Source organism: Uloborus diversus, chromosome 5 (genome assembly GCF_026930045.1).
Source record: "Uloborus diversus isolate 005 chromosome 5, Udiv.v.3.1, whole genome shotgun sequence".
Classification (NCBI taxonomy): domain Eukaryota; kingdom Metazoa; phylum Arthropoda; class Arachnida; order Araneae; family Uloboridae; genus Uloborus; species Uloborus diversus.
This window is the reverse complement of record NC_072735.1, coordinates 65,069,093-65,130,040: the sequence shown is the minus strand read 5'-3', so window position 1 is coordinate 65,130,040 and position 60,948 is coordinate 65,069,093. Positions and strand designations below refer to the sequence as shown.

At 32.1% G+C, this 60,948-nt stretch overlaps 1 protein-coding gene across 2 annotated transcripts; it reads right to left on the bottom strand.

Moving 5' to 3' along the window:
- Window positions 1-473: 473 nt before the first annotated feature.
- Window positions 474-41,935, bottom strand: LOC129221957 (protein PHTF2-like). Of its 2 annotated transcripts, none has more exons than XM_054856354.1 (19): window positions 41,910-41,935; window positions 41,353-41,473; window positions 33,226-33,282; window positions 31,148-31,217; window positions 30,953-31,049; window positions 29,521-29,629; window positions 26,272-26,396; window positions 25,486-25,721; window positions 23,276-24,108; window positions 19,988-20,131; window positions 18,311-18,356; window positions 18,150-18,167; window positions 14,356-14,659; window positions 12,642-12,738; window positions 11,330-11,461; window positions 11,117-11,203; window positions 6,601-6,756; window positions 3,044-3,139; window positions 474-2,907 (listed from the first exon to the last, which is right to left on the bottom strand). In XM_054856354.1, exons 2-19 carry the CDS (start codon window positions 41,392-41,394, stop codon window positions 2,758-2,760), a joined length of 2,799 nt encoding a protein of 932 aa, XP_054712329.1. In that variant the 5' UTR covers window positions 41,395-41,473; window positions 41,910-41,935; the 3' UTR covers window positions 474-2,757. The 2 variants fall into 2 exon arrangements, with proteins under 2 accessions (XP_054712329.1, XP_054712328.1); XM_054856353.1 differs by having other exon boundaries at window positions 480-2,907; window positions 41,832-41,932.
- Window positions 41,936-60,948: the final 19,013 nt, after the last annotated feature.

Here is a 60,948-nt window from a genome sequence, read left to right as displayed (position 1 = left end):
CTGTAATTATTCATACGTTTGAAGAAAAAAAAGGTGTAGCAAACTTCAGGTGTTTACTCAAGGTCCACATTCTAAAATTTGGGAAGACAAGGAGGGTCAACAATATTTCAGTTCAAATGGTATTTGTTTAGCGCTCCCCCTCCCCCCATGAATTTGACTGGAAATTCAACACTCTAAAAACTGGTGTTTAACCCAATTCGAAAGCGAGAAAATTTAGGAAGGGGGGGGGGGGATTTGGGCCATTGAGCTTGGAGGGGGGGGGGGGATGGACACACCTGCCTTTCAGTGCTGCGTTACATTATAAAGTTCTATTTTTGAAAAAAATGGTATTTTTTCTGGTAAAACATATTTTTGGGTGGGGGTCTTCAGAGCTTTCATGTAGCTCCTTAAAGTGCCCTTTGACTTTCAATCTACAACATCAGCTGTAGAAAAAACAAACTGAATCAAAAATATAGAGTTTTATTAAAATAATTAAATTATTTAATGATTAACAAACTAGCTTTCTGAAGAAGTATTACAAAATGTTTTCAAGATAAATAAATAAACAAATTTGTAAACTTTTTCATAATTTAAAAATAAAATCCATTTAAGTGAACTATTTAATAGTAATTAAAAAAGTTTTACTCTAATAAAAATCAAACACTCAACAAAGTAATTTTATAAATGATATGAATTCATAAAACAAATAGAACAGTTATTTCTGAAATGATTAATATTTATAAAATGTTATTTGTATCATTAAAAAGTAAAATTGTAGTACAAAATCAAAATTTAAGATATTAAAACAGGCTTGAATGTTTTAAAGTAACTACAAGATATAAAAATGTAAACATTGATTTTTAAAAAAGTACACATTTTTGCAAAAAATTTCAGACACTTGTGTCGGACTTTTGTCTCAGATGTCTTTTTATTCATAAGCTCAATCTTATCATTGAAAAAGGAGTTCCTGTAACCCTAAAAGTTGTCTGCGATGTTTTGCAAACTTGCGCTTTTTTAACATAGTAGTTTGTGTTTTATTTTATATCACAAAGTTAATTACTCTTCAACCATAAGCTGTATCTTAAATATAGGTGAATTTCAAAGTAACATTTTGTTGAAAAAGGTCCAGAAAACAAGATAACTAAACAATAACAATTCATAAAATTAAACACAACATTTTCCTTTTGTTTTGCTTTAGCAAATGTGCTGATTTGCATTAAAAGTGCAGTTGCAATACTACTTTCAATAAATTGATTGATTATGCAATGTAAACTTTTAATTATAAAATTCAGTTTGTTGTATTTCCAACACTATAATGTTAAAAGAAATGTTATAACTAATAGTTATGACACAACAAGAAAGATAATGCAACATATGCTATTCTATGCTTTGTGAATACCCTCAGAGTAATAAGTTGAACATTTGATTAGAATATTAATATATTATACAGGGAGTTTTATATTGAATGGGACAAAAAGAATAGCCAAATACAGATTCTGCAATTGCTTTTTTTTTTTTTTTTTTTGAGAAAACTAATTGATTTTGAAGCTAAAATCATACAAGTTTTGTGTAGGAATAGCGAAAATTTTTCTGGTTTTGAAATTAAGGCTGAGGGCACTTTTTTTCAAAATTGCACCATCCATACAGAAAAAACGAGAGGAAACCAACGGTATTTTGGAATACGCCAAAACATCACCATTTATAGTCATTCAAAGACATTCTTGGTCAAAATTTGGTAAAGAACCACTGCATAGTCACTGTAGTAAATAATGGGCGAAAGAGTTTCAGTCTCATAGTGCTATCAATTAATCTATTGCTAGATTGGTCATGTTAGATCAAACACTATGCCATTGCTGTGTTGGCAGCCAAAACCTCCAGATCTAAGCCTTTGTGATTTTCTCCTATGGAACTTTGTTAAAGACAAAGTATTTATGTCTTCATTTCATGGCTCCTGTAAGTACTCAGGAAATAGATATAACACCCTAAAGCAGTGGGTGCTCTAACTACTAACAAAGTATACTCTATCACCAGTGTGGTAGGAATTAAAATACTGCATAGATGTTAATGATGTCTCTGGAGGTCTACAGATAAAATATCAATTGAAACTTAGATAGCTGTAGCTCGCTGTGAGCTTGGTTTATTACAACAGTCACACGCAAACTTTTTTTTGTCCCATTCAAAACTAAAACCCTGTGCATTATTATGAAGTAAATAATTGAAAAAAAAATATGGGGGGAGGGGGATGATATACAACACATGCACAAAAAGAACAACATTGGCCATAATCAATTACTTAACTTCTATTTAGCTAACAAATAATATAAATATTTTCATATTCACAAACTATCACAACACCAAAACATTTTCCTAGTTTTTACCATGCAATATTGATTTTGATTTTATTTTTAGATTTGTACAAGTTAAAAATTACAATCAATAATCTAAAATATGATCACTTAAATTTTACCAGGTTTTTTTCTTTTCTTCAAGACTATTTTGACACATTAAATTTTACAATTTGATAGGCTTTCATTTGAAACACAACTGTTGATACAAAATTGCTTTTCTAATAACATCTTTCAGGTTTTAAAAATTGTTTCAAAAACTCCTAAAAAGAAAATGTAATCGAAATGTTCAATTGGATATGATTTTAGGCAACAACACAATTTGATTACTATAAAAATAGGAAAACAAATATAAGTAGAATTGAGCAAACTAAATGAGATCGAATGAAAATATATTTTAAATTTATCATTTTTCTATCACTACTGCATTCTATCATTTGATTTTGATTTTATAAAGCTTTAATTTAAATCCCAAAACATCAGTCAAAACAGCTGAAAAAGCTGATAATACCACAACTTTTGTTATATTATACAGATAAGAATTGGCACATAGTCCAGATATCTTGAATGGACTTTCCAGTTCCTAAAAAGAATTTCAGAACATTAACTTTGGCAACAATGCATGTGTGAAAAATGAATAGACTTGACTAAAATGCAATTACATCATAGGTATGGGATATTATTCTTTGATAAAAGTATTGGAAGGTTTGAATCCTCACCTTTAACAAATCTGCTGCTAACTTCAACACATTATTTGCTAAAATTAATTCCTCCTTCTTATGGGGTTTTTGCTCCATGTGTAAATAAAGATTTATCTGAAAAATTTATAAAGAGTTGAAATTTCAGAAAATATTTTCCTATAAACTAGATTTATCTCAAACATTTTTATAAACATATGATACCTTCAAGCTGAAACAACAGCATGTGTAAAAAATAATGTATGGAAAATCAAGATACACAAGAAACTTTCATACCTGTAGTTGAGGCAAACTTAACCTGGTATCACTGTGAAGGCTGCATAGATCTTAATCACAGCATTATGACACTTCCAGTTTAGGTTTGCCTTAACTATAGTAACTTATTTTTGTCAATCAATGTCTCATCCTCAAATCTTCAAAATTATTAATGGGAATGTAATTTTTCAATCAATGTCTCATCCTCAAATCTTCAAAACTATTGATCGGGATGTGAACTATTTTTATATACCTCACAAAAATGTTCATAACACACTTGTGTGTTATTGGAAAGATGTTTTCTTCTTTCATCATAAAATAGAGCTTCTAGAAATAGGTTACCAAAAGAAACATACCTTCTAACTATATTGAAGCACAGTCTTAAATTTTAATCTTGGTAAATTGTTACAATGCACTAATTTAAAAAAAAAAAATGCTTTAAAAAGTTTCCATTCTTTTCTCTTAACAGAAACAAAAACCATAAAATGAACATAAAATCGACCCTTTTCAGAATCATATATAACACATCAAGGGTTGCCATGTATTTTGTGTAGTTTCAAAAATTAATACAAAGACATACTCGGGAACAATAATTGCCGAATTGGCGTTAGAAAATCAGAAATAGCCAAAAAAAAAAAAGCATTTGGAGTCAAAAATTTTGTTTCTAAAGGAGTAAAAAAAAAAAAAAACACAACTGAAGACTTTTGACCAAAAATAAGCACTTAAATGAGATTTAATTAAAACATAAAAATGTGAGTTTTTCAATGTTAACTCTGCTTATTTTTTTTTTTTTTTTCAAATTAAGTTGCTAAGAACAAAATTTAAACTCTTTAGCTAAGAGGAATTCTAATGTGATTAGTCCAAATTTCGATACTCCATTATAGTGTTGAATTAATACCTAAAGGAAAAAGCAAGCACAGTGAAATCCCGTTACAAGAAGCCACAAATTTTGTTTGTTGTAACAGAAATTTCAATGTAATGAAAATTAAATCGGGGCTGAAAATTTATTTTGTCGAAACAGAAATTTTGTTGCATTGGTATTAATTGTTACAGGCTTTCACTGCATCATATTATTTATGATGTTAGCAGTATACATAAAAGGAATTAAAATATCCATAACTTAAAAAAAACAGCAATGTAACTAATTTTACGATCAGATGTATTCATACTTACAAATTAAAATATAGCAACTCGATAAACTTTTATGAAAGTAGTAAACAAAACAAAAAAATAATAATAATAACATACTTTTAAACAATACACTTGTGTTACATGAGAACAAAGATGATTAAAGAAGTTTGAAAAGCACATTTTTATTGCATAAGCATTTGTACATGAAGCAAACCTAACCTGATAGTATTGTGAAGGCTACGGATCCTAATCACAGCATTACAATGTTGCCAAGTTAGGTTTTCCTTAGTTATAGCATATCGCTCATTTGGAAGAAGAGTCACAATACGAAATTTTAAATTTTCTTTTTTTTTTCTTTTTTGCTTATAGGCCTTCAAATGACGTTCTCTTCTTTGGGAAGTAATGACAAATTTTTTGTTCTACTATGGTTCCACTGGAGAGCACAGCAAACTTACTTTTCTTAATGCTAATTGCCTGAAGAGTTCAACTTCAAATGCTTCTCCTGTAAAATTTCATTTCTTGATATTGTGGCACTCTTCTTCCAAATTAGCGATATATAGGCGGCAAGGGTGCCCATATGCAAAATTTTAAGGAGGGGGGGGGGGGCTCAAAGACTTTCCCCAGGGTTTAGCAGAATATTTTACCCATGGAAACCGATTTCAGTGAAGATTAGAGTTATTAAAATTTGACATTTGTGATAACGTATTCATTAATGGCTAAGCAGAATTTTTTATACATCTTTGCAAAAAACAAAGCACTAAAAGCAAGGAAGTTCTCATTTCTGGGGGGGGGGCTTGAGCCCCTCCTTGCCCCCTATATGGGCGCCCTTGATATGCAGGCTGAATTCAACTTCATGCTGCCAATAGGGGATCTAAAATTATGCCCCCTCTCCTTGTCCTCTTAAAAGAAGAAGTAAGCCTACTTTCACTTTAAAAACTCAACTAAAACTTTTAAAAAGAATGTTTGCAAAGCTAAAAATCAAGATGATGCAGAAATACGGACTCCTCTGATTTGTTTGGGAGACTCCTGAATTTTGATGCCTTCTCCCGAACTCTCTAACAAAGTAAATGTCTCCCTAATTTTCACCAAAAACACAAAATTCCCCAAAAAAGGGATTTTTAGGGATAAGAATAAGGGAAAATTCTATACAGTAAAATGATCGCGATCAGTTTTTCTCCTTAAAACTTTATCGCCTAAAAATGTGGTTAGACGTTCCCAACTTTTTCCTGAAATTCTTACCTGCTACAAGAAATGTTCATCATCATTTTTAAGAAAAAGTACGCTTTTTCTTAAAAATGATGATGAACATTTCTCGGTCTGGTACTTTTTTGGTCTGGCGTACTTTTAAAAACACCGTCCCACTAAAAGTTGTTGATTTCAGGTCCTAAACAGGTTCAATTTAAGGAATCTCTACTGAAATTCTAAAAATCCCTTATAATCCCTTGGCTAATATAATGCTCCCTTTCTCTCCAAGTAAAAATAGAGGCTTTTACACCAAAAAACTGAAAAAAAAAATTGAAGGGCATCATTTCCAAAAAGTGAACATGATGGTTTTTTTTTTAAATTCAAGGGATCATCCTCATATATATAATAGCCAATGATCGAGTAATTCTCCTGACGTCATCAACAATGAAACTCGCGCCAGGGCATGATAATTTGATAATATGTTTTGGTAATGTTTGACATGCAGGGTAAGGCTTTATTGTGACAAGGTTGAACTGGATCCAGTAACTTAACTGTTTTACTGAGAAGACTCATTTCAGGGGAATGAAGAAATAAAATACTGGTCAACAATGAACGCTATCTGCTGGAGTTTAAGGTTCATCCACTGGAGTTAGGGTTAAAATTTGAATTATCAAAATGTCACCAAACGGGCAATTGCTTCGTTCAAATGTAGAAGCAATTTTTATCCATCATATCTTGATGGGCAATTTTCTAGTTTTATAAGAATCAGCAAGAATTACGTCAGAAGCATTTTGAAGGTTTTTTTTTTTTTTTGCCATGCAATGTTATTCAAGCAAATAACAAGGGTTAAAATTCTGTGCCATTAACATTTAGAAATAACAAAGTTCATTTAATCAGAAAATCTAATTAATTTGATAATTCTTATGCTGAAATATATGTTCAAATATTCAACCAAAAATGTAAGCAAAAATAAATAATATTTAATTAAAAAACTTTCAAAATCTTACCTGCTCAGTGATAAGTACCGATAAATTCCTATACTTCTTATTAATTTTACTCCCAATAATCATGAATCTTAAGAGATATATGCCAAGAGCTAATGTCCAAAAAAGTAGTTCCCAGCAATATAACCTGTCAGCAAAATGGCCAGTTTCTTTCAAAAGCTGAAAAATATTTTTTAATGAATAATGCGCAAACAGTTAATGAAATTTACAAATAAAATGAGCAAAAAGATAACATATAACTTTTAACTGAGAAAGTCTGGTATTAATTACAAAAATGGTTTTAAAAGATTTTCAGTAGACAGCATATATGTATATCAGAAAAAAATACTTTACAGTAAGTTTTCTTTGTAAGATAGTTATAACCTTACTATACTACCATGGTCTAACGTTACACTTATCAGAAAAGGATAAAAAATCAACTTTTTCTAGCACTTTTGTTAAAATTCATGATTGGATAAGAGGCAGAATCAACTGTTCATAATAGTCCTGTTGCGGTGCAAGTAACCGTCAAAGATAATCAGAACAAACATATCTTCCATTTTTGAAGGGTTTTTTCTTTATGTATTTTCTAGCTGCATTGCACAGTCTACCTCAAAAGTAAAAGTTGTGTCAAGTGATCCATGTTCAGCAAATGACCCCTCTCCCAACCCCCTTAACTCACAGCTTTGTTGATAGGTAAAATATCTTAAAATTTTTTAAATAAAGTTAATTTTGGCTATACAGTCGACTCTCGCTTACTCAAAATTGAAGGGAAGGCATAAAAATTTCGAGTTATCGAAAATCTTACAAAAAATCATTCCATTTAATCATCACACCTCATTAACAAAAGCGAACACAAAATAAGAACTTACCATACTTTATTTAAAATATCTCAAGAAGAGTTTGAAGGGTACTCTTTTTTTTTCACGTCAATTATATTTTCCAGATGGGAAATAGCATTGAATGTCTTTGAGTTCATATCAGGTCTTGATTCAATGAACGCCCGCATCACATGCATGGCACTTTTTGCTTCATTAAAGGTGATCTTTTTTAAATGTATAAGTTCTTCCATCTCATCATCTTCATCTTCTGAGAGTGGTCTAAACTCATCAACTATGTTTTTGTGTGATAAATTTCCACACACTTGAATTTCATCATTTATGTTGACCAGGTCTCGAAAGGTTGTTACAGAATCGAGCTGCAGAGCTTTCGATACTAAACTCCATTCCTTGTCAACTGTTTCCTCGATTTCCTTTTATTTTTCTTCCTCTTCTACGTGGATTTCCTCAGCAGATGCTTTATGGAAACCCGCCTCTCTAAAGCAGTTTGCTATTGTTCTTTGTTCAACGCAATTCCAGGCTTTGTCAACCATTCTCATTGCTTGCAACACATTTACAGAAGGGTTGCTTCCTTCGTCAATCTCAGCAATGCATTTTTTTACGACTTGATAACAATATTTCAGTTTGAAATTTTTTATGATTCCCTGATCTAATGGCTGTAGTTTCGAAGCGGTGGGAAGGGGTGGGTGGAAGGAACTCCAGTTTTACAGATTTTAATTTTGTCATAATTGAGCTTAGATGCGCTGTACAGTTGTCAACAAATAGGACAATTTTGCGGTTTTGTCTAGACATTTTACGGTCTAAGTTTTTCAGCCATTTTTCAAACAATTCGACTGTCATCCATGACTTTGTTTTAGCTTCATAATCCACAGGAAATGATTTAACTCCAGCGAAACATCTTGGCTTTTTTGATTTTCCTATCATTACTGGTTTCATTTTTTCTGATCCACCCATGTTGGTGCACAGTAATAAAGTTATTCTTTCCTTGCTTCTCTTTCTGCCATGGTAAGCTTACCCTTTCACAGCCATTGTTTTGTCAGGAAGACATAAAATATAGACCTGTTTCATCGAAATTGAATACATCCTTGTCGTCAGATCTTTTAGAATTGAAGAAAGTGATCCCTTCCATTCTTCGCAGACTTCTTGACTTACATTGCCACTTTCTCCACAAATTTTATAAAAAGTGATATTATTTCTTTTCTTGAAATTTTCAAACCAACCACTGCTTGCTTTGAAATTTGTAAAGCCGAGTTGCTTCCCAAAATCCTCCGTTTTTTCTCTCAATATGTTTCCACCAAGTGGAATGTTCTGGGTCCGGCACTGGGTAATCCATTTTATCAAGCATTTTTCTACTTTCGGATATTCCGCAATATACATTTATTTTTTATCCCCTTGATTATCATCAAAGTTTTTAAGAATAGTCTTTTTATTTTTGAGAATAGTTGACAGTGTGCTGTTCGGAATGCCAAATTCCTTTGCAATATTAATCTTTTTATTTCCCCCTTTTTCAACTGCATCAATCACTTTTTTTTTCTCTGCAATAAAAAGTGTAGTGCATTTTTGTTTTGTAGCTATAACCATGAAAAATAAACCTGAGCTTCTTCGTAGCATTAATAAGTAAAGTAGGAAGACGAAGACTAGAACGAGAAAGGGTTTGTGTTCGGGGAACTGGCCATTCAGTTTGAGAGAACGTCTATTCTAGAAACTCGACCATTGTCTATTGCTGGCAGAAAACAGCAGCTGAAGTATGCCTCCCCTCCCACGTACCTGTGATGAACACAACTGTGAAAATCAGCAACAAAAAAGAGAGCCCGAGGACACGTTTTTCTTCTGTAGAGCGCGAAATGAGGGAGAAAAGGCATAACTGTTAAAATTTGAGTTTTCAGGGAGTGAAATTTTTTGAGTGAATGGGAAAAAAATTCAAGTTATCAAGAAGAAGGGAAAATAATTTGAGTTAAAGAGATAAAATTTCATTAAAAACGCAATAAAGGTGTAGGGAAATACTTTTTTTTTTCGAGATATCGAAAAATTCGAGCTATCGAAGTTCGAGTTATCGCGAGTTGACTGTATTTAGGTTGGCCAGAATAATCTATAAAAACTGGAGGTGTTTCAAATAAATATATGCATTACATTCAGTGACTTTAAACATCAGAAGAAATTTTTTTGGTTTAAACTAAGAACAACATTTCTATTTAACACAAAACTTTTGTCTGCAATGATATCACATAAGGTTTCACATTTTTTTTACTTGAAAATAGTTAACCAAGAAAAAATAAATCATGTGCATCTACTTGTTATTATGGCTGAATAAATGTAAATATGAAAAAACATTGGAGTGGGTCAAACGTTCTAAGTTTCTCGTAATTTGAAGAAATTTTGCTATTTTAGTTAATGTTAGCTTCCCATAGAAATATACGAACTCCTTATCTGCAAGCACACAAACATATACAAGCAGCAGAAACAAATCCAGCTATTAGGAGCCCTAATGTTAGACATACTGCTACAATAGGAAGATGAACTACAAAAGCTTAAAGGAGCAATAACTATAAGTAAAAAATAAAGGAAACTTTTCTCAGAATAGGTACGAAGTAGATTTTCAAAGTACAACTTTGAGAATAAGACATTTTCATGGTATAAGATATAATTTAAAACTTCATTGTGGAAAAAAAAATAGAAAATAACTTTTAGTGCAAGACGATTTTAAGTATTTTTGCATTCTTCATTTTTTTTTACTTCCTTTTACAAAAAAGGAAGTATTGTATTCGCGAAAAAATTTTCACTCAAAAATCGCCCTTAATTTCCATTTTGCTCACCCCCAAATGAATGTTGAGTTTTTTTTTCGATTCGACCACATGCGGAAAAGTGCCTAAGAATGTATAGACACGCGAAATATCCATTTTGACCATCACCGAGGTAATTACAACGACTTTTCTCGTGACGTCTGTATGTATGTGCGTATGTGTGTATGTGCGTATGTGCGTATGTGCGTATGTATCTCGCATAACTCAAAAATGGTATGTCCTAGAAAGTTGAAATTTGGTACATAGACTCGTAGTGGGGTCTAGTTGTGCACCTCCCCTTTTGGTTGCTTTCGGATGTTCCTAAGGGGGTCTTTTGCACCTTTTTGGGGGGAAATCATTGTTAATATCAATGCAAACTTAAGTGGTGTTACAATTTGGCGGACACTTGGCGATATATCGCCAGTCTTTTGGTCGCCAAGTTTTGTCGCCAACTTGGCGGAAAATTTGGCGATTTTTTTTTATCTGGTTTTAATTTGGCCATCGTTTTTAATATTTAGAGATTAAACTATTGAATCACATTAAAATTGCCAATAATGGGAAAATGACATTAAAATGGAGTAAAAGGAAGTCATGTGAGGCACACATCAGCTCGTTTCTTTTGGCTTTGTTGATGGTTCTAGAAATGCAATCAATATGTGTGTCTCCAAATTGGGAGATGGTGTCATAGGTTCACCATCACTGGTATACATGAACATAATTTGATTTTTTTGATGACTGTACACCATGTATTAAGCAAATGTGCATTTTTCAATTTTATGTGCAACTCTTTATTATTATTGATATTTTAACAAAAAGGTTTTATAAGATCAACCAGTGCTTAAGAAAAATGCCAGCAAACAGGTACAATTAAAAATTTCATACATATATATGGCAGCAAAATTGTATAGAGAAAGCTGTTACCTGAATACACAAAAATGATATGACACACACTTCCAAAATAAATGTTATTGACACTATGACATCAACAGATCTTTGAGGTCCTAATTTCTTTGCAGAACATGAAAAAAATTAGGAGTATTAAAAATAACATTCACAACATTATAAGTATAATGCACTAGAATTGACATATCCAAACAAAATGCATGACACAATAAAACAATTTAGCTACATTACCTTCATATAAGAGCGTATAGAAAGCCAGATTTTGATGTTTCTGACTTTATTTAAACGAAAATGAGGCAGATCTGATCTTTTAGCTCGCCTTGAAGATGTTAAGTAGCAAAAATGTTTAGCATACAGAAAGCGCTGAAAAATAAATCAAATGAAATGTGAAAATATCTCCAAAAAGAAAAGGGGGGAAGGGGGAGAGAGAGAGAGCATTGTATCTGATTGGCTTTCTTCTTAAAATATTCAATCTTTACAAAATTATCATTGATTATAATTTACTTTTTGTTAGTACTACACATAAACATCATGTTAAAATTACTAAAGCAAAATTAACAAATCGATATTTAATGCTTTTTTTAAAACTGGAAAATTAAAGAATATATTTTTTAAGTAGAAAATTATGTTTCAAGCTATAGCTTAAAACTCGTGTATTAAAATTGTTAATACTGCTACTTCATTTTACAAATAAATAACATAAAACATAATTAAGACACAAAACTATTAACAATAACAATAATGCTAATAATAATTTTTAAAGAATGCTATTGTACTTAAATGTCATAAGCAGAGGTGCCCACCTAGGGATGGGAGAGAGGTCATGGCGCAGTCTGCACAATTGAAATTTTTAGGGGGGTGTTTTGAGGGGTATTTTTCTCATTTAGGGGGGATTTTGTTCTTAGGGAGGGTGGACACCCCTGTCATAAGCAAATCAAACTACGGAACCAGTGTTTTTTTCCTTTTTTTCTCAATAATTTAAAAGAATATATTTCATCAACACAAACGTAAATCTAGATTTCTTTGACTAGTTGAAGAGGTGAATATTATTTCTTCTATAGTTTAGATTTAACACATTATATCATTTAAAATGCTTTTCAAAACTATTCTTTAAGTGCTCAATGCAACTTAATGTTTAATACAGTTTTAAATATATATAGTGCCTTTCCATCTAATTTACATTCTTCTTTTTTTCATTCTCCACTTTCATCAAATTTTTGTTTAACCAGATTACCCCCAGTCCCAAGACTGTTACTCTGGAGTCTACTGTGATATGAAATAAATTTATGAAAACAAAATCAAATAAAAATAACATTGAAATAGCATCAACTAAAACGACAAATAACAATGCTATTCAATTAATTTAGAATAAATTTTCTTGTATTTATAACAAAGATATTTCTAACATTATTTTAAGAGTAAAAGAGATATTCAATCCTTATCATTTTGAGATTTTGAATAGATTAGAAACATGCATTTTCACTTCTAAAAGATTTTGAAAGTTTAAAACATGTAAATTGATACACAAATAAGTAATAAATACCTGCTTGAAAGTCTTTTCCGCAACAGAAAGCAAAAAGAAGTATGCTAAACTTAAGGTAAATCTTTCCAGCATAACAGCAAAAACAACAATTTTAACTCTAAATAAAGAAAATAAAATTAAAGAAATTTTTGCATCATAATTTGAAAAGAACACATTACATCTTTAAAAACTACAGTGCACCATAAAGAACATAGCCAAACTTCTTCAAATGTTTTTCATCAAAAAAAAAAAAAAGTCACTCATAACATTTTTTAAAAGTATCATGTCATAATAAAAGCATTTCGTAAATAACTACACATTTTCTTAATGTTATTATTTGACACCAGAACTTATTATTTATTTGATCAATTTTTCAAGCTATTTTAGGCGAAACAAAATAGCCTTTTATAGTACAGTAGAAGACCGTTATAACGCCGACCTGTATAACGCAATCCTCTAAAAACCACACTACTTTTCAGAAGTAAACAATAGGTTTTGGAAGTTTAAAAAATCCCTCTGTTTTGCTTTGCAAACACAAAAATTGTTAGGCAAATTAAATTTGGAAAGTTTTTCATCTTTCCATTTTATTTCAAAGCTTTTAAATTGAAAATTAGTACTCACAGTAAACAGAAAATACCCGATGGCTCTTGAAAATGCAGCTGTTATGCAAACCATAAAGCTAGCAGAAGTGCAGGATTTTTATTGTGAAACGTATTTATTTGTGAATAACTAATTGTAATATTGGTGCATTAATACTCATTGGAGATAAAACTCATTCTGAAGTGCTAATATATAGATATATTCTGAATATTAGTTTCAAAATTTGAAATGATCTATATAACGCAAAAACCTGTATAACGCAAAAGCTCCGTTATAACGGTCTTCTACTGTAATAGAATATCTTATAATTGATAATTTCACTTCAAAAGCTTCAAAGAGCATTTCAAAAGAACTTCTTTGCAAAGCTGCGTAGTTTCGCCATTTTTGCGGAGAAGTTGGCAACCCTGATATACACATAGATACATTAAATGAAACTATAGTAACAGTTTTACAAAACTTTTAAACTAACTGATATTATTGACATATTAATTATGTTCAGTGTATATATTTACAGTGTTGATGAAAAATAAACACTTTGGTGTACAGAGAAATTAAATTATCTTAGAGCTTGCATTAAGAAACTTGATGTTTTCATGTGGGATACTCATCACAAAATATATATATATATATATATATATATATATATATATATATATATATATATATATATATATATATATATATATATATATATATATATATTCATATAAAAATGCATTTAAATGCAAGTATTATAAATTTCTGAAAATTTTGTGCTAGAAATTTCATAATTTTCAATTTTTCCAAGAGGAAATAAACCCTTTCCGATACTTTTTTCCAAAATTTCCAGGATTTTCCGACCATTCCAATCTCTAGTTAAAGTCAACGCTTGTATTTTCCAAATTATAAGATTAGGATTGATTAATAGTGTGATTACTATAATATAAATAATAATATATAATGTATAATAATAATAATATATAATAATAATAATATAATGATACTATAATTTATCTACATCAAATAGAAATATTTTTTTCAATAGTGAAAAACACATTTCCCCATTAAATATAAGTTCCTCTTTACACATACTATTTTAAAATATGAAAGCTACATCTAACTACAGCATACATTTTATAATAATATTTCTAAATACCTGAATTCAGGTCCAAACATGACATCTAAAAGACCACCAGTGATTTTGGCAACTTCTTCTGAAGTTGGCATGGTCAGAGCAAGAACATCAGATGTCATGTCTTGAAATATATATTCCGCAACCCCACATTGTAAGCGAAACAGCAGCGGTAAACTTGACAGGATAAATGCAAACAAAACTCCAATATAAATATATTCTGTGCTATGTTGGGAAGAATCAACTTTCTGGATGATTGCGGAACTGATGTCCAAGGCTGTTAAGTCCGCCTTCTTGCATTCATTGCGCTCCCAAATGGTACAGCTCACTTTAGAAAAAGGTTAGCAAGAAAATGCAAAATGTAGAGAAGTGCAAAGAAGTAAGAAAAATGTTAAAGGAAAAAGAAACGAAATGAATAACTTGGAAAATAGGAAGAAAATTGCAAAAGTTCAGAAATGTAAAGCTGCTTTTAAGAGTTACATATCACAAAGGATAGTTTTTACTTTCAGAGCTAATGTACTGTATTTCTTAAAAGTTCAAAGCAGCTCCAAAAGAAATGGTCACATTTAAGCAATGATCTTAAGTTTAAAACATTGATGAGAAAAGCAGCATTAATATTAATCAGCATTTTCTCAGAGCACACTGAATTATTTAAGTTTAATGCAGAAGCTTTTTTAATTAGTTCAAAATACAATTCTAATTACAAACTTTCTCAATGATACCTTAAAATATTAATCAGCATTTTCTCACAGTACACTGAATTATTTAAGTTTAATGCAGAAGCTTTTTTAAATAATTCAAAATACAATTCTAATTACAAACTTTCACAATGATACCTTAAAATTGCTTGAAATAAGTATGATATTTAAGTAATAAACAACATGTATTTCTCGATTTGCATTAAAGATTGATGCTCCAGCATTATTTTATATGTTAATACTTTTCTGCGCAAAAAATGTATATTAAGTAATTTGGTTTAAAAATATTTTAACTGTAATATTTGAATCTATGCCAATTTAAAATAGAAAATGTTTTTCGATTTTGTGAAATATAAATGCATTTTTATCTGGTGTTGTAAATTTATCTACATCAAATAGGAATATTTTTTCAAATAAAAAAAAATAAAATAATTAATTTCTAATGAAAAAAATAATTTAATATATGGCTAGTTTGGTTTATGTTTATCTGAAATTCTGCGTAAATGGATAACTAATTTCTTTCCTGATATATGATTTGATAGTTGATAACCATAGTTACATGTTAGATCATAAATAATCTTACATTTATCTTACATATGAAGAGAAATTCGTGTTGCTTGAAATAATTTATTAAAGTATTGTACATTTTGTAATACAGCTTTAATAAATCTTGTAATGTCTTTTATTTCAAGTTGTATTAACACTGAACTATATTATATTGCAGCCACTAAATGTATTGGGTAAAAAATAAGTCCTAATTTACTGTGGTTATGACTGCAAAACCTGTCCTCCAATCTCCCCTGTTATAGTGGGGCTCTACTATGTATTTTCTATATAATATCATAAGTATACGTATATATCATCCTTTCAGATCAACAGAAAGATATCTTATTGTCATTCTGAGGTGTAGGATGTTTTACTGCTACTTTGAAGCGATGATATACAGTAGAACCTTGTAATACCATGCCTATGTATACCAAAAAATTGATGACACAATGGGTGCCACCATGTTCAAGAAATAGAGAATTCCTGTATACTTTCATGCGCAAAGTCTCTATATAGTCTGTCATGTTCAACATTTATGCACAATTTTCCCCCGGTATGATTTTTAATCACACTTGCTGTAATTGCAGCGTTAGGTTGTGATTATAGTACATTTTTATTTGAAGGCAGCTTTTAAAAATGTTCTACATGCAGTAATGCATGATGTGACTTCACTAAAGTTTGAGTGGATACTCCATTCAAAATCTATTAGGGATACTCCATTCAAGATCTATTAGTACTGTATTGTGTTGTATTACAGTCATTACATTTCTTAAAAATTAAGTTTCATTACACAACAGTAATGTTATAACGTATGTCCTCCAACCCTAGCAGTATAACAGGGTTCTACTGTATATGTATGATGTATGTGTACTGTACACATGTACATACACAAAACAATATATATATTGTATAGATATGTATCTATAAATATATAATTTCATTAAATTAATAGTCTATCATCATTTTATGGTAACTGCTCATATTTTAGAAAAAGCTATAAATTTAAGATAATGCATAATTAGAGTTTTTAACTAAGAAATGTACAGAAGAAGTAAAAATAATTCGACTTTATTTTTATTAAATTTAAAAACACTCCTATACTCAAATAGCATATTGCCGTGTGCAAGTAAAAGGCAGTAACTGCAAATTTTTCAATTTTTTTGCATTTTTGTCATTTATTGTACGTTAACTTTTATTGTACAAGCTTGCTTATTTGGTTTCCGCTGAAAAAAAGGCATGAAAAAAAAGTCTAATTCCAAGATTTCCGTATGGTTAACATTGAATCTGACACACATTTCTTCAAATATCTCGAAAACTCATTTCTGCAGATACTGCCATTTACCTGCAAATGACAGCATAAATATAACTGCTTTTATTTAACACTAATTTTAAAAATAATTTGAGCCTTATATAAACGATTTATGTAATGAATGATAAAAGGTTATGTATTAATTTTAATATAGGCCTTAGTCTGAAAAACAAATCAGACAATATCGATGGTTTTGTAAAAATTTTCAGTTAACTATAGAAGTATTGCTTTTCCTCAATAAAAAGAGAGAAAAAAATTGTTATTTAATTGAATAAGTATACACAATGTACAGTAGAAGACCGTTATAACGCGCACCTTGGGACCGGAGCTTTTGCGTTATATAGATCATTTCAAATTTTGAAACTAATATTCAGAATATATCTATATATTAGCACTTCAGAATGAGTTTTATCTCCAATGAGTTTTAAAGCACCAATATTACAATTAGTTATTCACAAATAAAAATTCTGCACTTCTGCTAGCTTTATGGTTTGCATAACAGCTGCATTTTCAAGAGCCATCGAGTATTTTCTGTTTACTGTGAGTACTAATTTTCAATTTAAAAGCTTTGAAACAAAATAGAAAGATGAAAAACTTTCAAAATTTAATTTGTCTAACAATTTTTGTGTTTGCAAAGCAAAACAGAGGGATTTTTTAAACTTCCAAAACCTATTGTTTACTTCTGAAAAGTAGTGTGGTTTTTAGAGAATTGCGTTATACAGGTCGGCATTATAACGGTCTTCTACTGTATTCTAAAATCTTATCTTTGGTCTTATGAGTACCTTTGTTTATTAATAAAAATCATTGACAACATAAGTTTCATACAAAAGTTTAAAAAAGTACAAAAAGTATGGCAAATTCACTCTTTCTTCTAACATTAAAAAAAAATGTGATCTTAAAAGTTTTTATTACCATATGTCCCCCAATTTTCTAGTAATTATTTATAACATTTAATTTGATGCAATTTCAAATTAGATTTGAACAGAAGTGCTGAAAATGGGATGAAAGTGAAAGTTTACTAATCTAATATCGTAAACATGTTCTAACCTCTTGAAAGAAATAATATGAGACTGTGATAGCAACTCTTAGGATACAACGAAAACAATATTTTGAGCTTTTACAACAGAATAAAATATCTATCAAGCAGTAAAAAGCAGAAATATATTGAAATGATGTGTATTAACAGATATGCAGTCTTAGTAGATTCATGCAGGTTTTAAGAGTTAAAGGGTTTAAGAATATTATTCCTCAGATGGAAAAGTTACCCAATCTTGGACGATGACCTAAAAACAGAGGATAAAATAAAGGATCAAAATGTAGAAAAGAAAAAAATATAATCCCAAACCATTCCATGCAGAAACAAAACTAAAGGTTATTTGAAATATGGAAAAATAAAGAAGTACAAAGGACAAAAAATCATTATTACCTTTGTCTGTGCCTGTGTATCCAACATTTGAAAACTTCTTGGAAGGCTGCAATACATTTGTTACATCAGCATTGATGTTTTTGTAGAACAATTGCTCTTACAAAATAATACAGGGTGTTCAAAAAGTCCTTGACACATTTTAAAAATTTATAGCAACAAATTGTCATACGAATATGCGGTTTGTGCCATAATACTTAACAAATTCAAGAATTTTTTATGACATTGTAAAAAAAAAGGACAAAAAAGAAAAAGTAATCATAAGTAATCACTGCGTCGTCACATTAAGAAAAACAAACACGATGTGAGGAGTTTTGATCACTTTATTTAACAAGAGTTCAATGTGTGCACTGTATGTTGCTTAAATCATATCTAAACAGTATTCAAGTTCATCCCATGTCCACAAATAGAAGACACATTGAACTCTAGTAATGAAAGGTATTGCTTTCTGTTTAATAAAATGATTAAACACCTCAAATGACATGGCTTTTCTTAATGTGTGTGTGTGAGGATACAGCTATTACCTATAACTAAACTTTTTTTCTTTTTTTCCTTTATCATTTTTTTTTTACAATGTCAAAAAAAAAAAAAAAAATATTTCACCTGTGAAGTATTACGGCGCAAAATGCATATTCATACAACAATTAGTTGCTTTTCTTTGAATTTTCAAAATGTGTCAAGGACTTTTTAAACACCCAATATATTTTTTCTCACTAACAATCAAATCACTTTAATGCAAGAAAAGTTTTCATTAATGACATATAAACTTTTATTTTGGTCCCTAAAAGGTAATCATAAAATACCATGTATATTATAAGAGCTTTGCTTGATTATTATCAATATTTTAAACATTATCTTAAATTTCATTACTATCTCGATACTTTCAATCCTTTACAATTTTAACTATGGCCTGTTTTCATTAAAAATGTTTTTTAATTACCAACAAAATCAAGGTTCAAAATCCAAAAACATACTTTTTATCACAAAAACATACTTTTTATCACTAAAACTGAAACGATTATTTCTTAAAACAGAAAAAGGTTACAAATGAGGCAGTGAAAAGCAAAGGGATGTAAGTGGACATTTTCAAGTTTTGAATAAAACACCTTTAAAGATAACATCCTAGGTAGGCTTTCCTTGAAATTTTTTTCTAAATCATGCTGTATAGCAGCAACTACCAGTGTGTACTAGTATCATCTCTTGCCCCAAGACAGAGGAGAGGTTCACCTACCATGTGTACTGGTTACCTCCAAATTTTTAATTTTGCCACTTACATCCCTTTGCTCACCGCCTCCAATGGAAAACATAACACAGATTATGGACTCCTTTTTAATGTACATCATATGCAAGTTAAAGTTAATTACAATTCATTAAACTAAGATACTTCATGAAACTAAACATAAAATTGGTTTTGCATGTACATATGTATAAGACCAACACAAGTTGCAAAATCTTAGAAGTCAGGAAAATTGTTTAAGCACCAGACAAATTATTTCTCAAAGTTTATAGGAAAATTCAGCGCAACATGGCTTTTGAAAGTGCTAGTTGCCACGATATTATTTTGAGTCTCGTGAGCAAACTGGAGCCCAGGATTTGTCTGATCCTGAGACTCTGTATATAAGGTAATGTTAAAAAAATCCTTACACAAATGACTAACATTTTTAAGGAAAAAAACCTCACTTCTTGAATTTCCCATGCAAAAGGGTTTTCAGAAGGGGAAACTTCACTTCCATTATCTTCAGAACATTGAGAAGAGCAGTCAGTACTGTCACTGTTACAGTCAGTGTTAGTTATGAGAGGCCACTCTAAATCTGATGTGAGAGGCTGAAAATGAAAATAATATTAATAATTATAAGTTTAAATTCAGCATATTATTTCAAAACAGCAAAATAAACATTAAAAAAGATATTCTTTATGGAAATAAGTTTTATTCAAGATAAAATTCAGTTTTTAATTTGTTGAAAATTGCATTTAAAAATTTTGATTTCTAATATGAAAGCTTCACAATCGCAAAAAAAAAAAATTGCTTTAAAAACCGAAAGTTTTAGTCATTATATCATTTTTTTTATATAACAGTAAAGTAATGAAGGCAGAAATCTAAGGTATTATAAAATTGACACAGAAAGTTGCTCTTGTAGAATTTGAAATACAAGTTAGAAATATTTCTTAAGCAGATTGCATTCGAGACAATACAACTTGAATCAGTAAAGCAACAATGAACACTTTTAAAGCTCATTTCACAGCACCCCCCCCCCCCCAAAATGTTATTTATTTTTTAATATCCATACAATAAAATCTATTATACTAACAAGGTACTATTTGAATACCTCATGAGGAATAAATCTATAAATTTTGAAAAGAGATAAAAGCTCAAAACCTCACAGTTGGGTCTGTTCAAAATAAAAAATTCTTCTCACACTTGTTTGAAAAACCTGTATGGTATCTTTTTTTTTCTAAAGGACTCCCAGGGGTAAATTTATCCTAGCCTTTTAAAATTGCACTGACAGCACAAAGTGTGTTGGTCAACTCTGCCCAAGATAAAAAAAATGGAGTTCTCTAAATAAGCTTTCCAGAAAAGGATTGACTCACCAAGAAACCATAGTGTAAAATTATGAGAAAAGGTCAGTATGAAAGAATATTGGTAGCAAAAATTGGACTAAAATAGCAATTGGATATCAACTTATAGGGGTTCCTCTAAATGTGTATCAAGTTAGAGAGCATTTCGCCCATTGAATTAGCATTGAGCCAACCATAAGGAAAATTAAAGTTGAGTTACCAGGGTAGTGGAGTTATCTGCGGGGTCGAGTTACCGAAGTTTCACCATATTGCACAGTTAAAACATAATCAAGCATATCCAAGCATTAAAAAAAAACATTAATACAATAGGATTTAAAAAAAAAAAAAAAAAGCTCAAAAAGAGTGTTAATTAAAAAGACAAAATCTTAAAAATAGAAAATTTAACTTTTAATTCAAAATCAACACTAATCCTTATCCTTATAGTGAATGATATATAAAAACAGGAATGTAAGACATAGTCGTAAAAGTGAAAAGCAGCTCATTATCTAAATAAGAGGAGAAACTAATATTTAAAGAAAGAAAAAAACAAATCTCAAACAAAATAGAAGCAAACCATGATCTCTAAATTAAAAATTACCAACTCCTGTCAGTAATTCTTGATGTATTTTGTTGTAAAAAGTATTATTTGAAGGTTATGTTATTTTATGTGTAGTATTTGATATTTTGTAGCCGCAATTATTTGTTACATTATTAGTTTCTTACTTCTTTTTAAAATGATATGTAACTTGCATATTTTTAACTATGACTAAAAAACATGCTCTCATTATAATTGTGAATTTGTTTGGGTCTCAGCGGTCCTTATAAAGAACATCGACTGTACTTTAAACATATTAGGTGCAGAATTATAGTTAATGCAATAGAAAATTTACAACCTTTCCTCCATTAAAAAAATAGCAATGTCACAATTAAGAAATAGTCTGAAGACTTTCTAAAGAATCTGGGACATATGTCATAGCATCAAGGTGTTTCTGATACTGAAATAAGAACAAAAAAGAAAAAAATAGTAAACTGTTACTATCATACACCCTAGTGCAAATTAATTGAAACAAAATATTTTTTCCATTAATTTAAAAATCAATTCAAGTATTCTTCACCAATAAAACTAAAATGTGTAAAAATATTTATGGGATTAATAAATCCTTTACCTGACATCAATTTACACCAATCAGAGGAGCGCTGAGAGGGCATGTGCAGGAATTTGAAATTTTTGTAGGAAGATGAAAGCTGCAGCTATGATCGCGTCAGTTGAGATTTCACTGTGATCAGCAACGGATGTAACACCGCAAAAGTGTACAAAGATTGTTCCTCTGTCCGAACGCTTAAGAGAGATTTCAAAGGTTGTCGACGTTAGTACTGCAACTGTGAGCCATATTATAAAACAAAATAGAGAAACAGGATCTATATTTTCAAAACGGAGAGAGGAATGTCGCCAAAAATTGAAATTATCACCAAGAGATGACTCTTTTCTAATTATACAAAGTAAAAAAGGTCCTCGAAAGACTAGCACCGCATTTAATAGAGATTCAAAAGAGACTGGAATAAATATTAGCTCATCTACTGTTCAGAGTAGCCTTTCTGCAGCCTGTCGGCTGATGAAGAAACAGCTTCTGACCCAACCAATGAAGAAAAAGGGGCTACTTGTGGGAGTTAAAATATAAGAATTGGACTGTTGAATATTGAAGGAAAGTACTATTTAACGACGAAAGTAATTTCTTTGTTCTAGGCCAAAGAACTCAACACGTGCAGAGTGTCAAGAGAGAGTGCAACAGTGTCTCCAGGTGAAAGAACATGAACCAAGTTGTAAAACACCCTCAAAAGAATTTTTTTTGGGTTGTTTGGTTATGATGGGGTTTGTTCTTTGTAGCCTGTTTAGGGTATGATGTGTCCTGAGCAATATATTACCATTCTGGAAAAAAAGGTTTTGCTAGAGTTGAAAAAACGATACCCAGATGGAAGGGGGATTTTCCAGCAGGACTTAGACCGTTTCCATTCTTCTAAAACGATCAAGAAATTCGTGTCTGAGAACCAAATTGAGATACTGGAATGGCCTGGGAACTTTCTTAATATCAAGCCAATTGAAAATCTTTGGAATATATGCAAGAATCGTCTATTGCATATGGACCGTTCAACTTAGGAGAGGCCAATTACTGCTTTAATTCATGTTCAGGACATGGACTCAAATATTATAAATGATTGTAAAAAAATGGTGGGATTTAATGCTGAATGGTGTCCAAATGTTAGTAAAAAGTCCTGGGCATCATATTATGCACTAAAAACTTTTGAGTTTATATAAATTTAAATAAAATACCATATTATCTTAGTTTACTCAATTTTTCTAGCTTGTTTCAATTAATTTGCACAAGGGTGTATATTATTTTTAAAAATAATTACCTTTGATGGAGTGTTTGGTGAAGTTGTTTCAGCACCAGATTCACAGGAGCTTGAAAAATTTTTGATATTTATAGGCAATGTTATTGAAGGGGGCACACATCTCTGGTTCCACCTCACCTTATTATCTTTCAAAGCACTTTTTTTTGAGGTAGGTTCATCTTTGGTACATAAATTCAGGTCTGAAGAGAAAGTACTATTTTTTAGGCTATTTCTTTTGACTAAAATGCTATCTGCAGAATGACGATGACCTTGATGAATGTTATGAACTGTCTGAAAAATTTTAGCATTCTTATAAATGGGACCAACATCAGAGTATCTCCTCGACAAAATAGACTGCCCAGTTTTCACAGAATTATTTTTTGAGCAAAGTTTGAATGCATTACAATTGCTTTTCATTTCCATCACATACCTCTTCCATTGTTCGCTAGTGTACAATGGTTTCTTCGCCACAAAATAATCTTCATCAGAGCTGACATTACCCTTGTCTTTATTTTGAATTATTTCATGATTCGGAAGGGTTCCATTGCTATCCTTGCTGAGTTCACAGTTTGAGGCTTCTACTTCAGTTTTATCTGTAGGAATAAGTTTTCTATGGCACATGCATTTCATGGCACCAGACACCAACACTTTTTCAGGCTGAATAAGCTCATTGAAATCCTCTGAGTGAGAGGCTTGAGTTTTGCTTTGAGCTAAATGCATGATATGTGTTTCAGATGAAGTATTACTGACAGCTTGTTCTTCGGAAGATAAAACCAAGTTTGAATTCTCAGTATCAATTCTGTCACTTGTCATATCTTTTGAGCTGTCTTGAAATGTAAACCGAAGTTGTTGTCCTGTTAAAAATTAATAGCATTAAACCAAAAAAAAAAAAAAAACAACTTTAGACTGAAAACAAAAATGATTTTTCATAACACTGCATTTGATCTTTACTGGGGATTGTAAATTGACTAGGACCAGTCTAGCTGAGCTCAGAGCCTGTTGCTGGTCATCACTTTTGTATTTGTATATTATTTTTACTCTGCTCATGATAGTACTTTGAAAAACTTTTTCTGTACCATATGTACTTATGCATACGTCTAACACAAGATTTTTTAGATTTTCTATATTACTATATTACTACAGTAAACTCTTGATTATTTACAAAAGAGTGGTGTGGTAACCACATATAAGAAAAAATTTTTATCGATAACTCATAAAATAGGTAAAAAGCAATACTAGTGTATACAATAGCTTAAAAGCACAACACTCACACATATATTTAAACTGCAGTTAAGAAAAATAACTGTTTAGGTAAAAATGTATGTACATGTTAAAAAAAGAATTGCTCATTGCTGCAAACAGATTGCACACATGCATGAGCCTATGACATTCAAAAACATGTAAGGAAGAGGTGGGGAATTATTTCGAATAAAACTGGTCCGGTCACTTGTTTCCGTGTGTAAGGAGTGCAGAAGTAAAAATTAGTCTTCAACTAGTCAGGTTTTGGTGAACTTGGAAGGATTTATGTCTTTGGAAGAAAGAGAGAAAAGAAGATCATATGTCTAAACATAGGTTTTGCACTGAAATGGGTGCACTTTTCCACATTCATCAAAGTATCAGAGCTTTTTTTTTTTTTTTTTGGAAAGTGTGAGAGATCATGGATAATCAGGAGTTTACAGTACTACTATTTTATTTTACTATTACCAATATTTTGCTACTTACTTATTTGAACCTTCTGATTCAGATCATGATTCCAGTGCAAAGAAGCTTAATATGTATGATCTTGAAAAAAGGAAAGTTGGAGAGAATGTGATGCAATTATTTAAATATTTTAAAGCAGAAGATGTTGATGGATTAAAAATCTGCATGGATGGAGATATAGGGATCGCTGTTTTAATTTTTCAAATCCTAAGCTAATTTTGAAATTAGGAGACATTTTTAGGTGAATAGGGCTGTAGGCAGCTAGAAATGTTTACAGGAACAGATACTTGCAATGCAGTAAATAACTTTAAGAGGGTGCTTAATCTTCACTGCTAGTATATAAATTGACTAGTACCAGCCTTACTGTGCCCACAAACTTGTTGCCACTTTTGTGTTTGTATTTAGATAAACAAGTGTTATATCCTACTTTAAATGACAAGTATTAACAATTTGTCATGTGCAATATTTCAAAACACAATAAACAATGCAATTTTACTTCAAATTAGTTTGAATAATGATTTAAAATTTACCAGTTTTAAAGTATCTTTTACATCCACATGGTTCACATTCAATATCAGCAATATTTGTATTTCCTTCTATATTATTCTTTGGACTATGAATTTCATCGCAGCTTTCATTTGCAGTCTGACTAGGATTACTATTTTCCATGTTTTCCATTTTGTCATCAGAAGCTGAATCAGGTGACGATTTAGATTCTCGATCATAATCAGCTGAACTCTTTAAACGTTTGGATTTAATCCTTCTTCTGAAAATTAAAAATAAGCAAAAGAAAATGATATGACATACAAAATGTGTATCAACTATCCAAGAAAAAATTACATAAATGCTTCAGGCTTTTTGTATTTAAAGAGGGAAATGTTACTTCTAATAGAGGGAATAATATCTCATTTGGAGAGAGTACAAAACTTGCTCAGAGATTCAAGTTGAAATTTTAAAGCAAATCTTTACAATAACAACAATAAAAAATAACTTTATAATATGTAACCAAGAATACAGCTAAATTTTATTTGAAAAAAAAAAGAAGAAGGATTTGACGTAAAGATCAACACAAAATAAGCATCAATAAAATTTAGCTGTGTATAAAAGAAACATCCAGCAATTTTATTTCTGAGGGCTGTAGAATTCAAGAATTCATTTTGTCTTTAAAAATTAGTAAACTGGAACATTAAAATCTGAAGCACAAAAATATATGTTATAAGCAAATTTGCATTACATAAAACACAAATTTGCTTAATTTAAATAATGCATTATATAAAATATGAATCTAAGGAGGCTAAAGAAGAAAAAAAACATACCGCTTGGCTCTTGTGACTTGTTTTCGGCTCTTTTTGCTTGTGAAAGTCGCAACAATTTGTGAATGCAATATACCAAGAATGAACATCATCACCACTGGAGTTAAAATTTCACATACTGAAACTTCCTAAGCAAAAAGCAGAAAATTCAATGACATTTTGAACAATCAAATTATTAAGCTGTAAGTTATTGTCCTCAAGCTGGGACTGAACTACAAGCATATATCAACAGGAAATGATTGAAGAATATGTCATAACTGAGTATAGACAGTATGGCTGTGTTTGAGGAGATTGGTAAACTCAGGCTTACAAGGAACTAACCAGAAGCATCACTGGTAAGCCAATCGTATATGAAAACATTCTGCAGACGTTCATAGCACTACCACGGACATCATCAAATGTCATGAGAACAGCTGCCCAGGTTAGCCAGTTTCTCAACTCGAACAAGACCTATGTGTTGCAACCCGGCTGTCAGAATATACTTGTAATCAAAATATTGTTACCGTATTACCCTGCACAATTCGTGGGTCACCAGATTTTCAATAACACTTGCCTGGACATTTCCGGCGTGCCGGAAAAATCGAGGTTAAAAAAATATTACTATAAAAAAAATATGTTCAGCTTACAAATGAATATAAGTTCTGTACATATTATAAATAAACAATTTAATTTTGTAAAAATATTTACTAACAATGTCATTTGTTATTTTAACAAGAAAAATATTGTCTAATAACGAATAATTTTATAAAAATGAAATCAAAACTATGTAAGCAAACATTTAAGCAGTAAGTTACCGCCCTTAAACTGGTGCTAAAGCATTCACCGTAGCTATTCAAAAAATAAAAATTAAACTTACCTCTCTAAAAGGAACCTTCAATAATTTATTTGAAAAATTATGAATAAATCGCAATAACGATAATTGTTTCTGAATTGATTACATGATGTTGGGATTTATTTCTTTTTCTCCCTTGTAATAGTTTGCTTTCTGATTGGAACTGAATGGGAAAATTTACTTTTGTTTTGTTGCAAAATAAACCTCGAATTATCCTGCCAGCCGGAAAATTCGAAATTCCCGATATGCTGGTCAACCTCGCTTTTTTCCGGCATGCCAAATAATGCGGGTAATACGGTAATTGGAAGAATGTTCAAGTTTAAATGTTATTTCAATGACAATTTTTATAATGTCTACTATGATTTAACCACTTCAGCATTAAGAACATACTTGGCACGTGCCCAGTGGTAAATTTTAAGACTAAACAGCCACCTAAGGTGACAAATTTTATTTTTTACTTTTACTTTTCTACAACTATTTTCGGAGGAAAAAATAAATAAATTTCTATTTTACACTATGACATTTTTTTAACAGGACTTTAGTATGATTTTCAAAAACAAGGCTTCCTCTTTTAGGAGGAGTAAGAGGGGGGGGGGGGGTGCAGAAGACGTTTCGAATGTGCTATGAGGAGTACTGACCTAAACTCAGCCCTACAAGTGTCAAGGTATTGTTAGCTAACTTATATAAAATAAATTTAAATGGTTTCTGTTCAAAGTTAATTAGCACTCTGGTACAAAATTTCAACAGGTGGCACCACATGGTTTGAAACCAGAAAATTGATGTTTCAAAAGTTCAGTTGGCTCCGAGTTTTTTGCATATTATAATAACTTTATTTGCTTGAAAAAGTTGAAAATCAATAACATTGGTTTTTCTGAATAAAATATTTGCTTTTAGTATAAAACAGGAAAAGCTATTCAAGAATCCATCAAGCTACATCACATTTTAAGATCAAAAAACTTCATACAAATTAAAAGAAGTGGAGTGAAGGACATTCATAATCGGATTAATAAAGTTTTTTCCTGGTTATAAAATACAAATTACACATCCAGGGAACCCATTCCCATTATCACAATAATTTTATGAAGCTTAGACGACTGCATTAATATTCTGTTTTAATAAAGTTAAACAGCTGAATCATATATTACCTTCAAATCTTCTTAATTCAAAACTATTCTAAAACTAACTAATTTTAAAGCTCAGATCATACTCTAAATATAAAAGTCCTCTCATTAACTGAAAAGTCCACCTTAACAGAACATTGCATTTTGACAATTTTATAAAATTTGAAATGTGACAGCTGAATGAAAATTTCCACTAAAATGCTTACAAACACATCTCAAATGCAAAAAAATGTTCTGCAAAAATTGTTGCACCATTCTGCCCTCAAATGCTATACTGATACAGGTCAAAGAACCTTATAACTTCAAAATCAATTAATATACTTTTGAATTTCTAAAGAAGTTTTAAAAAAACATCAAAAATATATATAAGCCCTAGAAATAATTTAAAAAATGGAAATTAAAGGCTTGTTAAATACCAATTTCAGTACAACTACTGGTTGTTAAAGATAAATAAACACAAAGTATATTTAAAAAAAAGATAACCAAAATTATGCATTAATACAAAACATTTTTAAAACCAAATTGTGATGAATAAATTGGCTGATGATCTTCATTATACTGACAATTAGATTAACTGAAGTAAAGTTTTGCATAAAAGATATTAAGTGTTGTAGTAGGATTAATTTTTATCAAAGAAATTCCATTAAGTAACAAGTACCCTCATTACTGAATTGTTATTAAAAAGAAAAATGCTTTAAACTAATTTGTTGCATATAAAAATTAAATCTTCTCTTCCAACCCCAAATACTTTCTGTTTCTTCTTGCTTGTTTAACTTGTTAGCTGTTTTGATTCTCCAAATGTGAACTTCAGGGAAAATTTAATCCTTAGGAATTTTTGTAGGACAGCTATGCCTTAAACCGGCATTTTTTATGTTACAACCTCTAAGGTTATTTCCATGCTAGCACTAACCTAAGGACAGCTCTTATTTTCATGTTTGCTTTACTTCTGAATAAAAATGTTTCGCTGTGTACAATCAGGGGCGTGCACAGGGGGAGGGGGGAGAAGGGACACCTGTTGGACCGGGCCCCAGCTTTGAAGGGGGTCAGAGATTTTTAAAATCAGGGTGAAATATATGTAAGGACATAGGGGTAAACAATACGGAGGGGGGTCATTTTAAAAGTTATTTGTGACAGGCCTCAAAATGTCTGTGCACGCGCCTGTGTACAATCTATATTTGAAACTACAAGTTGTTAAAAATAGCACTTTTAAACACATATAATTACCAAATACACATGAAACATAAAATGTTTAGAATCAATATAAAAGCTAATTATCTATGCATTAAATTTCATACTCACTGAAAATTCTTTATCATCTGCAGAAAAGTAAAAATACATAGCAGCAATCTGTACAAAATATAAGAGCACCAGTGTACATGTGACTAGACTGTTTGTTTGTACTTGCCACCTAAAAAAAGCAATTGGATAAATATTCTTATGTTCTGGAAACACACAAAAAATTGAAATATAATGGATAAATGAAGTCGAGTCTGGTCTCATAATTGTAAAAGTTGGAGTTTAAAACATGTAAGTTTCACAGCTACGTTCATCAGGAATTTAAATTGGTCCATAAAAGAGAAGTATTTGTCTATGTTAAGCATTCTAGAAAAAAAACAACATTTGGTCTAGGTCAATTTTTTCTTCACTTCAAGTAGATGATTTAACATTCCCTTCAGCCTAATTGCTGCATTGTGACTAAACCTCAAGGTGATCTCTTTGCTAAGAACCAAATTTTAAAAATCTTAGCGTAAGACTTACATTTAATAACAATTTAATTGTGATTTTTTTTCCTTTACATTTCAAGCAGAAAACAAAGGAATAATTTTATAAAATATACAATGCAAGTGCTTTTACTTTAAATATGTAGAATGCACTTAAGTTTAATAAACACTTGATAACAATAGATAGGAAAATTGAGTTTCCAATTTGTTATTATTTTTCTTTTTTGCAGAAATTGTTATAATAATTTTGAGGATCAAAGGAATAATAGAAAAATCTTTTTTCTATTTTTTATGGAAATATCTGAGAATTTTCTGTTTGCCAAATCAGAGTTTCCAATGCCGAACTTACAATTTCATCGTATTTCGCTCCATAGCGATTGCTTGGTGCAGATCCAGCATTCTAAGTCATAAAACTGCTTTTAATCAAATCACTCACTTACATAGCTGCATGAAATATTATTCTGTGTTGATAGTTGCTTTTACAAGTCTCTAATTCGCTCTGGTTTTAACTTATCCTAATCAATTATACTCCCATAGGAAGATAAAGAGCAGTATATGCAGAAATGAGTTTGAGATACTTGAAGAAATGCAAGTTGTATTCTATATTAACAAAAGGGAAATGTTGGAAATGGACTTTTTTTTCATGCTGAACTTTTAACAGAAACTAAACAAGCAAGCTTTGCACAATAAAGCTAAAGTACAATAGATGACAAAAATGCAAAAAAAAAAAAAAAAAAAAAAAAAAATACAGATTAGTTTCCCATGGCAGTACACCAAAGTTTAAGAAAAAAAAAAACCCTCACAATATGTTTGTTTTCCCTTTGTTAGTTTAAAAAAAATATTTCTTAGGTGACCTTTTTTTATAGTTAATAAGCAATAAAAAGAAATTAAAAAGAAGAAGACTTTGAACAACAATTTTATCGTTTTTCTTCATGCAAGAATAGTAAGCTTCAAGAATATCAAATATTAATTCATAACTTAGAGCAACAAAAATGAAAAATTAAAATTACCATGAATAGTATAATGGTAAAAGCAAAACCCGTTTGAAACCTGATATTGTAGCTGCTATCCAACTATGCTGTGGTTTCGCCTTAGCAAAAGCAGAACCTATTTAAAACAAATTGACATAATGTTATTTGTAGTTATATATTGCCCAGGTACCATAATTAAAACTCAATTTTTCCAATATATTTTGCAAATAATACCTCGCACAAGATCCACATCTATCAGCTCAGTTTTTATGCGTGCAGTTTTTTTTGGGATGGCACAAACACCCTATAACATACAAATAAAAACAAAAATCTCACTTGACACTATAGTAAGCATCCCATTTATGTATCAACACTCATAAAAAAGGGATATTTGGAACATTTGCTGCCTCTAGAATTTCTGTTTCATGCTTCTAAACATAAAAAAATAAAAATTATAGCAGAGCGAAAATTAATAACCATAAAAAAGAAAAATTATTTAACTAAATTAATATTCATTAGTTGACAGCTTGGAAGATACTTTGAATGTGTAAATATATATGGGATCCTTCCACAAAAGCCAATTTAACACAATGTCACATTTAAAGTAGTTAATGATGGTTATTTTTAGAGCAGTAATAGAAAGAGAGTCTAAACCTGTTACTTTTACAATGTTGTATTAGGTCAAGAAATCATCAAACATAACCTTAAGACTAAACTTTACAAAATGATTTTATTGAAGTTTGTCTAAACTACAGCATGTGACCCACACAACACTTTTTGAATCTTATGAAACATTACCATAGTCAAAGCTCTTTCTGCAAGTTCTAACCCTATAATTTTACAATAATAAACTTTTTAAAACTTTATGAAGCAAAGACTAATTTTGAATATGCATTTGTCATTAATTTCTTTTCAAACAAAAACTAAAAAGAAAAATCAAACAAAACTTATGCGACCAATATGACAGGATTATATAACATCAAGAACACAGTTCAATAACATGCTTTTGATTGCTTAATTTAATTATACAATTACACTGAAACTATAGTCAAACCTATCTATCTTGAGTTGTTAAAATTTCCAAGCAATCGCAATTAAATTTTCATGTTTCTGCCTCGTTTTTCTTGGATAATTTATCTATAAAACCGCTATTTCTTGAATTTCAATTTTGAAGGATGACCTTGCACCCTTTTTACCTTTTAAACAGTGGTGTTCTTATAGGGTATACTCTATATACGTCATATACTCGCAAACATTTTTCAGATAAATAGCGTATACCCTCAATATTCTAAAATTTTCATATTATGACATATTATGTATATGATCGCATACACATATTGTGCGTAATGGATTACTGGGAGTATAGCCTCAGAAAAATTGATGGGAACATCACTGCTTTTAAAGGTCAAAAGTGGGCAGGTGATTAGCTCTCAAGTAAAAAATAATAATGCTTTGTGGTAGTTGGGGAGAGGAGGGCAGGGCAGAGTGTAATGCACAATAGGATAACTGGCTATGTGGCAACAATGGCCCAGTGCCGGATCAAGGGGTAAATCAGGGTCCTTGGGTCGGGAAGCAACTTCCACAGGGTGGCAAATTCATCCTATTTTTGTGCTTTTTCATTGACACTCGATATGAAAACTTGAAGGAAGATGGCTAAAAGCAGCAGTTTCAAATTTTTGTCCTGGATTGAAAAAAGTGAAGATCCAGCATTACAATGCCCCCTGGAGCCAAGGGGAATAAGAGATTAAACGTGTTACTCAGGTTGACAAACTGGACACATAGTGCTCTATTCTTCAATGGAGTTTTTTCTTCACGTGAAGTCGAAAAGTATGAGGATCATATAAGTAAAAGAAGATGGAGCACAGAATTAGGAAGTATTGAATGGAATTGCTGGTTATTCACATTCCTGAGAATTATTGTGTCTGTTAACAAAGGAAAACTAATTCTTGAATCTGACCAGTTTCTGTCACTTTTCACCTGTCACTCTTTCATATTTTTACTTGATAGAATCATTCCAGAGTATTTTCGGTGAAATATGGCTTCACCAAAGAGAAAACACATTCATTCAATAGAGGAGAAGCGAAAAATTCTGGATCATAGGTATCCTTTGATGAAAAAAGTCCACATTGATAAAAAATTTAATATAAGCACTGTTCTGATAATCAAGAGCAAAGATGTCATTGGAGATGGACAACAAAATCAATTTTATTAAATAAATTCAACAAAATATATTTTATTTGAAAAGTAAGAAATTTCACTTTTACCGATTAGTGTGACTTTGTGGTGAGAATAAAAGAAAATCATGATATTACCCTTAAAATACGTTGGTCAACTGATTTTTCCCATAGTTGCTTATCGTAAGCTCCAATCTAGAAAAGAAAAAAAAAATCATGCAATACAAAATTTTCATTTCATCAAAAACTAATGGATCTAATAAGCAAACTCAAATAAATTAACCTTGATTTAATTTTTTTCTGCTTTCAAGTTCAAGGTCTTTCAATTGTTTAACTTTTCCCCAAACAGCAAAGGTTTCTCCCAAACCAGGTTTGGGCACTTGGACATTTTCTGCACCATTATTTACTAGCAGAAAATTTGAATTTTCAGGTACACATAGAAGGGATCAGTATAATAAATCTTCAAGTGAGAATTTACGCATTATGCAATAATAAGAATTAACAAAATATTTCTTAATGTAAAAAAGTAAGGTAAATTGAATATTTCTCTTCCTCCTTCAATTTTTCTACACCAAAGCTTGTAGTTCCTCCAAGCAAGAAATCAGTCGTCTTTTGAATATTTTAATTAAGATGAACAATTTTCAAAATATGAACCTCCTACTTTATGACAATTAGTTTAACAAATTTAAAACAGTTCAAAACCACTAATAATAGTAGTCTTACTTACAATGCTATTGCACTAACTAATTACATTGGTTCATCAAACATGCATGGATTTAAATATGCATGGATTTAAAAATGCATAAAAAAGGGAGAAAAACACAAGCAAACAGGATATCAGAAGACAGTAACAGGAAAACAGAAATCTCATGTAAAAAAAATCCAGTTGTCAAGAAACCTTTTTTATTTTTCAAGGATAGAATTTTACATCTTTATTATACAATAGAGATTCACTGAATACCAAATATTGGTTTAAAATGTCAACTTTAACATTTGCATTTTATTTTATGCAAATTTAAAGTAAAAAATGTTAGTCTATTTTTTGCCTTTTGTGAAGTGTAAATCCATTTCCAATCCACATTTAGTAATATAATTATTAATTTAAGATTTAAAAAAGATAAATAAATAAATCATTCCATAAGCAAATTAACATAGTAAATGGCTAATTTGAATTTATCTGTAATTCTTGCATGATTTGATAACTAATTTCTTATCAGAAGAAATCAGTGATATCAGTTGATCACTAATTTCTATGATTATTAGTTATCAAATTAGATTCTATAATTCTCAGTTATCAAATCATATCCAGGATCCTGATAACTGATAATCATAGTAACATGATAATCATGGGAACATTTAAAACCCTAGTGTTTTCTTCATTCTAATAACCTTATTAAATACTAGCAGTACCCACACAGCGATGGCCATGCTAAAAATTTAATGGAAGTCCGTTGAATAAAAAAAATTGACACACCCTCCTCCTGATGTGAAATGATAATTTTTCTTTCAAGAAAAAAAAAACTATTAAAGTTTCTTTGGAATTTAAAACTTTTTGTCGAATCATTAAATTAGATTCACAGTTGCTTTAAAATTCTATTTAGCGAGTGAAGCGGTTTTTACTGTAATTTAAAATATTTCGCCAAATAAACAAAAAAAAACCATCAAATAATATCTTTCAAATGTAATAATAGTTCCGCAACTCTATTGTTTATCGCCAAACTCGCCCAGCAACCACTCTATCATAATCCATCCGTCTAATGAAAAAAAAAAACATTCAGTGGAACATTCAAAAATCCTCAGAAAAAAAGAGAAAATGTTGTACATTTCACTCGGACAAAAACAAATCAAAAGTTTTTCTTTCAAAACAAATTGCCAAAACAATGAATTACATTTACGGTTGCTTTAAAACAATAATCCTAGACTGAACTGCTCAGCGCCTAACGCAAAAAGCGACCATGCTACCGGAATCCAACCCTTTTGCGAGTGAAACGGATGCATTTTCTTTGGCAATAATAAATGTTTTGTCAAACAAACAAAAACGCATAAAGTCACATTAACAGTAGCTTTCAAATCTTTACATATTAAGAGCTGCGTTGCCCAGCTTTGCCCGGTCTACCTTGAGAATAAAAATTGTGTCAAGTGACATACATTCAACAATCAGGTTTAAATAAAAGAAAATTAATTTTATTTCTGAAATTTTGAATTCAAATTATGTTTTTCGCAATAACGAACTGCGACAAGATCCTACTCATTGGAGTTATTGTTTCTAGAAACGGCTCCTGTCCCCCCCAAGCTTGCCTCTCCTCCTGGGCGGTTACTATGTGTTCATAGTTGTGTGTGTAAGTGTGTAGGCTTGTGTGCGTGCATAGACCTATGTGTATGCACGTAGGTGTGTGTGAGTGTATGTGTGTAAAATCATGTGTGTGTATGTGTGTGAGTGTGCGTGTGTGTAGGACATGGACGCCTCTGACCAAGAGAAGCGGATAGCTCAGGACCGCAGCAGCCGCGCCGCCTGCAGAGGACGGTAGTGCTGCAGACGCACTGGTCCAAGCTGAAAAAGGAACCAGACGCCAAAGACGGTCAAGTGAGGACAATAAACAATCGTGATTGCTCGAAATAAAAAAAGAAAAATTAATTTGAATTTTGACATCTTGAATTCAAATAATGTTTTACTCAATCACGAGTGTGTGCATGCAGGCGTGTGTGTTTGTGTGTGGGGGGGTTATGTGTATGTGTGTGTAGGCATGTGTGTTTGCGTCTGTGTGCTGGCATAAGTGTGTGGGTAGCTGTTTGTATGAATGTGTGTGTGTAGGCATACGTGTTTGTGTCTATGTGTAGGTGTCTGTATGTATTTGTGTATGTAGGTGTATGCATGTGTGTGTGTAATTGTGCATGTATGCGCGTGTGTGTAGGACATGGATGCAACATGGAGACGGCTTTCGCTATAGGAGCAGCATCGTGAGGACCCGGTCGAGGGTGATGGTCCGGGGGGTGGCGGTGGGAAAATAAAATGATAGGACATCAAAACAGTCAAATGAGAACAATAAGCAATCGTGATTGCTCAAAAAAACACCATGCAAAATCACCCTCACCAAACAATGACGACAAATATTAAATAACTTTTAAGAAATTAAAATGAGAAAGATGGATTTTAAAAGCATAACCATGAAAACACGGAATAAAATAAGTTTAAGAAATTAAACGCAAAATAAGGAAAGAAACAATGGATTCAAAAAGCATAACCGTGGAAACACGAAAATAAAATAGTTGACAACCTGAATCAAAATGACATTTTTGAATTTGATTTAAAAACGCTTGTTACTTTTTCCTTTGAAGATAGAAGCTAAGTTTTCGGACCACATGTCGAGAGAGATTTAGAGTAAAAAATGTGGCTTTTTCCAATGGTGTCAAAAAGAAAACTTTGGGACAATTCCTTCACTTTTATTGAAAGAATTAATGAAGAAAGTAGTGCCTAAATTTCAGCTAAGCCTAAAAAAGTGAGAGCAAAAAACACAAATTACTCTCGCCGTAATTAAGTTAGAGCATTGAAACAAATTCTTTAGAACACGGAAAATTCTACCCTTTTCAACTATATATAATATTAATAATTTTTCACTCCCATATTCGGGAATTTATGTGAAATTTCGGCCTAAATTGGAATTAAAGAAAAAACTATTTATCGGATTTTTTGGAATTATAGCCTATGTCACTCAGTAAGAAAGCACCTTTCATATAGTGAAAGAATTTTTCAAATAGGTGCAGTGATTCCAGAGATTACCTCGAACATAAAAACACACAAAAATCCACCTTCTCTCTTTATAATATTAATATAGATTCGAAATGAAGCAATGAGAAAGGAACGTTAAAAAGTGAGTAATTTAACTTCAAGAAAGGGTCTAATGGGGGAGCGGGAAATTATAGACCTGTGAGTCTAACTTTGGTGGTTTGCAAAATTTTTGAAACATTGATAAAAATTAAGATAGTAAATTTTTTAGAGACTAATAATCTACTGACTATTTTTCAATACAGTTTCAGGAAAGATAAATCTTGTGCAACTAATTTATTACATTTCTATGACAAAGTTACCATGGCTTTAGACAATTACCATGGCTTTAGACAATAAGAAGCTTGTAGATGTTGTTTACATTGATTTTCAAAAAGCTTTTGATAAGGTACCGTATATTGCTCTACTTAGCAAATTAGTTGATATAGGAATAGGAGGGAAAATTCATTTGAGTAAAAAACTGGTTGACCAGAAGGAAACAAAGGGTAGTTGTGAGCGGAAATTATTCTAAATGTGGAGTGAGGTTATAAGCGGGGTTCTTCAAGGATCAATGTTAGGGCCTGTTTTGTTCATTGTTTTATGAACGATATTCATAAAAATATTTCTGGGAACATGAATTGTTTTGCTGATGACACCAAAGTTATGAGGATTGTAGAAAATGCAGAACAAGCAAATCAGCTGCAAGAGGATCTAGATCATATTATGGAGTGGGCTGATAAATGGGGTATGACTATTAATCTTGGGAAATGTCAAGTGCTACATTTAGGGCGTGGAAATAAGTGTACAAGATATTATTTGCAAGGTCCAGTCATTAGTCAGGCAGAAAAAGTTACTGATCTGGGTGTCTTAATAAGTCAGGATTTAAAGTTTAGCCAACAGTGCAGCATAGCTAGTAACAAAGCCAATAAGATGCTTGGGTTTATCAATAGATTTATTTCAAACAAATCTAAAGAAGTTCTTCTGCCCTTATATAGAAGTTTGGTAAGACCTCATTTGGAGTTCAGTTTTGGTCTCCTTACCTTAAGAAAGATATCAATGCATTGGAAAAGGTTCAAAGGCGGGCTACGAGGTTAATAAATGGACTTTCACATTTAGACTATGATTCCAGGCTTAGAAGGCTAAAAATGTACAGTCTTGAGCAAAGAAGAGACCGAGGGGACATGATTAAGTTGTTTAAATTTATTGAAATGAAAGACGTTACGGGGCTCAAGTTAAGCACTGAAAACAGGACAAGGGGTCATTGTTTTAAGCTATTTAAATCTCAGGCTAATGTGGATATTAGGAAAAATTATTTTAACAGGGTAGTGGAACCTTGGAACAGCTTACCGGAAGAGGTAGTAATGAGCAAGGAAGTAGATAGTTTTAAGAGGGCCAATGATCTTCACTTGGGATTGTAAATTGACTAGGACCAGCCTAGCTGGGCCCAAAGCCTGTTGCTGATCGTCACTTTTGTATTTTACTTGTATTATATTAATTGAACATGTTCTTATTTCATAAAAATTGAAATGGAGCTCTCAGGATTCAAAATTAAGAGTGATCCACTGGTCTATACCACAAAAACATCTATTGGACAAGCAGAATTTTAGTGGTCCATGAGACTAGTCAAGTCTTACTCCTTTTTTTTTCTTTAAAAAAATATAAGCACAGTAATTTTTTGGATCTGCAGAAAGTTTGTACCTTTATTTACAATATTTAGGATTTCTATGCCAGAAAAGGTAATTTAAGAACTTTCTACAGCATGATAATCAGTTTTCAGGGGCCACGTAGGTGCTGCTATATAGCAATAGAAACACTTTTCAAAGAAAGCCTACCTAGGATCTGAATTTCAAATATGTTTTACACAAAATTTTGAAACGCCCACTCGTATCCCTTTGCTTCTCACTGCTTCAAATGATGCAGTGGCATTCCTAGCATTAGTGACAGCATGGAGGGTGGGGGGATAATTTGTGGTGTTACACCCCCCTCCCCTCCAAGTGCAATAATAATATTTGCAATAATAAAATATATAAATAAACAAAAGGTTTTAATGTTCTTTGTAAACATAAAATTGATAAAAAATTATAGAAAAAACTACATTTGTGACAATAAAATTTTGAGTGGGCTAGTGTACAAAAGAGAAATAAAAACCATGAATGCTCTATATGTAACTTGCCCTTGACGCATATGTGCAAAGCGGAATCGGGGTCAAAACAATAAGGGGGTGTATGAAATTGATGGCCCCTTAATTATTTCAAAAACGTATCTCAAACACCACAAAAGAAAATGTATTTCAGTTTTTGGTTTAAAAGAAAAAGTCTGTACTAGGTCTAAATATTGATAATATAAACCTAATCCTGAGTTTTATATTCACTCCATGATGGGTGTGGGTTAGGATTCCACGGTTGTAATTATCCCTAAAGTTGATTCTCATCTGGTGTAAGTACATGTGCACACTTTTATTTCATCACTCAGTGAAGAGTTTTATTTGGTAAATTATGGCTATCCCTTTGCCACAAACTTAATTTCACACTATTCCTTGCACAAAGGAGCACAAGATATCATTAAAAAATTTTGAAAAAAAAAAAAAAAAGAACCGACTTCAAAATTGCTCTAAAAAGTGAAAAATAATTTTATTCTTTAAACACCATTGATAATACTTTTAAACATAATTTTTGAAGTTGGCGCAAAAACAAAAAGTAAAATCTAGTGTAACCATGCTCCCTTCATATTTTTTTCAGAAAATCATCCAAAGTTAGGAACTTTGGATGATGTTAGGAAACTTAACTTTGTTCCTCTCTGGAATTCATTTATATCCTTGCTCATATATGGTGTCATCAATGCATAATGTATGTGGTAGTGAAGAAACTAGGCCAGGTTAAATTTATAGTTGTAGTTGAGTTATGGCTGTGAATGGTCTTATCTATCGTTTTTGCGCCAACTTCAAAAATTATGTTTAAAAGTATTATTGATGGTGTTTTAAGAATAAAATTATTTTTTGCTTTTTAGAGCAATTTTGAAGTCGGTTCTATTTTTTTTTTTTTTTTCAAATTTTCTTTATTTCATTCTTTTTAGTGTAAATGTAGGTACTTCAGTAAAAGTAAGAAATTACCATCACGAAACTTCACCACATTTTTTTTATCAAAATGCTCCATACTAAAAAAAGGAAGAAAACTATAAGCATGCCTTAAACTTTAAGCGATTGGTACTAAAAAATTTAACTCTGTTCCTCTCTGGAATTCATAATTTGTGTTAATTTAATTATAACCATTTAAATATTCCGTTTTCCCTAACTAATTTGCATTTCACAGCATACAAGTTGTTTCCTGTATAGTTGAGGTAAACCTAACCTGGTAGTATTGTGAATGCTAAGCAGATCCTGATTACTGCATCCCCTCACTTCCAGGTTAGGTTTACCCCCACTATGGAGCAATGACACTGAAGAAACTTGATGCTTGTTTCAAAGAAGCCTTTATTCAAAATTATCATTACATTTACTATTAATGTTACTGTTGTATGGCAACAAACTTTATAACAATGGGTTTCATATTTAATCATTTATTATGGAAATTGCATGAAATTTACTGTTTTTTGCTTATAACTTTTTGACTAAGGAACAAATATGGTCAAACAAAGTAATGGGACCTAAGTTAAGCCATCCTCTATCCATTAAAAAATGAATTATCAGAATCGGTTCACTAGGTGAGATGCTGTGAGTGGACAAACAAAAAAAAATCATCCATACAGTATGAACTGATAACCGTGTCCTTTTTAAAGTCGGTTAAAAGTAGATATAATAACCATATGCATCGAACACAGCCAGAATTCACTTTTGGAGCTGGGGTGGGGGGTGGGGAGGGAGCATTACAGTCTTTACATATGAAAAATAAATATATTAGAATTATAAGCAATATGAGTTAAAATCAAGGGTCCTAAGGGTAATTTGTGCAGATTAGAAATTAAGTCATAAGTTAGTAACAAAACTAGAAAAAAATAAATAAATGAAAATTTATTTGAATTCTGGAATTTTGAATTCAAATTATGTTTTTTGCAATCATGACAGGACTCTAATCATTGGAGTTATTGTTTCTAGAAACAGCTCCTGTCCCCCCAAGCCTTCCCCTCTTTCTGGGCGGTTACGTGTGTATAGTTGTGTGTGCAGGCGCACGTTCGTGCATGTGTAGGCTCGTGTGTGTGCATAGACCTGTGTGTATGCACTTAGGCGTGTGTGTGTGTGTGTGTGTAACAACTCATGTGTGTGAGTGTATAATATGTGTAACGGAGCGTGTGTGTGTGAGTGTATATGCGTGAGCGTGGGTGTGTAGGACATGGACGTTACCGACCAGGAGAAGCAGCGGAATTTGGGGGACAGTGCTCAGAGGAGCCGGTGGGCAATGGTGCTGCATCCCTGGTCTTAGCTGAAAAAGGAACCACAACGCCAAGGACAGTCAAATGAGAACTATAAGCAATTGTAATTGCGAAAAAAAAAAAAAAATATGTCTCACTTTTTTATGATACCAATCAAGAGCTGAAACCAATGAAGACATCTCACAAAAAATTCAGAAGTAAAACAAATTTTCCAGTGTGCATTTCATCTCATTCTCTAGTAATTTTTCCATATTGAACCTATAAATAAAGTGTTTAAGCTTCCTTATATATTTATCACTAAATTTGCATTGATAACATGTACAAATTATTTTCAAATCAAACGCAAGTCAATTTACTTTTTTCAAATAGGAACCGAGAAAAATTACTTATTCTCTAAATAAACTTATAAGCAAAAAATATTTTTAAATACAGAGAAAGTATCAACTTCAATTATTCAGCTTTAAGATAGCATGTGCAGAAAAAAGTAAGAAAAAATGAGACGTTTTATTACAAAATTTCTCTGAGGAAAATCTGTGTTTCAAAGCTACGTAAAAATAATCGAAATAGAAAAATTTTAGGAATGTATACAAGAACTGCCTTATTTCCAAATATTTACTAAGTGACATGTCTTGCATATCCTGGCTTTCTTTTCATTCTATTGAAATTGATAACTTCCGAAAGTCAAATTCAATACCCTTTTAAATGTCTGCTATTCACAACAAAAACAAACTAGAAACTCCAGTCTCAATGTGTCGGCTGTTCAAATCCTATAAATTGCAGTAAGCGCAAAGTTTTCTTAAAATGCCGTTAGGTGGCGCTAGAACTAGTACCAGCTGCGGGCTGTTACTATTAAGAATCTCTACAGGGACTCTAGTTACTATATGACCGCTGTTTATTTCGATGAGAAATGCACTCCCCCTTTTTTTCCCCATTTTTTAGTTTAAGAAAGCTAGAAATCAAGGGTACCCTGATGGAAGGTCACAGAAGGTCGCTGTGACCTACCAAAAACTTTCTTTATTTGACAAATTTTGTCGTGTCTTACAAGGGCTGCGTTCGGAAACGATCCACCGGTTACACCGCGTGGTTAGTCCGGTGTGGTTATGACGTATTTGGAATTTCTATAGGAATTCCGGTAGAACAGCTGTGTTTCCGAACGCTCGTGATTAAACCGCGGTAGTTCTAGTTCAGCAGCAAACGACACTCCAATCAAAGCGTAACTTTCATAATAGGCAAGTCACGTGCGTTACGATCAAAACATGAAACACCACCGGATTGGCCAATACAGACTTTGTGACGTTTGTGATCTTGCTAACCGCTTCCAGACAGCGGTGCCACAGGTTGCTACCAAGTCGACCGCCAGAAAACAACCGCAGCGTTTCCGAACGCGGTTAAGTGACGTCACCGGTTCCACCGCAAGCGTTTCCGAACGCTTGCGGTTGCACCGAGGCGACCGATCCGCATTTCCGAATGCAACGAAAGAAATCTCGATTCGATTCGATTCAGAGTCACAACTGACTTCAACTGCATTTATGTCGAGGGCTGCATACTAAGTGCCTTGCCTCCATTATTTTATATACCGATAGATGGCAGCACCATCACCGGATCGAGCAGTTAATGAGAATTTAGAACTAGTCCAAGAGCTAATAGCTACCTGGTGCTAGCACCCCCAGAGGTATCGTTTCACTTGGAGGACATTGAGACCACGAGCATATTTAACGTCGCCCAGTCCCCTTTAATGACGACGGTGGGTCTTCGACCAGCAAGGATCGAACCCGAGGCCCTCCGGCCCCGAGTCCAATGCCTTACCGATCAGGCTACCACGGCCCCAAGAAATCTCAAATTAAAAATTTTCTGATAAACAACACTTCAAAGAAAGTTAACTGCGTCTTTATGATGTTAGAAATAAACAGAATAAGTTCTTAAATTAAAAATGTGTTATATGTTGTTTTTATGATTGTTCGCAGTCATTTAAATTTATTTTTAATGAATAACAGTGGAATTTATTTGATAGAGTACTCTTTCATTAGATGCAGTAAAAACCATTTGTTATTTTAAAGAAGGAGTTTTTTTTTTTTTGTTTTTTTTACGTGACTTTACAGAACAGATACAACGGATACTTGAAAGTAAAGTATTCGATAACTTTCACTTGTGTTATTTCTGCCATTTTTAAATTGGAAAATAACTATATCTAGTGTTCCGAACTAGTTAAATAGAACTAGTAGTTAACTAGGGATAAACTACATTGGTTCAGGTATTGTTAAATTGTAAATTTTCCCAGCTGTACTCTACTCTCGATGTTTTTCCGCTCTAATTTTCATTTAGAGCCGAATTCATTCAATTTGAGCTCAATTTTTATTTTTCAAAAAGTTTCGATGGAGCAAGTTAAGTCACCGGAATAACTTTACTGTCCTGTCAACATCAGAGAGGACATACGAGTGTTTGTGTGAAACCGAATTGCGATGTCCTCTCAGACGGGACAGCGAAGTGAAATCCGCAAAATGCTAGGCGCGATCGAATCCCGCTTTGGACCTTTTTCTTTTCTCTTTTTTATTTTTTTTTATTTTTTGCTACCACAACAGTTAGCGGTAACAAAGTAGTGGTAGAATGAAAAATATGAATTGTTTTGCTGGAAGAAAAAGAAAATAATTAAAAAAAAATGATTATTAAAAATTATGTAGGGAAGAGAAACTATTTCAATTGTTGCTGTGATAACAAAAAAAAAAAAAAGATCCGAATGTCCTATGAGCAGCTGTCCCTTATAAAAGTAAGGGGAACACAGGTCAAAAACCTTTACTAGGCAAATCAAACCGTAAAAATAACGAGCAAGAATGTTTTCAGTGAATGAAAAAGTTTGCGATCCTTGGCAAAAATAAATTTCAGACAGTAATTAATATAGGGGTGAAAAGCGTGTTACCACTAATTGTTGTGATAGCAAAAAAAAGAAAAAGAAAAGAAGTAGAAAAAGGAAAACGGTCCAGAGTGGGATTCGATCGTGCTATCTCTGGAGCACTAGATCGCGCCTTAACCAACTGGGTTAGCGCCGACTCGTCAAGAGACTGACATTTGAAACTCATAAGGCGCCTAGAAGACTCTATGGCGACTTTAAATCAATTTTTTTCATAATTTTCTGAGTATTGCGTCGTATTACTTCAACCACGTAAGGTACTAGGAGTCCTCTTTCACCACAAAAAAAAAAAAAAAAAAAAAAAAAAAGACGTAAATCTCCGACCCCACGGTCGTGCAGTCTCCTTGTTAGATTGCTTTCAGCTACAGAAATTCTTTCGTCCCTTTCCTGTTTGTGAAAATTGCAACACCTTGAAGGAAGCATCATAGTTGAATGAAATTTAATGCACGGTTGAGTGGTAATGGTACAAATAAATGATTATATTTTCAAACCAAACAAACAATACAAATACAAAAGTATCAAAGTATCGGGTATTTTCGAAAATATGATGATCTTTTCGAATCCTAGGGGCCTCCACGACCAGCAACAGGTTCTGGGTCCAGATAGACTGGTCCTAGTCAATTTAAAATCCCCAGTGAAGATCAATGGCCCTCTTAAAACTCTCTACTCCCTTGCTCATTACCACCTCTTCCGGTAAGCTGTTCCAAGGTTCCACTACCCTGCTAAAATAATAATTTTTCCTAATTTCCATGTTAGCCTGAGATTTAAATAGCTTAAAACAATGACTCCTTGTCCTGTTTTCAGTGCTAAACTTCAGCCCCGTAACATCTTTCATTTTAATAAATTTAAACAACTGAATCATGTCCCCTCGGTCTCTTCTTTGCTCAAGACTACATTTTTAGCCTTCTAAGCCTGGAATCATAGCCTAAATGAGAAAGTCCATTTATTAGCCTTGTAGCCCGCCTTTGAACCCTTTCCAATACATTAATATCTTTCTTAAGATAAGGAGACCAAAACTGAACAGCATACTCCAAATGAGATCTTACCAAACTTCTATATAAGGGCAGAAGAACTTCTTTAGATTTGTTTGAAATAGATCTATTGATAAACCCAAGCATCTTATTGGCTTTGTTACTAGCTATGCTGCACTGTTGGCTAAACTTTAAATCCTGACTTATTAAGACGCCTAGATCAGTAACTTTTTATGCCTGACTATAATGACTGAATCTTGCAATTAATAATATGAACACTTATTTCCATGCCCTAAATGTACCCAAACAGCACAAATCGTCCCAAAATCGTAGAAGTAATGTAACATCAACGTGATCACATGTACCGAAATCCTCTTAAATTCGTAGAGAACTGGTTGATAAAACAGCAAAATGTTCGCCCAGCACAGCGATTTTACGTGAAATCGCTGTAGACATGATATGACTTTCAACATTTTTGGGAGCAATTATCAACGTTTTTTGGATGCTTACAAAATATCAAAGATATTTCTATTTTGGTTATATTGTACTCTGGAGGAGTTTTCAACGGATTTTAGAGGTTAAATGGATTTATCTACTAATATTAGATGAACTATCAACCTGTTTCAAAGGATTTATCAACGATTTTCTCATGTGTTTGTGTCACGAAATATCTACATAAATTGCATCTTGGTAAATTAATTACCAATAATTTATAGACTGTTTACACACTTTTTGAATGTCTTAAAATCTTTTTTACCCTCAAATTTTTTAAAACAGTAATATACTTAAGATTTAAAAAAAAAACCTTTGAATAAAATTCAAATTTGGAATATAACTCAATAAAATAATTAAGAAAGACAAGAAAAATGAAATAATTTTAAAATTAATTTCAAATATAAATAAATATGTATATTTTTTTTAAATAATTTAAGAAAAAATGGCTGATGTTAACTATTTTTAGTGTTTTAAAAAAGTAATTTTAAAGATTTAAGACTTCTAAGAAACATGCCGGTAATCTATGAATCATTGATAACCTCTTTTGTGTTCATATTTAAGTAGACAATAAACCATTTCTTTTGTATGCACAATTCACAAATTTTATTCCAGCAATAATCTGAACAAACAAACAAAATAATAATAATAATAATAATAATAATAATAATAATAATAATATGAGAATTTTTAATTCAAAGCTATCTCTACGTCGTTCTTGACGATCAGAACATTGTTTCTTGAATTTAGAAAACATAATTTAAAAAAACTTAAAAAGCAGGCAATTACTTACTTCACGTTAATACAAGAAATCGCTAATTCATTTACACACTCACGCTCGCAACAATACACAAGCCGACAACTGACAACGTGGAAACATACTACAGTCAGGAAATAGCCATTTTTCTAAACTGAAATTGTTGCGCATGAGCAGATTAAACAGTTTTCAGACATGTAAAAACTCGTCAAAATGATTACAAAAAATAGAGATACGCTATATACTATAAATGTAAACTTTCAAACATATTTTGGATTTATTTTGAAACCTGTGTCAATTTCGTACTTTTGTCAACCATATTTGGAAAAGCCCAACTACGTGAAGAAATCTACATCACGTCGATGTCCGTTTGTGATATGTCATGAGTTTTGCACCAGTTCAACGATATAACAACGAATATTGGAAGATCTGTGCTGTCTGGGTAGCACTTGACATTTCCCAAAATTAACAGCCATACTCCATTTATCAGCCCACTCCGTAATATGATCTAGATCCTCTTGCAGCTGATTTGCTTGTTCTTCATTTTCTTCTCTCCCCATAACTTTGACATCATCAGCAAAACAATTCATGTTCCCAGAAATATTTTTATGAATAATAAAAAGAGATAGAAATTAGTATTTTGTGTGGCCACCACTCGCCGCAATAAAAACTGCTACACGACTCGGCACGGAGTGAAACAAAGTCTGAATGTCTACCTGCGGAAGAGTATTCCATATTGTTTGTGTGCACAACCAAAGTTCGTCTGTAGAAGCAACAGGACGAGGATCACGAGCGAGACTCCGCCCAACGAAATACCACACATTTTCAATCGGTGACATATCCGAGGAATATGTAGGCCAAGGAAGAAGCTGTACCTGCTGGGAATCAAGCTAGGATTTGACAATCCTGGCGACATGTGGACGGGTATTATCCTGCTGGAATACAGCCTCTGGCAATCCTTGTAGGAAAGGAATAGCTTGGGGCTGTAAAACTTTGTTTATGTATCGGGTATTGTTCGAATTGCGCACAATTAGTAGCAATTGTGATCGTCTATGATATGCTATGGAACCAAAGACCATAACTCCGGGTGTTCGTTCACTGTGGCGTTCGATAATGCACTCCGCCATAGCGCCTGACACGAATTCGGTCATCATGGTGCCACAAATTGAAGCGGGATTTGTGAGAAAAGACGACCTGCTGCCAATCATCACGGCAGCTCCCATGCACATTGGCCCATTGTAGCCGCAGGCGGTGATGGTTTTGCGTGAGAGGAATCCTGTATAAAGGAATCCTTGCTCGCAGCCTACGCTGCAGCAAACGTCTCCGAATTGATGAAGCACACAATGAAACACCTGTAGCTGTTGACCTTTCTGCTGCCAATTGTCTGGAAGAAGCTGTGCGGTCCGTCAGCGCCATACGCATCAGGTCTCTGTCATCACGAGCTGACGTCACATTTCGGGGTGCACTCCCGGATTTCCGAGCTGTCCGACCCTCGTCCGTCCATTGCTTCCAAACATGCATGATTGTCTAACGCTGCACACGAGCGGCTACTGCACGATAAGACAATGCAGTTTTACGAAGGGCGACGATTCTGCCCCATTCAAACTCCGAAATTTGCTCAAATTTCGCTTTCTTTCGTCGAAGAGGCATAGTAAAGATTCAGTTAATGTTTACTCTAGCATATAACCACTGATAATCATACACGCCTCGCTAGACGTCTATTTATATTCGGTTCGATCCGCCGTTCAGAGGGCACTGCTCAGCATACGCATACACTACCGGTCTGCAATTCTAATCATTTGCATATTATGCCCTACTTTACATTTCCTGCAATTTTCAGCTTACTCGCGTAAGTCCTTCGTGGTGTTGCAATTTTCACAAAGTGTATACTCGAGCTTCTCAAAATAATGTTATGTTTCCTTATTTCCTTCTAAAAAGTGAGTTGATTGTTAAATGGTGAAAGCGTAAACACAAGAAAACTCTGGATTAACAAACTTAAATAACGTTATACAAGGAAAAATTTCCGGTTGTTTTGTGTGAATTTGTAAGAATATGTTTTTTTTTTTGAGCAATCACGATTGCTTATTGCTTTCATTTGACTGTTTTTTGGCGTAATTGCATTTTATTTTCCCACCGCCACCCTCCGCACCTTCACCGTCGACCGGCTCCTCACGATGCCGCTCCTATAGCGAAAGCTGTCTCCAGGTTGAATCCATGTCCTACACACAGGCGCATGCATACACAACTACACGCACACAAACGCATACACACATACACCTACACATACACCTACACACATACACCTACACACACATACACCTACACACACAGACACATACACACACGCATATATACAAACACCTACACATACACACACAAAAGTACATATACACAACTACCCACACATTCATGCCTGCACACAGACACAAACACATATGCCTACACACACATGCACATACCCCGCCCCCACGCACACACATTCATACACACAACTACCCACACACTTATGCCAGCACACAGACACAAACACACATTCCTACACACACATACACATACCCCCTACACACAAACACACATACCCCCACACACAAACACACACGCCTACGTACACACACTCGTGATTGCGAAAAACATAATTTGAATTCAAGATGTCAAAATTCAAATTAATTTTTCTTTTTTTTTAAATCTTAAATTAATTTAACTAACCATATTTTACAGCAGCATTTCGTTGGAATGGACAGTATGCAAAATATTTTCTTGAGTATATTATCGTAGAATGAAATGAAAAATGTTTAACCAAGAAAAAATTGACTTGATTGCTTACATTCTCAGCTGAAAGGTTTCCCTTGGATGTTTTGCGCCTTTAAACTTGAGCACTTTTTTTTTTTTTTTGCTCTCTCGAACCTTTTTTCTTTTCTTTTAGCACCGTTCTCGAACCTGTGTGCCTCCTTTTTTTTTCACCCTTTGAATCTCAGCTTTTTCTTCATCTTCTTCACTTTTTATTTATTTATTTATATATTTTTGCGCCTTCAAACTTGTGTGCTTATTTATTACAATGATTATTTTATTTATTAACTTTTTTCTGCACCCTCACACCTGTATTAATTCGTTTTTTTCTTTATTTCATGTTTTTTTGCACCCTTGGACCTGTGCTCTATTGTTTTCTGTACACACTCGGTTCTTTTGCACCCTCAAACCCGAGTGCCATCTTTTTTTTTTTTTTTGTGCGGCCTCAAACCTGCGCTCCTTTGTTTTCTTTACGCCCTCGAACCTGTGCGCGCTCGCTTTTTCTTCTTTTTTTCTAACATGCAAGCCTTCGTTTTCTTTTCTTTCTTTTTTTTCGAGTCCTCAAACCTGTGTTTGTTCGGTATTTCTTATGCGCTCTCAAACCCGTGTGCCTTCGTATTTTTATTTTTTTTTCTACGCCCTTGATCCTTGTTTTTATTATTCTATTTTACTTTTTTCGTGTCCTCGAACGTGTGCCACATTCGTTTCTCTCTCTCTCTTTTTTTTTTTTTTTGGCAATCTCGTTCTTTTTTTTTTCTTTTCTTTCACGTCCTTTGTAAGTTAAGGTTGGCGCCCCCTTGGGGGTCCCAGTCCGCCCCTGTACATATCCCGACTTTCACTATCGTGGGAAGATGAATCGCGGGGTATTTGAAATTTTTTCATTTTTCTATCTTTTTTTCCTTTTTTTTTTTTTTTTTTTTTTTTTTTGCATTTTTGTCATCTTTTGACATGGACTTTATTGTGCAAGCTTGCTTTTTTGGTTTCCAGTGGAAATTAAGCACGAAGAAAAACGTCAAATTCAAACATTTTCCTGTTTTTGTATAGAATCCAAAACGATTTTTCCTCTTCTCGGCATTTTTCATGCAGTCTCAAGTCTGTATAAGCTGTATACGCATATTCATGATATTAAATTCCACTGGTTATTAAGTAAAACGAGTTTCTACAACACTACTAACACTGAATACTGGTACTGAATCAAATTACCCGCATACGAAAAGTTAAAAGGACCGTTCCTAAACCGTGAATAGAGTCCATTCAAAAAACGCGCCTTTTAGGTTTTCCACTTCCACTAGAAACAAGCATTTTGCCAGCAATATGGCCTTGAAAAGGAATGAAGGGAGGAGCGAAAAAGTCGAAGGAAAACGAACTACCGGTAAATTAGAGAAAGAACGGAGGGGGAGAAGTACAGGTCGCAGCCGCATCATGTGGAACTGAGCCGATCAATCATGGACATAACATCCAGGGAAAAATCTTCCTTGCTCGTCAGCATTTCCCCTGGGAGATGAAGTAGCTCTCCATAAACCAGCTCTGCAGCCGACGTGTTAATGTCCTCCTTGATGGCACTGCGAATACCAAGAAGAACCATCGGTAGCGCTTCAAGCCACGAAGAGTCGTTATGGCTAGAGCACTGGATCCGTCTCTTAAGTGGCGACACACTTTGATCCATGCACTACGCGCCGCTTTCGACTGCGATTGAAGGCGGGCAGTCACGTGGATTCAGTCCGCCATTTTGTGTCGTTGTCTGTGTGATTTCAATGTGCGGAATACTAGATATTTTCCCTTTGCTATTCGTATTTTTCATCAAACACTATCTTTAATGTGAAGATGCCTTGGTGTAGTGCATTAAGATGTTCTAACAGTTCAAAATTACTATATCGAAGTACAGTGAAAGATTATTTATGTATTTTAAATGTTTTGATCAATACTGCTGTGCAATTTCAGATACTTTTTGAAACTCTTGTTGAAATTGTAATATTTTTTACTTTTCATGAAACTGTCTGATGGTTTGTTAATTTTCATGGGATAATAAGGACATTCACTAAAATCATCATAAATAGTTCCTTCAAATATTGTAAAGCTCAACTATGTACGGGCACTTAATAAATTGCTAGCAGTAGTAAAATATTTGCCCTGTTTTTAAAACTGGCCCACACAGCACACTCGTCTATAAAACGACTATTTCTCGTCGAAACTCATCTAAAACTCATCCCCCAGTAGCACCAGAACGTTCAAATTTGGTACAGGAATCGTGTTATTGGTCGAATGACGGTGTTAAGTGTTACTTGCACGTAAAATTAGACGTACAGCAACAGTAATATTATCACGGTGCCATTCTAGTTCTGAAATAACGTTATATTAGACGTTTAAAAATAGTTCTAATGCCACGGTGTTATTCCCGTGCTAAAAGAACGTAATATTTGACGTTCAAACGTCACCGCATCCGAGCGCCCTCTATTTCTGAAAACCGTGGAACAATTACTACAACTTTCTTTGCTTGCCGACTTCAACCCTTTCCGGAGCTGCTCGCAACTACAGAAGAACAATTCTAACAAAAGTTCATTCTTTCATCAAAAATAAGTCATCAATTTAGTTATAATTATTTTTAAAGTCTTTCACATATAAATTTTATTTATAAGTCGAGTTTTATTAAAATTTTGACTTGTGATTTTTTTTACATACTGAGTTTAATTCAGTTCGAAACATTTACTTACCTTCGAACATTTAGCGAAAAATAATTATTCCATTTTTATAACTTATTATCAATAACTATTTCGCAGAAATATTTTTCGCTAACATTTCTTAGTGCAAATTTAATTTCTGATTTGTATTCGAATTGCTTGGTGCACATTTGTTTTCCTTAAAGTGAACGTTTTGCTTATTATTATTTCCGACTACGAAATTTTTATTAAAAAGGTGTTGCTGCTATAAAATGTGGTTAATACTGAACTCAAATTCAAAAATTAATATACTTGAATACTGAGAGAGAAAATGAATACAATTATTTAAAGATTTGTTATTCAATTTAAAATATTCATGGTAAAGAATCAATTTTACTAACAGAAAAGGTCTCAATCAAAATAGTGTTTGAAAAAGATAGAAGCTGAAAATAGTCAAGAGAAAAAAATAAAATTCGTTGTATGACGCAATTTGTTCTATTTCAAAGCAATATCCTGTAGTTAAGAGTATTATGTTTGAAAAGGCTTTCAGTAAATTTAATTGTGTTACGTTTTATAACTATCGATATTTCCGTGCATAAACTAAGAACATTTGAAACATTTTTCAAAGTTCAGCTACTTTTACAAAAAAAGAAAAATAAAAGCACTTTCTATAATGCACGCAATTGATAAATCACTAAATACTACCAAATATTCCTCTTATTACTGTAGTTTTTTTCCCCAGAAGTAACTTGAAATAAAATGCTAGGTTTTGTTTTTGGTTTCCTAAAATAGAATGCGTATTGCTTCTTTATTTTATCACAGCAAAACAAAATGGCGAGCGGCTTCCATCTGGATTTATCATGTTTCACCTGGTGCTTGAAAGTTTTCAACGCTAGAATTCCCCGCAAAGATTCAACAAACAAAAAGTAACTTACTGGAAAAACTAGCATTGGGTTAAAAACAGATCGGGGAAAAAAAAAATAATAATTAGACGTTATAGCTTTTTTATTTAGATAAGGTGGCTTGACTTAAAATTATTTCCTACTGTTGTCTATTGGAAAAAATATTCCGCCCCGTAACGAATAGTTTGATCAGATTTTTTTTTTTTTTTTTTAGTTTTTGTTTGAGTTAGATACGGGTTTTGAATTTTTTATATCTTATAACGGAAAAAAACAACCTTACCTCTTACATGAATCGGCATATAAGTGCAACTTAATTGTATGTAAATTTAACATGAATAGACAATGTTTTGTGCCATTTTTTATTACGCAGTCAAAACAAGGGGGGAAAATGATCAACCTGACCTCATATTTTCATGAAACTTTTCAAAAATCTTACTCTCTCGCATCTTAAATAATGTCTATTTTTGCACTTGATTAGGTACAATTTTAATTTATACAGGGGTGCCCACCTAGGGGGGGCTATTGTAATTTTTAGGATGGGCTGGGTATTTTTCTTACTTTCAGAGGGTGCCCCAATGCTCTTGGGAGGGGGGCACCCTTGATTTATAACACTTATTCTGTCCAGTGATTCAAATAAAGATTAACTTGTTATAAGAATAAATTATTATTCTTTAAAATTATTGAAGATTTTTTTCGATTAACTTATGGAAAGTTATTACTTCCTCTTACAAAAAAAGGAAGTATTGTATTCGCGAAAAAATTTTCACTCAAAATTCGGAATTAATTTCCATTTTGCTCATCCCCGAATTAATGTTGAGTTTTTTTTTTCAACCCGACCACACGCGGATAAGTGCCTAAGAACGTAAAGATACGTAAGATAGATAGCCGAAATATAGGCATTCCCCGAGTTAATTACAACTTTCTCGTGACGTCCGTATGTACGTATTTATATGTATGTGCGTATGTATGTCGCATAACTCAAGACCGGTATGTCCTAGAAAGTTGAAATTTGGTACGTAGACTCCTAGTGGGGTCTATTTGTTCACCTCCCATTTTGGTTGCATTCGGATGTTCCAAAGGGAGTCATTTACAGTTTTTTTGTGGGAAATCAATGTTAATTTCAATGCAAATTCAAGTGATGTTATAATTTGTCGGACACTTGGCAATATATCGAGAATTTTTTGGTCACTAAGTTTTGGCGACAAATTCGGCGTTTTTTTTTTTTAATCTGGTTTCAATTTGACCATTCTTGGTGATATTTAGAGAGTTAACGATTGAATCACATTAAAATTGCCAATAATGGGGAAATAATTTTAAATTATTATAAAAGGAAGTCATGTGATGCACATATCAGCTCGTTTTTTTATTTTTTTTAGTTGACGATGGATAGAAGTAAGCGTCAAAATAATCGTATTAAACAAAAATTTTTGAATAAGAAATACAAAGAAATTGTTTTAAATGCAATTATTGAAGATAGTAGAAATATACTTTGAAATTTTTTGATACCATTCCGGATCTTGACATTTCTGAAGCTGGTCCTTCAGCATCTAATGTACCTCAAAACCCTCTTGTCCTTCAACATCTATTTCTTTACTTCAAGATCATGCCAATCCGTCACCCTCTAATTATTTACCTCAAGACCCTCCCAATTTTACTTCTGCATCTACAACATCAATCAGTAATGTTATATTGGGCAATTCTTCTTTAAATTCTACTTCAGATATCAAGTATCCACATGAGTTTTTTGAAAGTTATGAATATAAATCTGATGAAAGTGGCCCTGATTCCAATGAATTTTTTGATATTTCAAAGTTTCGTACGTGGTGTCTAAAGCATAAAGTTTCCCATACAGCAATCAATGATCTCCTAAACAGTGGAATTTTCCCCAAACAGCGGAATCTGCCTAAAGATGCTACGACAGTTTTAGAAACATCAAGAAATGTAAATATAACAGATCTAAAAATGGAGAATATTGTCATTTTGGTTTGGCAAAAAATGTCAACAAAATTATATCCAACACAGATTTTTCTTCTGAAATCGATATTGATTTTAATGTAGATGGGTTACTATTATATAAAAGTTCAGGGAAAACTTTTGTCCTATATTAGCAAAATTAAGTGAAAAAAATTCACACGTTTTTAGCAAGCCTTTTCTAGTAGGCGTCTTTTGTGGCGTGGGAAAACCTCTTTCACTGTCAGATTTCCTGAAAGACACTATTGACGAACTAAAATGCTTGTTGTCAGATGGTGTTGAATGCAATGGAAAACATTACAATTTTTATTTAAGGGCATTCATTTGTGATGCACCAGCAAGAGCCTGCGACTGAGTCGACGATTGAAAATACACTTGAAGACTGTTTTGTCAGGTAAATTACATTGATAGTAAATTGGGCTGTATATTTAATTGATTTCTTTAAGGCTATAGGTTTAATTTTTTTCAAAATGTATGTACATTTAAAAAAAATATTGTGACTTGGTCAAATTTGTTTGCTTACCTTAAACCTTCAAAAGCTTGTTTAAGTAGTAAAACGTTAGAGGTCTAACTAGAAATTGGATTTAATTGTAAATGTAAATAATATGTTGTGATCCTCTCCCTTACTGAAGTTCTCTCATGACTTTCTTGTTGTGGGATGAGTTTTTTGCACTGATGAGGGGGCTCCATTGTAGCTTTGAAATAGTTATGTGCTGTACTTTCTTCAGAATTTGCTTTATGTGTTACTAAAAATTTGTATGATTTCAGATTGGCAAAAAGCTGTGAGTGCTAATTTAGAAAATATCAATAAAAGTCTTACAAAATTAAATCAGTTGGTACTTGCAAATAATTCAGCTACCGGTGGTTTGTCCCAAGTAGAGTTGCCAAAGCTTCCAAATCAAACAATGGAGGAGTTTGATGAATGGGAAGATTTTCGGAATAATCAAGACTATTTTTCTGTAAGTTTAATATTTTTTTAAAAATCAAATTACAATTTTACATATTAAGAAGTGAATAAACAAATGAATATTAAGATTCAGCTCACTATCGAAGAACCTCTCAATAAAGGACACTAACTTTGTTGACACTAGACTTTGTGTTCCTTAAATAGAGGTGTCACTGGCATATGAATTGATGCATGCTGTGTACTTTGAAAAAAAAAAATCATAGTGGACATTAACTATTAAGAGTAAATATTACAAATGTTTGAAAAAGCTAAACTAAAATTTAAAGTTATTCAAATTGAAAAAAAAAATGTTGTCTTTAAAATTAAAATTTAATCAAAAATTTACTAGAATCAAATTTAGGAATTCATAGAAATAATTTTTGTATAACTTGTTTCATGGATTTGCTTCATGTCACATAATTTACAATGCAATGCAATGTAAATACAGTGTGATCACGTTTGAGGTTTTCTATAAAAAGTTGATCATTGGCGGTGCACTATTTGTCTGAGATGAACCCATGTGAATAAATTACTGAGAAGGAAAAAACACGAGTATAAATCTCCACAAGAGTTTTAAATACAATTTAAATTGCTGCTTTGCATGTTCATGTCAAGGCAAACTCATACCAGTTAATTTTTAGGCAAAAAAAAAAACTTTATGTCTATGCATTTTTATAATAATTACTGCAGTTTTTCTCTCTGACTGTCCCTTAATTAGAGGAAAAAAACGTGGAAGTCCCAAATTAAAGGGACTTTGACCAGAAAAAATGTCCCTTATTCAGAGGAACCCCTTAAAATGGGTACTGCTGTAGATTTGTTCACTCATTGCTATACAGTGATCGATGCTTATTTGAATCACGTTTGTTCTAAACCGTTTTGATTCCTTAAAGCGGCTGATTCAATAAAGCTGGATTTTGTTGTTTTTGAAAATTTGATTCATTAAAGAGGTTGATTCAATTAACCACTGATTCAATTAAACGGCGACACTGTATGTGTAAAATCTTTTAGTTACCCTGCTCCTCCTTTTTTTTTTAGGCAAGACTGTTTTCATCCAAAGTTGGGGGTAGATGTGAAATTGGCAACAAGAAAAATAATGTCTGATATTCTGACAAACCATCTGGCAATATCCTTCAAATGTGCAGGCAAAAAGCCAAAGAGATGCTTCAAGACATCAAAAACTTCTCTTAATTATTGGTAGCTATTATTTTTAATGTATTTTATAAAAATATCAATATAAGTGAGATTTTTAGATGTTTAATCCATTTTTTTAATTGGTACATAAAACTACAGTTAACCAAGAATATCTTGGTACAGTGAAACCTGTGTAAGCTGATCACTTCTGGTGTAGTACTTAAATGGTCCATAGAAGTTGATACATTAGATATAAACCAAATTCTGTCTCACAAAAGCAGTCAGTTTAAACAGGTGGTTAACTTTACAGGTTCTACATAGTAGAAAACAGTATGGGAGTTTGGTAAAATGTTCTAGTGCTCCATTAATACCGAAATACAGGGGTACCCATGACACAAAATACACACTTGAAATTATTAGGGAGTAATGTGAAAGGGTTTTTGATATTATGTGGTGGAGGGGGCATTTGAGGGGGTGCAACCTTGGAGAAGATGACCACCTCTGCATAATAGAATGAAAAATTATTCCTAGCTTGTCCAGTAGCTGTTGCAGCTTTAAACGCCAGCTTCCATATTTAGGACAAAGCTAGGCATATTTTTCAATTTTACTTTGGCATAAAATGCAGCTGTCCCATTCATTGTAACTCTACCCTATAATGTTGGGAATTTTTGAGAGCTTGAAAAATAAAAAATAATAACTTCGTTTATTATTAAGTTGTCCAAATTTGTTGAAAATATTGGATTATGAAATTTTTTTTTAAACTGTTTCATTTTTTTTCATATGAATTTTCAATCTGCATACAAAAAGTTACAAAATGAAGGTTTACGATTTTTATCATGATAATATATAATATTTTTTTCTGAAAATATGATATTTTGATAGAACTTTTCTAATTACAATATTTTCGGTGAAAAAATGTGTGTTTTAATAATATTAATAGTATTAATTTATCATTAAAAATTGCCAAAAAGTAATGTACCATATTCAAGTGATATATTAATATATCATTAACATCATGTAATATTTTTTTCATCACAACATAATTCTAGTCTACTTATTAATATGTAACAAATATTTCCAAATTCTTGCTTCACTAGATACAGTAACACAGTAACATTCATACATTGTGTCATAAAAATGTGAAAAGTAGGATGCTAAGCAGCTTTTGAGAAAAAGATACACGAGTTGTTTTAAGAGAAAGAGATTAATTAAAAATCCTACCCCTTTAAACATTCCCAGCTTCATAATAACTAAAGAAAATTCACAATTTTTAAAGAAATTATGAATTTTTATATCATGCTTTTTATATGCTTGCATTAATATTATGTGTTTTTTTTCTCTCTTTTTAGCTGCAATAAGACAAAATTCCAACATTCCATCCATTTTCAACGGGAATTGCAGTAGAGGTTGTTGAAAACACCATTAAAGATTGGCTGAAGCATGCAAATTTTCGGCATAGTTATACAATTTTTAAAAAACAATTGAATTGTATTAACAGTACCTAGAAAAGCTTAAAAACTCATCACGATCATTCGCTTTTTTCATAATGAACAAAAATCATCAGGAAAGACCTAGCTTGAACTTCTTTTTCCTACGAGCAAAGTACTTGAAGTGACGGGTATAGTAAAAGGTGATGAGAAAAGCTCTCACCAAAAATGGTGAAAACTCGAGTGAATTCCAAACAAATTAGTTTTTGCACATTATTTAAAATTTTTGTTAATATTTTTGTGTTTAATGTTTATACAGTTTTGAATTGTGTATGTACATATTTTTGCATTTAAAAAACCGTAAAAATCGTCCTAGCAAAAATACATTTGCCAACAATACATTTTGTGCCAAAGGAGCATACATTTATTTTATTTTCAGGTGCTTAACTTTACATTATTAATTATAGAAAAAATTTCATATGTTATGCATAAATATTATGGTTAAATCTGTATTTTTATGTTTTACATGTATTATTCATATTTCATGTGAGTGCATACATATGTTGAATTTGGTATCTACAATTTTTTACAGCATCGAACATTATTCATTCTGTATCTGCATAGCTTTAAACGTATCTTCCTGACTTATAATACTTTGTAGTTATATTTAATTTATTTTACTCGAACCACATCCTTGATCAAGGTCGGTTCTATAGAAGTATCTTAATATTTTTTGAGAACAAAAAAGAGGTTTTAAATGCCATGCATTTCTGTTAAAACAAATATCAGTACAGCAATTTTGAGTTAACGAATAAAATAAAATCATTGCTCTAACAATATATATATATATATATATATATATATATATATATATATATATATATCCCATAAAGTTTTAAAATAGTAAATAGAATGCAATTAGGACACTTTTATGACAGCTTGATGGGTTAATTGCTTTTGCTTGTGTTGTACACAATTTGAAAGGTCTTAATGCTGACGTATCATTCCTCTATTGAGATTTGTATTAATTTTTAGTGTTGATAAGAGCAGTTTATCTGCTCTTATCAACTCTAATTAATTAGGAGGAAACAAAAAAAGATTCTGAAATCGGCACCTTTACATCAAGCTCTGATTCATTAAAAATCTTACTCTTCTGATACGCAAGTTTAGGCTTAAATTTTCCAACTGCTGCAAACTTACTTAGAACCAAGAGATTTTTCCCTTTATACAACTTTTTAGAGAAAAGAAGCATTTGTGAGCAAAATAACTTTGTCTTGAACCAGGAATATTTTATAGTTTTTGGAAAATAGAAATTTGTTTGCTTCATTCTGGGTCGACAAGAAACAAGAAAAGACAAATAAATTATCAGTCAAATAAAAACAAAGAATATCAGTACTAACGTTAGAATTCAGTACATTTTTTTTTGTCTGGTATATCAGGACCTGATGATTGAAGTTTTTAATTGATTTCTTTTACTAATTCATGTTTAATCGCCATTTAACCTAACTTGAAGAGTTATGGAGCTTTAAACAAATTGTTATTTTTATTTTGAAACTTATTTCTCCACTTGCCACACTAATTGAAAAAGACAGCAAAATTCTTAAACCACTAACACGATTTTTTGCGATACCTAGAGTTGAAGATAGTGATAATTATTTTACTGAGTTTTGCATTTCACAGAATAAGACCAAAACTTTTTCATCTGCTTAAACAAGCGTGTTTATGTCTCGCAATTCCATATATGTCAATATTATTTCCAAATGTATTTGCAGTGTCTAATAAATATAATTTTATGGATACATTTTACATTGAGTTAAAAATTTAAAATAATTGCTATAGTACTCATTAAGTAAAATTTACCTTTTCAGGCGTCATTAATCGCTTGATCCTTTGTAATATATATATATATATATATATATATATATATATATATATATATATATATATATATATATATATATATATATATATATATATATATATATATATATATATATATATATATATATATATATATATATATATATATATATATAATTCTTCTTTTCCCTACCTCTCCCACCCATTCAGGAATTGAATGTCTTCCCTGCCGCTTTCTTTCTTTCCCTCTCTCTCTTTCTTTTTTTTTTCTTCGTGTGACATTCAGCAGGCTTCCAAACAACAAAAATAAATCTTTGTGAAGCACTTTTGATAGTTTATTTTCATAAGGAGCTGTGCATAAATGATTACCCTAAAATGGTTCATTTTAAAACAGGAATCCCTTCACGACTGTAACTTTCTTTTACTATGTAGACAGAAGAAGAAAGTTAAAAAAAAATCTTCAAATAAAAGCCTTGTAACAAAAAAAATTCTTACCCCCCCCCCTTAAAATTACAAATATGGGCGCCATTTCCCCCTTTGACGAAGTGTCACACTTCGCCGTGCCCCCCACCCCCTTTGTGACATATCTCGCTCTTTTTATAAGCATATTCTTATAAAAAAAAACGCGTGATGTAACACTTCTGACAGACCCTGCCTCCTCCTTGTCACAAACTCAGTTTTACGAACCTCCCCCCCCCCCTTCCTCAAAGCGTGACATCATTTAAGGACAGCCTCCAAAGAAAAATATATTTTTAACGATCGTGCCAAAATGCCGCCTCTAGAATATGTTCACTAAATCAATTTTCGTACATATTGTTCGTTTTGATAAATTAATCTGAGATATTTTTGTTCTTTTTGTGTGTACATATTTGCATAATCTTTGTATTTAATAAATAAATGTTAATATATATCCATCAATGTGTATTC

Bases quoted from the DNA above. Each gene is read 5' to 3' on its own strand.
- LOC129221957 (XM_054856354.1), bottom strand. From the start codon at position 41,394: ATGTCTTCATTGGTTTCAGCTCTTGATTGGTATCATAAAAAA. The intron at 25,722-26,271 runs GTATGTTTTTTT...TTTAATTTTCAG, and splicing joins CAAGTCACAAGAGCCAAGCG to AAGAAGGATTAAATCCAAAC. The intron at 2,908-3,043 runs GTGAGGATTCAA...AATTCTTTTTAG, and splicing joins TAGCAGCAGATTTGTTAAAG to GAACTGGAAAGTCCATTCAA.